The sequence below is a fragment of the Lathyrus oleraceus genome, chromosome 2, assembly GCF_024323335.1.
Source record: "Lathyrus oleraceus cultivar Zhongwan6 chromosome 2, CAAS_Psat_ZW6_1.0, whole genome shotgun sequence".
In the NCBI taxonomy this organism is placed as follows: Eukaryota; Viridiplantae; Streptophyta; class Magnoliopsida; order Fabales; family Fabaceae; genus Lathyrus; species Lathyrus oleraceus.
In genome coordinates this window covers 407,936,776-408,008,864 of record NC_066580.1, presented here as the reverse complement: position 1 = coordinate 408,008,864, position 72,089 = coordinate 407,936,776, and the positions used below count along the sequence as shown (strand labels likewise).

Sequence of the window (72,089 nt, the reverse complement as noted above, 5' to 3'; positions counted from 1 at the left end):
CCCAGCTGAATGCTTCTATAAATAGGACATGGAAAAACCTGATTTGATACACAACCTATACAGAGCGAAACACTTAGAGAGAATAAGGGTTTGTGTCTTGTTTGGTCGTGTGACTTGTAAGCCATTCAATTCATCCATAGATGATTGAATTGGTGTGATTTGTGAGTTGTAATTTGTCACTCTAAGCTTTTAAGCAGGAGTGTGTGTCTACTTGATTGAAGTTGTTAAGTAAGATCAAGTGTGTGTCTACTTGATTGAAGATCAAGTGTATGTCTACTTGATTGAAGATCAATTGTGTGTCTACTTGATTGAAGATCCAGTGTGTGTCTTTGAAGAGTGTCTTCTTTTCATAAGTAATTGTTATTTATAATCACAGGTGTGATTGAGGGGGAGTGAGTGGGTTCTCATATCTAAGAGTTCTTAGGTAGAAATCATACGGGTAGAGATTAGGTGAAAAAGACTATAACTTGTGGAGTGTACTGAGAGTTTTTGAAATGATTCTATTTAGTGGATTTCCTTCCTGGCTTGGTAGCCCCCAAACGTAGGTGAGTTGCACCGAACTAGGTTAACAATTGCTTGTGTCTCTTGCATTACTATTCTTTATCTTTATCTTGTGTGTTTTATTCAGATATTAGTATCGTGACATTACCTTCAACATCTCATATCTGATACCAGAATTTCAATTGGTATCAGAGCAGGCATCCTGCTCTGGTTCTGGGTGAGATCTAGGGACAATACTTTATGGTACCATGGAGAGAGATGGAGGATCTGTGCACAGGCCACCAATTTTGGATGGATCTAACTATGACTATTGGAAACCTTGAATGGTAGCCTTCCTAAAATCTCTTGATAATAAGGCTTGGAAGGATGTGTTAACAGGCTGGGAACATCCAGTAGTTACTAAGGAAGAAGAAGCCACAACTGATAAGAAACCTGAAGAACAATGGTCCAAGGAGGAGGATGATCTAGCCCTTGGAAATTCTAAAGCATTGAATGCAATATTCAACGGAGTAGACAAGAATATATTTAGATTGGTAAACAACTGTGAGTGGCTAAAGATGCTTGGGACATTCTCAAGATCACTCATGAAGGCACCTCTAGGGTGAAGATGTCTAGATTACAGCTGCTCACTACCAAGTTAGAAAATTTAAGGATGAAAGAAGATGAAAATATTCATGAATTTCACATGAATATCCTTGAAATTGCCAATGCCTCTGGAGCTCTGGGAGAGAAGATGTCAGATGAAAAGCTAGTAAGGAAAATACTCAGGTCACTCCCTAAGAGATTTTCTATGAAGGTGACAGCCATAGAAGAATCTCAAGACATCTCAAATATGAGAGTTGATGAGCTAATTGGATCCCTCCAAACATTTGAGATGGGAATATGTGATGGATCTGAAAAGAAAGCCAAAAGCATAACCTTCATGTCAAACACAGAAGGGGAAGATGAGGAAGGTGATCAAGAGATTGATGAAGATCTGGAAAATGAGGTAGAAATGCTGGGAAGACAGTTCAACAGACTTATGAAAAAGATGGATGTAAGATCTAAGGTCAATGTCAAGAACATCACATCTGACATCAGTAAATCCAACAATATTGGAAGAAGAACAAGGTCAGAAGAAAATCCCAAAGAAGGAAAAGGAGTTCATTGCTATGAATGTGATGGATATGGTCACATTAGAACTGAATGTGGGACCTACCTCAAGAAACAGAAGAGGAGTCTTGTTGCCTCTTGGTCTGATGAAAGTGAAACAGAAGAAGTTGCAAATCTTGTGACTGCATTGACAGGAAGATGGGGTTCTGATGAAGAGTCAAGTGATGATGAAGTAACCTTTGAAGAGCTGGCCACTACCTATAGAGAGTTGTCTCACAAAAGTGCAGAAGTGTGCAGACAAGTTGAAAGCCAGAAGAAAGTGATAGCTCAGCTGGAGAATGAAAAGGGAGAACATGTGGAAACCATCTCCAAGTTGAAAACTGAAGTTGTACTCTTGAATTCCAAACTAGATGAGATGACCAAGTATGTAAGAATGCTTAACAATGGATCTGACATCTTAGACAAGATTCTCCAGACTGGTCAAACAATAGGAGACAAATCTAGCTTTGGGTAAGCCTGAGTGCAGTTACACTGGTTGCAAACCTAAATCCAAACCTAAGTGCAGCCATATTAAAAGCAAATCTGAGATATCACATCATATGTCACAATATCAGAAGGGAAGACAACATAAAGGGAAACACCAAAGATGGAGATGCCATTACTGTGGAAAATTTGGCCACCTGAAGGCCTTCTGCTATAAGCTGTATGGTTATCCTAGCCCTGTTCATCATCGTACTCACTATCAATCAAGATCCAATCATCACGGGCATGTCAACAAGAAGCAATGGGTTCCTAAGACTAATGTTACAAGTCTAATAGCTCACACTTCCTTCCGAGTTTCAGCCAAAGAAGATTAGTATTTTGACAGTGGGTGCTCCAGACACATGACTGGAAACAAAGACCTGATAACTGGCCTTCATCCTGATGCCACCAGTTATGTAACCTTTGGTGATGGATCAAAGGGTGAAGTCAAGGGGATTGGTAAGCTTGAATGTCCTGGAGTTCCTGATCTTGATAATGTCCTACTTGTTAAGGGCTTGACTTCTAATCTAATAAGCATCAGTCAACTGTGTGACCAAGGTCTAAATTTTAAATTCACTAAAACTGAATGTCTGATTACTAACAAAGAAAGTGAAGTGATCATGAAAGGTGTCAGGTCTAAAGACAACTGTTACATATGGAGTGTTCAAGAAATTGGTTATTCTTCAATGTGTACCTTAATCAAAGAAGAAGAAGTGAAGACATGGCATCAAAGATTAAGCCATCTGCATCTTAAAGGTATGAAGAGGATTATATTTGTTGAAGCTGTTAAAGGAATTCCCAACTTGAAGATTGATGAAAGAAAATTCTGTGGGGAATGTCAGACAAGGATGTCACTCCAGAAACTCAGACATGACACCACTTCCAAAGTTTTGGAACTCCTCCATATGGATTTGATGGGACCCATGCAGGTGGAAAGCCTTGGTGGAAAGAAGTATGCATGTGTAGTGGTGGATGACCTCTCCAGATACACCTGGATCAATTTTATAAGAGAAAAATCTAATGTTTTTGAAGTCTTCAAAGATCTTTGTCTAAAACTTCGAAGAGAAAAGGAAAGTCAAGTTATCAAAATTAGAAGTGATCATGAGAAGGAATTTGAGAATAACAAATTTGTTGAATTCTGCTCTTTAGAAGGAATTCATCATGAGGTCTCATCTCCCATTACTCCCCAGCAAAATGGTATGGTGGAAAGAAAAAGACCTACAATCAAATACTTCCATGTGTTTGGTAGTAAATGTTATATCTTGACTGATCATGAGCAAAGAAGGAAGATGGATCCCAAAAGTAATGAAGGAAAATTTCTGGGCTACTTAACAAACAACAAAGCATATAGAGTCTTTAACTCCAGAACAAAAGTAATGATGGAATCTATCAATGTTGTGGTTAATGATCAACAGACAATGTTGAGCCATCTCCAAATGATCCTTCAGCTGATTTCTCAGACAAAAATAATGAGAGTGAACCTCCTCAAGCTGAACCTGAAGATGACATGCATGAAGGATACTCAGTCAAGGGAGTTTCGACTCCTCTGTCTAGAAGGGATCCCTCACCTGAGGTGGAACCTCAAACTGAGAAAGATGATGATTCATCTAGGTCAGAGAAAGATATTGCTACAGAAGGATTGTGTTCTTTAGGGAAAACCATGCCTAGCAAGAAACCTATAGATGCTTCTCAGTCTAAGAAGTATGACACTGTTGAGAAAGTGATTGATTTGGAAGAAGAAAGCTTAGATGAGGAAGATGGCACCTTGCTTCATCACTTGGAACCAAGTGTTGCAAAGAAAATGAAGACCAGGAAAGAGAGGTTTGTGGCTGAGATGATGATAGCCAGAACCAGTAAGAAGGCTGCTGCTGTAGGTCCTTCTAAATCATGGAGTAAAGTAGAAGTCAAGAAGAGAAAGGTCAGAGAAAGTTCTGTTTTTGAAGATGATGTCGAAGATGATGTCCCAGACACCTCTCCTATTAAAAAGCAAAGTGTTAGAAACTCTCCTTCCAAGGTTGAAGCTGTGCATTTGGACAACATTTCCTTTCATTTGGAAGATGGTGCAGTCAAGTGGAAATTTTTTATACAGAGGAAAGTTGTTGTGAAAAGGGAGCTAGGGAAGGAGGTTGTGGAAGTGAAGGAGGTTATGGAATTGATCAAGTCTGCTGGTTTGATGAAAAAAGTTAGTGCATTGCCCCAATGTTTTGAAGGTCTTGGGAAGGAGTTTATGGTGAACATTCCGGAGGATATTGCTGACAAGAATAGCAAAGGGTTTTGCAAAGTGTTTGTTAGAGGAAGGTGTGTAAGGGTCTCCCCAACTGTAATCAATAAGTTCCTAGGAAGAGGAACAGAAGGAGTTGTTGAATTAGAAGTCACAAACAATGAAGTCTGTAGGACAACCACTGTTGGACAAGCCAAGGAAACAGATGTCCATACCTCAAGTGAGAGGTATGATTCTCAAGACAATTCTAGTGGCAGTTCTGGATCTGAAGGTGAAGAAGATGCTACCTCTTCATATTGAGTTGTGGTGAAGATAGTCCCCCTATTATGATGGATGTTTGATGATTTGCAGTCTTGGTTGATGCCATGATGTAATTTTTGGGCTCTTTATGAGTTCTCTGGAATTCGTTTTATCTCATTTGATATAGCTGTGTATAATTATGGTTCTGTAACACCTGACATTATGTTCTAACATTTTATATGTTATGACATCCTTTATGATATTCTCTGCTGGAATGATTGACATTTATTTTGTCTAATTGGTCACTTTGGTCTATTTTGACTAAAAAGGGGGAGAAGTTATTATGTGGAGAGCTGCAGTTAATGTATGGAGATGTGAGGAGCTGCAATTATTATGTGTGGCTAGCTAGGCTAAACAGATGACAGCTAATGATGTTCTATTCTGTTCTGTTCTGTGATGTGATGTTGAAGGAGATGTCTGATGTTTGAACATAATAAAGTTATGTGTTGTACAGGTGATGTTGAAGGAGATGTCAGAAGGAAATTCTGAATGTTAACATGTTGAAGGAGATGTCATAATGTGATTTTGAATGTTACAGATGTTGAAGGAGATGTCAGAGTGTGACTCTGAATGTTACTGGTGCCGTTGTCTGTGTTGAACAGACGTAGGGGGAGAAGAAGTACCCAAGTGCATGTATGTATTACTAGTTACTATTATAGCTAGTAATTATGTTTGCTTCTGCTGCTGCTTAAACACTGTTATGATGTTTAACTGCTGATGTTTTTTCTTGTGAACAAAATGGACAAATATATGTTTTAGCCAAAATTTGCCAAAGGGGGAGTTTGTTGGTTCTAAGTGTTGGCAACAATTTTGGTAAAACAAAGAGTGTTCACGAGACGTTGCATGTGATGTCATAACTTAAGATATCTATGTACCTGTTGGAGTTTAAAAATATAATTATGCAGGATTGTTTCAGGATGTCATACACGATGTCATGGCATCTGATATTATGTATCTGTTGGATATTTAAAATGGAATTATGCAGGATTGTTCCAGGATGTCAGACCCGATGTCATGACATCCTGTACACAGAACATTCTGGGTGAATGTTATGTGTTATGTGATTGCGCATTTAATGGAAATCCATGTATGATTGAAGATCTGATTCACGGTCGCATTCAATCATTAATTACAACCTGATTTACTTATTTTCCAAAGAGATCTAACCAGTTGTCATGAGAAGATTTAATTGGAAAATAGTTTTAGGGTTTTCAAGATGTCCAAGCCCAGCTGAATGCTTATATAAATAGGACATGGAAAAACCTGATTTGATACACAACCAATACAGAGCGAAATACTAAGAGAGAATAAGGGTTTGTGTCTTGTTTGGTCGTGTGACTTGTAAGCCATTCAATTCATCCATAGATGATTGAATTGGTCTGATTTGTGAGTTGTAATTTGTCACTCTAAGCTTTTAACCATGAGTGTGTGTCTACTTGATTAAAGCTGTTAAGTAAGATCAAGTGTGTGTCTACTTGATTGAAGATCAAGTGTATGTCTACTTGATTGAAGATCAAGTGTGTGTCTACTTGATTGAAGATCAAGTGTGTGTCTTTGAAGAGTGTCTTCTTTTCATAAGTAATTGTTCTTTATAATCACAGGTGTGATTGAGGGGGAGTGAGTGGGTTCTCATATCTAAGAGTTCTTAGGTAGAAATCATACGGGTAGAGATTAGGTGAAAAAGACTGTAACTTGTGGAGTGTACTGAGAGTTTTTGAACTGATTATATTTAGTGGATTTCCTTCCTGGCTTGGTATCCCCTAGACGTAGGTGAGTTGCACCGAACTGGGTTAACAATTGCTTGTGTCTCTTGCATTACTACTCTTTATCTTTATCCTGTATGTTTTATTCAGATATTAGTGTCGTGACATTACCTTCGACATCTCATATCTGATACCAGAATTTCAAAGTGTAATATTTCTTACGGTCTCGAACCATTTCTAGAAGAAGAATAAAAATCTCATCATATCCCCATCCTCACCAAAGAGTTTTCGCCTCTTAATACAGTCGGAGGAACTGATTATTGCACATGTATCAATCATTTTCTTCTTTTACTGAGAAAAGGGTACTTCATCAGGACCAAATCCCTACACTTAGTTGATCCTTTAATACCATACACACAAATTCTCTTTCATATTCTCTTCCTCAAAGGACAATGGACGCAACCTGGAGTGGTAAAAAGAAAGAGTCTGACGAAAGTGATCTCTACTCCAGTAATTCTAAAAACCTCTCTTACAAGAACGGGCACATCACACAAGGTTCGAAGACTAACAAAAGGACAATTGAGACTCAAAAGGGACAAGTTTCACTAGCATGAAACATTCAAGAAAATTTCCCCAATCAGTAGTAAAAAGGCTAAAGCAAGCCACCTGGGAGGCGAAGGGAGACCAATCTCTGATCTCGGGTATCGTGTTGAGAGGTATGGGCCATAAAAAAAGATAAAAAAAGAGCTCTAAAGAAGGTCTCCAAGAATTATAGTCAACATATAATTGGAACACCTTCATGAAAGCCCAATCTATGGGATGAAGTTGCGATGGGGATAAACTAAGGCACATGGGGGCGAAGGGAGACCAATCCTTGATCACGGGTAGTGCCTTGAGAGGTAAGGTCCATAGAAAAAATATCGCAAAATATCTTAGGAGAAGGTCTATAAGACTTATACTCAACATAAAATTGGAACGCTTTCATGAAAGCCCAAGCTCCAAGATGAAGCTACGAGCGGGAATCCCTAAAAGGGTCCATTACGGCCACCTCAAAATCCTATAAAGGTAAATACATCCCCAGCCTGATTAAGATTCATTCATATAGAGGAACCAAACAACTCTTAAAAGATATGTATATCCTTTCCTTTAGGCCTACTGGGAGAGTCGACCAATCTGAAAGGTTGTCAATCGTGATGATAACATTTGTTATAACCTCGATATTATTCAAGATGGAAAGGGTCCCAACCACCTCAGCAGCCACCCAGTGGTATCTATTGGTATTAGTTGGCTCAACTAGTTGAAGTCCCTTAATGGTCAGTTTATCAACTTTATAATGATTATCGAGACTAATCCAGGACACATCATTAGACTACCCTTGGAATTCTAAATGATGTGCGGTTTCAACATCGTTGGAATCACGAACATTCATTCACATATATATGTGGACTAGCATGTTCCATCCTTTGACTAACAGCTTTTATTTCAGCCTCGGTGAAGACATGAGGAGGGAATGACTTTTCAATGGTACTCTCACCCCCATTGTCTCTCTTTGAGAGTAAAACCTCTAAAGAATCTCTAGAAAGGGGCTTGTTCTGAAAAGTGGTCCTCATATACTCCTTCTTTTTTGGAATCTCTAATTAAAGAAGCAATCGCCGATTCATAATCCCTACGAACATAAGGAAGGTAATGCGATGTTGGCTCCATCGCCCTATTCAAAGAAGAAGAAGTACTACTCTCCAAATCACTCTTTATTATAATAAGGTTATCACTCATTTTAAATGAAAAAACAATGAATGCTTGGATGAAAAACTAAAGTGAAGAGAAAATGCCTTGAAATATAAGGTTGAATGCAGTAAAGTAGAGAAGAAGGCCGAAAGTTGAAGCCTTGAAACTTTGAATGTATGGCGATGGTTACTCCTGTAAAAATGCTCTCGGAGAAGAGAGAAAGACTTAAAGGAAACAAGGGAAACCCAATCTATAAGATTGTGAAAAAAATTCTTCATATTCCCTATATCCTTATATAGGCAAAAATAGTCGGGTGGATCAGATTGAAAGTAAGAAGCAAGTGTGGGTCAATGGTCATATTTCATCTTGGAAATGCAACCAAACTCAAGTGAACTCAAATTAACATTAAGCTACATCATTCCACTCCATACCTTTTCAAGTCACACATCAAAGGAAAAAACTACGAACCGTTCCAATGATGGGACTAGATTTAATGCTCATATTCCCCATTACAGTTTGGAAAACCAAAGCACTTCATACCAATACTTGACAATGTCGCTGATAATTGTTGATTCTACAATTGAGGTCGAGTATATTCTTGCCTCAAATGCAACAAAGGAAGTTGTTTGGATTAAGAAGTTCATTAGTGAACTTGGCATAGTCTCTTGCATTGTAAATCCCATTGATCTCTATTGTAGTAACAATGGTGTTATCGCACAAGCTAAGGATCCTAGATCTCATCAACAATCCAATTCGAGAGATGATAGATAGAGGAGACGTGAAGATATATGAAGTATAAGCATTTCACAATGTCGTTGACCGACTAACAAAGCCTCTTGCAGAAGCATGATAGTCATACTAAATCTATGGGTATTATGGGTATGATTGATTTGCTCTAGTACTAGTGGGATATTATTGGTGTAAGCCCTAAAGCCAATAGTTTCATTATAACTTGGTACTTGTATCGAATTATTTCTTAATAATTAAAATGCATTTCTTTATTATGTTTTTTTTCTAAAATAATAAAGTTCTATAATAGCTAGTTCATTTATTGAAATGTTAAGTGTGATTACTCATGAAATCTCATTAAACATAAGGATATTATTCTTAAATTATTTGTAGTCAAGCTTTATTCTGAAGTAGGATAACATTAAAGTATTTTGACTATTATGTGGATAAACTAATGACTACATCTCATTGATCATGGGTAAAGAATTATCAATTATTCACATAAGTATTAATATTATGAGTAATATTTATACTAGATTGACCTGCTATGAGAATACTGTCATGCCGCGAAAAATATCCAAGCGCATGAACGCTCAAAATACAACAGAGTTGCCACCGAAGTTTATTTTTGAAAGGGGAAACGTCGATAAAACCCTAAAGGAACAAAAAACATGGTCGTCGCAACCAAATTTAGGTTCGAGAGTCAATTATGCATGGGAAAGGTATCAACACTCTACACATCTGTTGTACTCAACGGGAATCATTTAGTTAGTTTTGCGAATAAGAGTGTTAGCTTAAGTTATGTGTTTTCTTCTACTTATTAAAATGTTTATCTAAAAAGAAAAAGGACTAAGAATAGGTTTTTTATTAGTGTGCTTTATAAGGTTGTAAGTCTCACTCCTACGTATTCTCACGTGTGATGAGGAATTCAAAGTTATGTAGTTTTGGGTAGCAAATGTTTATTGGATGGTCGATTTTAGTGAAAGGTATTTAGTTGCATTTGAGCAGAAAACATTTATTGTTACCCAAAAATGGAGAAGTGAATTTTTGCGTCGCTTCAAAATGGATAACATAATCCGGAATCTCCTAGATTTATATTCTCATCACATTCGAGCGAAAAATGTTACTTACTACTCGCACATGGTAGGAATGAAGCATTGTTTGCATCGTCTCGAAATGGACTAAGCACCTTTCGTATATGAAAATTTTTCGGTCGTTAAAGTGAAAAAAGATAGTTTTGATTGGTTGATATTATTTTTAGGTGGAAGACGAGTATTCGAACGACGAGCTATTATGGCTTATATCCAAATACTTGGGGATTAAGATGGATATTACATTCAACTAATCATTTTTCGTCCAAGTTAATTATGAAATTTGTGATACAAATTAGATCACGATTCCTTAATAAAAGACAAGCTTTTGAACGATAAACGATTACAACTTGTATCCAAATACTCGGGGACTAGGATGGATATTATGCCCAACTAGTCCTTTTTCATCTGCTAAAGAACTAACTAAGTTTGGTTAGTTATTATGTTTTGAACGGAATACAAGTACTCAAGCAACATATTATTATGACTTGTATCCAAATACTCGGGGACTAGGATGGATATTACGTCCAACTAATCCTTTTTCATCCGATTTTAATTGAGAAAGAGATTTTTGACGCGCTTGAAAGTGTTTGAAAATGGTCTTTGATTTAATTGATTCTTTAAATGATGATGAACACTTGAAAGTCAAGCTATTATGTCTTGTATCCAAATGATCGAGGACTAGGATAGATATTACGTCCAATTAATCTTTTTATATCCAAGGATATACTTGAGAAAAGAGATTTTAATTTAAGTTTGAAAACTATTTTTGGTTTGGGTTGTGAAAAATGGTTTGATTTTATTTATTAAAAATGAAGGTGGAGGTTATTTTGTGAAAATAAATGACTTAATTGATTTTAATATTTATTAATCAAAATAACAATATAAAATCAAATAAGAGAAAAACAATAGGCCCAAGTACATGGTTATACACTACACCATCAAGGGGTGTTAAATGAATTGGGGCGTGTGAATCAGCAAAGATGTATATGCCCATACAAAAGGCCTAATAAATCCAAACAAAGAATAAAACAGACTTGGACACTCCTACCTGTTTGATGAGGATCAAACAGCTAGGGTCATATCTCCACATGCAACTAAATTTATGCCATTGATCAAGATCAGGTGACTATGATTGATGGAACTAATGATGGACGACCCTGATCTGGCCACGTGGCCATCATAGCGAGAGATCAAAATTTTCTCTCTCCCCCCCTCTCTCTCTCGTTCTTGTTCTTCATGTTCTTGTTAATCGTTCTACATGAACACGAATAAATTCTCCAGAAAATCAAAACAAACACAATGAAATTTCCCTTACACACTCATATTCACATTATCAATATAGATTAAACCCAACACACACACACACACAATCAACACAGATCTGGAAACAAGAAACTCATGAACAAAGAACCATAGTTTTTAGATTCATTCAATTAGCATGAATTATGGTGTTTTAATATTAATTACTATGGGGAAACAGTCCAAGACATGTGCAGTAACAAAGATAAATAAAAACAAGCAATAAAATTAAAAATTGTACCAAGCCAGAATTCTGGAATTTCTAGGCTCTGGTGGAGGACGAAGATTTCGACTAGTGATGATGAATTTTCCGATAGCTCTACCTAGATTTCAGTCAACTTAAATTTGCTGATGAGCTTTTGTTTACCTGTGTTTGCTTCTTCTTTCCATTTTTGATCTCCTTCTACTCAAATTCCCTATGAATTCTGACTCTAAAACAAACCCTTACATCTCACTCTATTTTCCGATTTTGAGGTGAAACAAGGAGGCATGTCCAATTAATGGAATGATTGTGATTAGCTCAACAATGAAGCTGAAATTTCTTCACCATCAAGAAGGAGTTCTCAATTCAGATAACTCTGAGTTTTTTTGTGAAGACAATGAAAGTTCTCACTATAATTTTTGAATGCTCTCTGAGTCTATCAATGTGTATCAATTGTGGCCGATAAGTAATGAGTTAGAGCTTAGACTTTATAGGAGAAATTAGGGTTGATTTAGGTGAATTTATGAAATTTTGAAAATATCTTGTGAATTTGTTGAGAAACTCGTGTGAGTTGTAACACCCTGTTTTTTCGTATTAAATTAATTATGCTATGTTAATTAAATTTTTGATGGGTTGATGAATTGTTTTATTTTATGTATTTAGGGGTAGATGGCCTAAGATGAGAGAACACACCTTTTAGAAATAAAATGGGATTTTTTTATTTAATTTTAATTAATTTATTTATTTAATTTGAGAAAATAGACTGTATGGTAAAGATTAGAAACCTATTAGAGTTTTGGGGTGTGAGAGTAATTAATGAGAAGTGAGGGTATCATGAGCAATATTAGAAACAAATAATTAGGTTTTATTTAGATTTATTTAAATAGAGAAATTGAGAGGAAATTAGGATTAGTTTGTTGTACGTGAAAATTTGGCAAGGAGAAAGAGCAACCAAGGATTTTAGAGAGAGGAGGCATAAGAGGTCTAGAGCTAGAGACACCGTCAACAAAGCTTAAGAGAATCTGCAATTCTAAGGCAAGGGAAAGAAACTATTCATGTGTGGGTGCTTAGGCAAAAAGGATAGAGAATGTTCCTTATCCTCCTCCTTTGGGGTTTTTCCTTTTTCACCATTGTTGGATGTTTTAGAGCTTTAGATGAGTTTTCATTAAACTCTTTCATAATTTATGTGTTTAAAGTTAATTTTGTATTTAGATTGCATGCCAAATTCGTGTAAATTAATTTGATTAATTAATAAAGTTGTTGTTCTTATTGGTCATGTTAAAAAGTGTTAAAGATGATGATGAGTTTTATTCAAATCAATGTAATATATGTTAATATATACTTAATTGTTTGATTTTAATATTGTATTAACATGTATGATTGATTTTTGTGTGTTTGGAATCGATTGAGGCCAAAACCGAAGCTTTGGTACGGCTCCAATGGTGGACATCACAATTTTTGACGTTGCTGTTATGGGCTCCGCGCTCAGCACGGTCGAAGCCCCGTGTAGCGAAATTTCGCTGAGCACGAGGAGGGCTCGTCCAGTGGATTTACCTGTTTTTGGTTTCTGGTCTGAGCGATCTCGCTTTAGCATAGATGAGCTTCGCTTAACGAGCTATTGTGTTCACTTAGCGAGTGTAACATAGTGAATGCTCTGGATTTTTGGAGTCCTCTCTTAGCGAGCAAAAGTCACACTCAGTAAATCTGCCTCATCGAACCCTAACTGCGCTGAGCGAGGATGACAGTGCATAGTCGATTGTTTTCGGAACGATTTTTGTGACAAAGTTCTGTTTTGGTGATTAAATGGTATTTTCATATACTGAATGAGGTTATTCGATTCTGTTTGTTGTGAATCAATGCATTTTATTGAATTGATAATTATTATGCATGAAATTATTGAGTTTATGTTGAGTTGTGATCAATTGATTGATAATGATAATTTTTTAGTTTCATGGTGAATGACCATGAAAGAGTAATGGTTGAGATGTGATGAGTTCTAGTTAGAGAAGGTACTGTGACGAGCATTGATAGAGTTGAGTTGTGAGTCCGGATCAGAGAGGGGACCATGTCGAACATTGATAAAATTGAGTTGCATGACATGCATTTATGAGTTGTCGAGTTGTATTACATGCATTCATGAGTTGTAGAGTTTCCCGATTCGAGAGAGGCAAATCTTGAAATATAAGGTTGAATGCAGTAAAGTAGAGAAGAAGGCCGAAAGTTGAAGCCTTGAAACTTTGAATGTATGGCGATGGTTACTCCTATAAAAATGCTCTCGGAGAAGAGAGAAAGACTTAAAGGAAACAAGGGAAACCCAATCTATAAGATTGTGAAAAAAATTCTTCATATTCCCTATATCCTTATATAGGCAAAAATAGTCGGGTGGATCGGATTGAAAGTAAGAAGCAAGTGTGGGTCAATGGTCATATTTCATCTTGGAAATGCAACCAAACTCAAGTGAACTCAAATTAACATTAAGCTACATCATTCCACTCCATACCTTTTCAAGTCACACATCAAAGGAAAAAACTACGAACCGTTCCAATGATGGGACTAGATTTAATGCTCATATTCCCCATTACAGTTTGGAAAACCAAAGCACTTCATACCAATACTTGACAATGTCGCTGATAGTTGTTGATTCTACAATTGAGGTCGAGTATATTCTTGCCTCAAATGCAACAAAGGAAGTTGTTTGGATTAAGAAGTTCATTAGTGAACTTGGCATAGTCTCTTGCATTGTAAATCCCATTGATCTCTATTGTAATAACAATGGTGTTATCGCACAAGCTAAGGATCCTAGATCTCACCAACAATCCAATTCGAGAGATGATAGATAGAGGAGACGTGAAGATATATGAAGTATAAGCATTTCACAATGTCGTTGACCGACTAACAAAGCCTCTTGCAGAAGCATGATAGTCATACTAAATCTATGGGTATGATTTATTTGCTCTAGTACTAGTTGAAGGAGAATTACCATCCAAGGCGCAGCGGAATTTAAAAATTTCTCCATTTAGTGATCCTTACGAATGGGCATGATCAGTGATAGAATCGTTACCTCTTGTGGCGATTCAAACCTTTGGTGCAGATCTCTGATAATGATCGGATCCTTTGAAGCAAATCCACGGGGCGATCACGAACGTTGAACGATGACAACGTCTCTACTCAGTCCACACGAACGGATTCCTTCAATCGCAGTGCTAGCTGTTTGTGAATGAAGGCTTTGAGTGAGAGAGAGATACGAAATTCCAACTCTTCAGTTGTGTTGTATTCCCATACAAAGCTTCTGCACAAGAGCTCTATTTATAGAACCACTTGTGTGGGCTTCAAGCCAAAAAGCCCACTTAAGTGCATTTTGGCCTATATCTCATAATATGCCAAAATCATTTAAGTACATGGTACCTTACCATATTTCGTATTCTACTTAAGTACACCGTACCTTACGATGTTCCTTAATTATTCTATCTCTCATCAATCCGTCCTTTGTGTGTGACCCTATAGGTTTTCGCGACGTTGGCAATTATATTAAATCACGCATTTAACATAATAAACAGTGAGCGGTATCTAGCAACACATCACTGCTACCCAAGTCACGAAAATGTCATGTGATCTGACAAAACCTCCTGTGATAATAATTATGTGTATAATTACCCCTTTGCCCTTATGTCTATATTGAACACAAGGTATAGACCGTGTCACCCTTGTCCAGTTCAATATTGGGCCCATAGACATTTATCCTGTTACGCAGGATTGGCAAATTCCATCTAGGACACTCATGTCCCTCAGCATGCTTTGTGGAGTACCCATCAACTGTCTTTATGGTCATCCAGTTACGGATAACGTTGGATCAGTAATAAAGCACTCAACTCTACATCTAGGATCCATAGTGGTTTCAGGTCGAAGAGTGGTATACACTATTATCACCATGAGAATAACTTATGACACTTTGCATAACTTTCTATATAGTATTCTCATAGCGGGTCAATCCGGTATAAATATTACTCCTAATATTCATACCTATGTTTAAGACTTGATAACTCTTTATCCATGATCCATGAGATGTGATCATCAGTCTACAAACATAATAGTCTTAATGCTTTAATGTTATCCCACTTCACATTAAAGCTCGACTACGGATACTTTAAGAATATTGTCCTTATGTTTAATGTGTTCTCATGATTAAGTCACACTTAATACATTAAACGGACTATCTATTCTAGGGACTTTATTAATCAACCATAATAAAGAAAATGCCTTTTATTATTAATAAATAATTCGATACAAGTATCAAAAGTATTGGCCTCTAGGGCTTACACCAACACTAGTAGGATATTATTGGTGTAAGCCCTAAAGCCAATAGTTTCATTATAACTTGGTACTTGTATTGAATTATTTCTTAATAATTAAAATGAATTTCTTTATTATGTTTTTTTTCTAAAATAATAAAGTTCTATAATAGCTAGTTCATTTATTGAAATGTTAAGTGTGATTACTCATGAAATCTCATTAAACATAAGGATATTATTCTTAAATTATTTGTAGTCAAGCTTTATTCTGAAGTAGGATAACATTAAAGAATTTTGACTATTATGTGGATAAACTAATGACTACATCTCATTGATCATGGGTAAAGAATGATCAATTATTCACATAAGTATTAATATTATGAGTAATATTTATACTAGATTGACCTGCTATGAGAATACTGTCATGGCGCGAAAAATACCCAAGCGCATGAACGCTCAAAATACAACAGAGTTGCCACCGAAGTTTATTTTTGAAAGGGGAAACGTCGATAAAACCCTAAAAGAACAAAAAACATGGTCGTCGCAACCAAATTTAGGTTCGAGAGTCAATTATGCATGGGAAAGGTATCATCACTCTACACATCTGTTGTACTCAACGGGAATCATTTAGTTAGTTTTGCGAATAAGAGTGTTAGCTTAAGTTATGTGTTTTCTTCTACTTATTAAAATGTTTATCTAAAAAGAAAAAGGACTAAGAATAGGTTTTTTATTAGTGTGCTTTATAAGGTTGTAAGTCTCACTCCTACGTATTCTCACGTGTGATGAGGAACTCAAAGTTATGTAGTTTTTGATAGCAAATGTTTATTGGATGGTCGATTTTAGCGAAAGGTATTTAGTTGCATTTGAGCAGAAAACATTTATTGTTACCCAAAAATGGAGAAGTGAATTTTTGCATCGCTTCAAAATGGATAACATAATCTGGAATCTCCTAGATTTATATTCTCATCACATTCGAGCGAAAAATGTTACTTACTACTCGCACATGGTAGGAATGAAGCATTGTTTGCATCGTCTCGAAATGGACTAAGCACCTTTCGTATATGAAAATTTTTCGGTCGTTAAAGTGAAAAAAGATAGTTTTGATTGGTTGATATTATTTTTAGGTGGAAGACAAGTATTCGAACGACGAGCTATTATGGCTTATATCCAAATACTTGGGGATTAAGATGGATATTACATTCAACTAATCATTTTTCGTCCAAGTTAATTATGAAATTTGTGATACAAATTAGATCACGATTCCTTAATAAAAGACAAGCTTTTGAACGATAAATGATTACGACTTGTATCCAAATACTCGGGGACTAGGATGGATATTACGCCCAACTAGTCCTTTTTCATCTGCTAAAGAACTAACTAAGTTTGGTTAGTTATTATGTTTTGAACGGAATACAAGTACTCAAGCAACATATTATTATGACTTGTATCCAAACACTCGAAGACTAGGATGGATATTACGTCCAACTAATCCTTTTTCATCCGGTTTTAATTGAGAAAGAGATTTTTGACGCGCTTGAAAGTGTTTGAAAATGGTCTTTGATTTAATTGATTCTTTAAATGATGATGAACACTTGAAAGTCAAGCTATTATGTCTTGTATCCAAATGATCGAGGACTAAGATAGATATTACGTCCAATTAATCCTTTTATATCCAAGGATATACTTGAGAAAAGAGATTTTAATTTAAGTTTGAAAACTATTTTTAAATTGGGTTATGAAAAATGGTTTGATTTTATTTATTAAAAATGAAGGTGGAGGTTATTTTGTGAAAATAAATGACTTAATTGATTTTAATATTTATTAATAAAAACAACAAAATAAAATCAAATAAGAGAAAAACAATAAATAAAATAAAATAAGGAGTCAGGAGAGGGTGCGCAAGTGGACATGGGCGTGTGAATAGTTTGGGCCCAATAGGCCCAAGTCCATGGTTATACACTACACCATCAAGGGGTGTTAAATGAATTGGGGCGTGTGAATCAGCAAAGATGTATATGCCCATACAAAAGGCCCAATAAATCCAAACAAAGAATAAAACAGACTTGGACACTCCTACCTGTTTGATGAGGATCAAACAGCCAGGGTCATATCTCCACATGCAACTAAATTTATGCCATTGATCAAGATGAGGTGACTATGATTGATGGAACTAATGATGGACGACCCTGATCTGGCCACGTGGCGATCATAGCGAGAGATCAAAGTTTTCTCTCTCCCCCCCCCTCTCTCTCTCGTTCTTGTTCTTCATGTTCTTGTTAATCGTTCTACATGAACACGAACAAATTCTCCAGAAAATCAAAACAAACACAATGAAATTTCCCTTACACACTCATATTCACATTATCAATATAGATTAAACCCAACACACACACACACACACACACACACACACACAATCAACACAGATCTGGAAACAAGAAACTCATGAACAAAGAACCATAGTTTTTAGATTCATTCAATTAGCATGAATTATGGTGTTTTAATATTAATTACTATGGGGAAACAGTCCAAGACATGTGCAGTAACAAAGATAAATAAAAACAAGCAATAAAATTAAAAATTGTACCAAGTCAGAATTCTGGAATTTCTAGGCTCTGGTGGAGGACGAAGATTTCGACTAGTGATGATGAATTTTCCGATAGCTCTACCCAGATTTCAGTCAACTTAAATTTGCTTATGAGCTTTTGTTTACCTGTGTTTGCTTCTTCTTTCCACTTTTGATCTCCTTCTACTCAAATTCCCTATGAATTCTGACTCTAAAACAAACCCTTACATCTCACTCTGTTTTTCGATTTTGAGGTGAAACAAGGAGGCATGTTCAATTAATGAAATGATCGTGATTAGCTCAACAATGAAGCTGAAATTTCTTCACCGTCAAGAAGGAGTTCTCAATTCAGATAACTCTGAGTTTTTTTGTGAAGACAATGAAAGTTCTCACTATAATTTTTGAATGCTCTCTGAGTCTATCAATGTGTATCAATTGTGGCCGATAAGTAATGAGTTAGAGCTTAGACTTTATAGGAGAAATTAGGGTTGGTTTAGGTGAATTTATGAAATTTTGAAAATATCTTGTGAATTTGTTGAGAAACTCGTGTGAGTTGTAACACCCTGTTTTTTCGTATTAAATTAATTATGCTATGTTAATTAAATTTTTGATGGGTTGATGAATTGTTTTATTTTATGTATTTAGGGGTAGATGGCCTAAGATGAGAGAACACACCTTTTAGAAATAAAATGGGATTTTTTTATTTAATTTTAATTAATTTATTTATTTAATTTGAGAAAATAGACTGTATGGTAAAGATTAGAAACCTATTAGAGTTTTGGGGTGTGAGAGTAATTAATGAGAAGTGAGGGTATCATGAGCAATATTAGAAACAAATAATTAGGTTTTATTTAGATTTATTTAAATAGAGAAATTGAGAGGAAATTAGGATTAGTTTGTTGTACGTGAAAATTTGGCAAGGAGAAAGAGCAACCAAGGATTTTAGAGAGAGGAGGCATAAGAGGTCTAGAGCTAGAGACACCGTCAACAAAGCTTAAGAGAATCTGCAATTCTAAGGCAAGGGAAAGAAACTATTCATGTGTGAGTGCTTAGGCAAAAAGGATAGAGAGTGTTCCTTATCCTCCTCCTTTGGGGTTTTTCCTTTTTCACCATTGTTGGATGTTTTAGAGCTTTAGATGAGTTTTCATTAAACTCTTTCATAATTTATGTGTTTAAAGTTAATTTTGTATTTAGATTGCATGCCAAATTCGTGTAAATTAATTTGATTAATTAATAAAGTTGTTGTTCTTATTGGTCATGTTAAAAAGTGTTAAAGATGATGATGAGTTTTATTCAAATCAATGTAATATATGTTAATATATACTTAATTGTTTGATTTTAATATTGTATTAACATGTATGATTGATTTTTTTGTGTTTGGAATCGATTGAGGCCAAAACCGAAGCTTTGGTACGACTCCAATGGTGGACATCACAATTTTTGACGTTGCTGTTATGGGCTCCGCGCTCAGCACGGTCGAAGCCCCGCGTAGCGAAATTTCGCTGAGCACGAGGAGGGCTCGTCCAGTGGATTTACCTGTTTTTGGTTTCTGGTCTGAGCGATCTCGCTTTAACATAGATGAGCTTCGCTTAACGAGCTATTGTGTTCACTTAGCGAGTGTAACATAGTGAATGCTCTGGATTTTTGGAGTCCTCTCTTAGCGAGCAAAAGTCGCACTCAGTAAATCTGCCTCATCGAACCCTAACTGCGCTGAGCGAGGATGACAGTGCATAGTCGATTGTTTTCGGAACGATTTTTGTGACAAAGTTCTGTTTTGGTGATTAAATGGTATTTTCATATACTGAATGAGGTTATTCGATTCTGTTTGTTGTGAATCAATGCATTTTATTGAATTGATAATTATTATGCATGAAATTATTGAGTTTATGTTGAGTTGTGATCAATTGATTGATAATGATAATTTTTTAGTTTCATGGTGAATGACCATGAAAGAGTAATGGTTGAGATGTGATGAGTCCTAGTTAGAGAAGGTACTGTGACGAGCATTGATAGAGTTGAGTTGTGAGTCCGGATCAGAGAGGGGACCATGTCGAACATTGATAAAATTGAGTTGCATGACATGCATTTATGAGTTGTCGAGTTGTATTACATGCATTCATGAGTTGTAGAGTTTCCCGATTCGAGAGAGGCAAATCTTGAAATATAAGGTTGAATGCAGTAAAGTAGAGAAGAAGGCCGAAAGTTGAAGCCTTGAAACTTTGAATGTATGGCGATGGTTACTCCTATAAAAATGCTCTCGGAGAAGAGAGAAAGACTTAAAGGAAACAAGGGAAACCCAATCTATATGATTGTGAAAAAAATTCTTCATATTCCCTATATCCTTATATAGGCAAAAATAGTCGGGTGCATCGGATTGAAAGTAAGAAGCAAGTGTGGGTTAATGGTCATATTTCATCTTGGAAATGCAACCAAACTCAAGTGAACTCAAATTAACATTAAGCTACATCATTCCACTCCATACCTTTTCAAGTCACACATCAAAGGAAAAAACTACGAACCGTTCCAATGATGGGACTAGATTTAATGCTCATATTCCCCATTACAGTTTGGAAAACCAAAGCACTTCATACCAATACTTGACAATGTCGCTGATAGTTGTTGATTCTACAATTGAGGTCGAGTATATTCTTGCCTCAAATGCAACAAAGGAAGTTGTTTGGATTAAGAAGTTCATTAGTGAACTTGGCATAGTCTCTTGCATTGTAAATCCCATTGATCTCTATTGTAATAACAATGGTGTTATCGCACAAGCTAAGGATCCTAGATCTCACCAACAATCCAATTCGAGAGATGATAGATAGAGGAGACGTGAAGATATATGAAGTATAAGCATTTCACAATGTCGTTGACCGACTAACAAAGCCTCTTGCAGAAGCATGATAGTCATACTAAATCTATGGGTATTATGGGTATGATTTATTTACTCTAGTACTAGTAGGATATTATTGGTGTAAGCCCTAAAGCCAATAGTTTCATTATAACTTGGTACTTGTATCGAATTATTTCTTAATAATTAAAATGTATTTCTTTATTATGTTTTTTTTCTAAAATAATAAAGTTCTATCATAGCTAGTTCATTTATTGAAATGTTAAGTGTGATTACTCATGAAATCTCATTAAACATAAGGATATTATTCTTAAATTATTTGTAGTCAAGCTTTATTCTGAAGTAGGATAACATTAAAGAATTTTGACTATTATGTGGATAAACTAATGACTACATCTCATTGATCATGGGTAAAGAATGATCAATTATTCACATAAGTATTAATATTATGAGTAATATTTATACTAGATTGACCTGCTATGAGAATACTGTCATGGCGCGAAAAATACCCAAGCGCATGAACGCTCAAAATACAACAGAGTTGCCACCGAAGTTTATTTTTGAAAGGGGAAACGTCGATAAAACCCTAAAAGAACAAAAAACATGGTCGTCGCAACCAAATTTAGGTTCGAGAGTCAATTATGCATGGGAAAGGTATCAGCACTCTACACATCTGTTGTACTCAACGGGAATCATTTAGTTAGTTTTGCGAATAAGAGTGTTAGCTTAAGTTATGTGTTTTCTTCTACTTATTAAAATGTTTATCTAAAAAGAAAAAGGACTAAGAATAGGTTTTTTATTAGTGTGCTTTATAAGGTTGTAAGTCTCACTCCTACGTATTCTCACGTGTGATGTGGAATTCAAAGTTATGTAGTTTTGGGTAGCAAATGTTTATTGGATGGTCGATTTTAGCGAAAGGTATTTAGTTGCATTTGAGCAGAAAACATTTATTGTTACCCAAAAATGGAGAAGTGAATTTTTGCGTCGCTTCAAAATGGATAACATAATCTGGAATCTCTTAGATTTATATTCTCATCACATTCGAGCGAAAAATGTTACTTACTACTCACACATGGTAGGAATGAAGCATTGTTTGCATCGTCTCGAAATGGACTAAGCACCTTTCGTATATGAAAATTTTTCGGTCGTTAAAGTGAAAAAAGATAGTTTTGATTGGTTGATATTATTTTTAGGTGGAAGACAAGTATTCGAACGACGAGCTATTATGGCTTATATCCAAATACTTGGGGATTAAGATGGATATTACATTCAACTAATCATTTTTCGTCCAAGTTAATTATGAAATTTGTGATACAAATTAGATCACGATTCCTTAATAAAAGACAAGCTTTTGAACGATAAACGATTACGACTTGTATCCAAATACTCGGGGACTAGGATGGATATTACGCCCAACTAGTCCTTTTTAATCTGCTAAAGAACTAACTAAGTTTGGTTAGTTATTATGTTTTGAACGGAATACAAGTACTCAAGCAACATATTATTATGACTTGTATCCAAACACTCGAAGACTAGGATGGATATTACGTCCAACTAATCCTTTTTCATCCGGTTTTAATTGAGAAAGAGATTTTTGACGCGCTTGAAAGTGTTTGAAAATGGTCTTTGATTTAATTGATTCTTTAAATGATGATGAACACTTGAAAGTCAAGCTATTATGTCTTGTATCCAAATGATCGAGGACTAAGATAGATATTACGTCCAATTAATCCTTTTATATCCAAGGATATACTTGAGAAAAGAGATTTTAATTTAAGTTTGAAAACTATTTTTAAATTGGGTTGTGAAAAATGGTTTGATTTTATTTATTAAAAATGAAGGTGGAGGTTATTTTGTGAAAATAAATGACTTAATTGATTTTAATATTTATTAATAAAAATAACAATATAAAATCAAATAAGAGAAAAATAATAAATAAAATAAAATAAGGAGTCGGGAGAGGGTGCGCAAGTGGACATGGGCGTGTGAATAGTCTGGGCCCAATAGGCCCAAGTCCATGGTTATACACTACACCATCAAGGGGTGTTAAATGAATTGGGGCGTGTGAATCAGCAAAGATGTATATGCCCATACAAAAGGCCCAATAAATCCAAACAAAGAATAAAACAGACTTGGACACTCCTACCTGTTTGATGAGGATCAAACAACCAGGGTCATATCTCCACATGCAACTAAATTTATGCCATTGATCAAGATGAGGTGACTATGATTCATGGAACTAATGATGGACGACCCTGATCTGGCCACGTGGCCATCATAGCGAGAGATCAAAATTTTCTCTCTCCCCCCCCTCTCTCTCTCGTTCTTGTTCTTCATGTTCTTGTTAATCGTTCTACATGAACACGAACAAATTCTCCAGAAAATCAAAACAAACACAATGAAATTTCCCTTACACACTCATATTCACATTATCAATATAGATTAAACCCAACACACACACACACACACACAATCAACACAGATCTGGAAACAAGAAACTCATGAACAAAGAACCATAGTTTTTAGATTCATTCAATTAGCATGAATTATGGTGTTTTAATATTAATTACTATGGGGAAACAGTCCAAGACATGTGCAGTAACAAAGATAAATAAAAACAAGCAATAAAATTAAAAATTGTACCAAGCCAGAATTCTGGAATTTCTAGGCTCTGGTGGAGGACGAAGATTTCGACTAGTGATGATGAATTTTCCGATAGCTCTACCCAGATTTCAGTCAACTTAAATTTGCTTATGAGCTTTTGTTTACCTGTGTTTGCTTCTTCTTTCCACTTTTGATCTCCTTCTACTCAAATTCCCTATGAATTCTGACTCTAAAACAAACCCTTACATCTCACTCTGTTTTCCGATTTTGAGGTGAAACAAGGAGGCATGTTCAATTAATGGAATGATCGTGATTAGCTCAACAATGAAGCTGAAATTTCTTCACCGTCAAGAAGGAGTTCTCAATTCAGATAACTCTGAGTTTTTTTGTGAAGACAATGAAAGTTCTCACTATAATTTTTGAATGCTCTCTGAGTCTATCAATGTGTATCAATTGTGGCCGATAAGTAATGAGTTAGAGCTTAGACTTTATAGGAGAAATTAGGGTTGATTTAGGTGAATTTATGAAATTTTAAAAATATCTTGTGAATTTGTTGAGAAACTCGTGTGAGTTGTAACACCCTGTTTTTTCGTATTAAATTAATTATGCTATTTTAATTAAATTTTTGATGGGTTGATGAATTGTTTTATTTTATGTATTTAGGGGTAGATGGCCTAAGATGAGAGAACACACCTTTTAGAAATAAAATGGGATTTTTTTATTTAATTTTAATTAATTTAATTATTTAATTTGAGAAAATAGAGTGTATGGTAGAGATTAGAAACCTATTAGAGTTTTGGGGTGTGAGAGTAATTAATGAGAAGTGAGGGTATCATGAGCAATATTAGAAACAAATAATTAGGTTTTATTTAGATTTATTTAAATAGAGAAATTGAGAGGAAATTAGGATTAGTTTGTTGTACGTGAAAATTTGGCAAGGAGAAAGAGCAACCAAGGATTTTAGAGAGAGGAGGCATAAGAGGTCTAGAGCTAGAGACACCGTCAACAAAGCTTAAGAGAATCTGTAATTCTAAGGCAATGGAAAGAAACTATTCATGTGTGGGTGCTTAGGCAAAAAGGATAGAGAGTGTTCCTTATCCTCCTCCTTTGGGGTTTTTCCTTTTTCACCATTGTTGGATGTTTTAGAGCTTTAGATGAGTTTTCATTAAACTCTTTCATAATTTATGTGTTTAAGGTTAATTTTGTATTTAGATTGCATGCCAAATTCGATTAAATTAATTTGATTAATTAATAAAGTTGTTGTTCTTATTGGTCATGTTAAAAAGTGTTAAAGATGATGATGAGTTTTAATCAAATCAATGTAATATATGTTAATATATACTTAATTGTTTGATTTTAATATTGTATTAACATGTATGATTGATTTTTGTATGTTTGGAATGGATTGAGGCCAAAATCGAAGCTTTGGTACGACTCCAATGGTGGACATCACAATTTTTGACGTTGCTGTTATGGGCTCCGCGCTCAGCACGGTCGAAGCCCCGCGTAGCGAAATTTCGCTGAGCACAAGGAGGGCTCGTCCAGTGGATTTACCTGTTTTTGGTTTCTGGTATGAGCGATCTCGCTTTAGCATAGATGAGCTTCGCTTAACGAGCTATTGTGTTCACTTAGCGAGTGTAACATAGTGAATGCTCTGGATTTTTGGAGTCCTCTCTTAGCGAGCAAAAGTCGCACTCAGTAAATCTGCCTCATCGAACCCTGACTGCGCTAAGCGAGGATGACAGTGCATAGTCGATTGTTTTCGGAACGATTTTTATGACAAAGTTCTGTTTTGGTGATTAAATGGTATTTTCATATACTGAATGAGGTTATTCTATTCTGTTTGTTGTGAATCAATGCATTTTATTGAATTGATAATTATTATGCATGAAATTATTGAGTTTATGTTGAGTTGTGATCAATTGATTGATAATGATAATTTTTTAGTTTCATGGTGAATGACCATGAAAGAGTAATGGTTGAGATGTGATGAGTCCGATTTAGAGAAGGTACTGTGACGAGCATTGATAGAGTTGAGTTGTGAGTCCGGATCAGAGAGGGGACCATGTCAAACATTGATAAAATTGAGTTGCATGACATGCATTTATGAGTTGTAGAGTTGTATTACATGCATTCATGAGTTGTAGAGTTTCCCGGTTCGAGAAAGGCAAATCTTGGGGAGGCCCGGTTCAGGTGTTTGATCATATCGAACGCTGACATGTTCTCATGTTGCTTTTGCAATTCTGAGTTCATGGTAGCTAGCATGAGACAAGTAGTTTCATTGGCATCATCGACATGCTTCTTATAAGCATCTCTTTCTGCCTCAGGTGCAGAACTAGGAGGTTCCTCTTCAGGAACAAGTGTCTCCAAGACATACAACTTTTTATCATGTTTGAGGACAATCCTCAGGTTTCGGTGCCAATCCAGAAAATTTGTCACAGACAATTTTTCCTTATCAAGGATTGATCGCAGGATGTTGTTAGAGGTGTTTGTTGTCATGGTAATCTACATAAGGATTAATGAAAATATAAGTATCATTGACATATTTAATTAGGCCTTTAATCAAATATGCTCCCACTATTTTACTCAAAACAAATGACCCTCATCATTTGATTAGGAAAATCCCGTTGGAAGATTTTCTAGTGGATCGAGATCCATATTTCACTTCGTTCTAAGTCCGCGTAGGCGGATTACACAAAACTAGCTTATTTAGGTAGGAACTCCTTCCAATTGTATCTCATACAACTCTCGAAAATTTCAGTTGGGTGAATAACTCCTTATTCCAATCCATCATATGGATCATTCCCAACTCTTGCTTCTAAACATATATAATATTATTATAATTAAGTTTGACCCATCGTTTTAGCAGTTGGATATTACAATTATCCCATCGCACCTTACCAATATAGAAAATGCACCTCACGTAGGCGAAACCTACATTGTCCGATACTAGTCTTGATGAGTGCTAAAACTTGGAAAGCAAACATATATAATATTATTATAATTTGTTTAGTTAAGTTTGTCCCGTTGCTTTAACAGTTGGATATTACAATTATCCCATCGCACCTTACTAATATAGAACATGCACCTCGCGTAGGCGAAACCTACATTATCCGATACTAGTCTTGATGAGTGTTAAAACTTGGAAAGCATAAACTTAATATTTAATTTGAGGGACTTCCAATTTTTCTGATCTCACCGGCTTATTTATCATATAAATCGCCTCTCACATGCATCAACATACATTCACATGCATCAACATACATACATACATACATAATGAAACAGTTATGGCCCCTAGCGTAATTGTTCTCCCAAGCCAATGAGAGAACCTAAGCTAACCTAACAACGATCTAAGCTTCTCCAAGCAAGATCTTCAAGGTTGTCCTCCTTTGGCACTGACTTCTTTACTTTCTTCATATCATTACATTACATAAAAGAAACTCGTTTTACATACGAGGGAGTGAGATGAGAAAAGAAGTTACATTGAGAGATTAAAAGAGAGGCACGACACGCAGGTCGTATTTTAAAAAACAAAACAAAATAAAGGAAAACTAAGGCCATAACCGATCACCACAAGACAATAATAAACACATTATTATTATCAATTTTAATTCTTTTAATTAATTAAAACCAAATTAAATTTCGACGACCGATCACACTATGCAGAGTTAGCCGCGGGTCCGCTGCCCGGTCAGCGGGAACGGGTTGAAGGGGCAGCGCCCCTGGCCGAAATTTTTAATGAACAATTCATTTAAAATCGACGTCGCTTTTCGCATAAACACTTGATACTTTAAAGCACTGAGTTAGCCGAACGGGTGAATTTTGCCTTGCGTTAACCGGTTAACCATATGCGTTAACCGGTTAACACTATTTGAGAATCTGTTCAAAAATTGTTTTCTGCCTTGCGTTAACCGGTTAACACTGTTTGAAAATCTCTTGGAAAACTGTTTTCCGTCTTGCGTTAACCGGTTAACCAAATGCGTTAACCGGTTAACACTGTTTAAAAAACTTAAATTTTTTATTTCGTATTGTGTTAACCGGTTAACCATATGCGTTAACCGGTTAACACTGTTCCAAAAAGTGTTTAGAAAGCACAACTCTTGTGCAGTCACAACCCCAATCGCATAACTCTCTGACAACACAACCCTTGTGCCGTCACTAACCCTGATGCACGAATTTTAGACCGTCAAACACATCTCAATTGTTGATTCAGTATGATTGATCAACACGTCATTGCTTCACCATACTAATGTCGGATCAAGAAGCAAATGACCATTGATCGCTCAAAGGAAAACAACCATTGAGTGTTTGAATGAATGAAACGAGAACACTATATCATATATAATGTATTTTGCATCAGGATTACATATATCATATATATAACTTGATCGATCTCAATTTAATCTTTGATTCATTCTGTCTTTAATCATATTAATACAGAACAAAAACAGTTATCAGATTCATGGTTTCGTAAGTGGCTCTGATACCACTGAAGGAGAATTGCCATCCAAGGCGCAGTGAAATTTAAAAATTTCTCCATTTAGTGATCCTTACGAATGAGCATGATCAGTGATAGAATCGTTACCTCTTGTGATGATTGAAACCTTTGGTGCACATCTCTTGTAACGATCAAAACCTTTGATACAAATCCACGGAGCGGTCACGAACGTTGAACGATGACAACGTCTCTACTTAGTCCACACGAACGGATTCCTTCAATCTCAGTGCTAGCTGGTACGAATGAAGGCCTTGAGTGAGAGAGAGAGGGAAACGAAATTCCAAGTCTTCACTTGAGTCTAGTGACAATGCTTCTACCCAAGGGGTTCTATTTATAGAACCACTTGTGTGGGCTTCAAGCCAAAAAACCCACTTAAGTGTATTTTGGCCCATATCTTATAATATGCCCAAAATCACTTAAGTATTTGGTACCTTACCATATTTTATATTCCACTTAAGTGCAACGTACCTTACAATATTCCTTAGTTACTCTATCTCTCATCAATTCGTCCTTTGTGTGTGACCCTGTAGGTTTTTGCGACGTTGGCAATTGTATTAAATCACGTATTTAACATAATAAACAGTGAGCGGTATCTAGAAATACATCACTGCTACCCAAGACACGAAAATGTCATGTGATCTGACAAAATCTCATGTGATAATAATTATGTGTATAATTACCCCTTTGCCCTTATGTCTATATTGAACACAAGGTATATACCGTGTCATCCTTGTCCAGTTCAATATTGGGCTCATAGACATTTATCCTGTTACGCAGGATGGGCAAATTTCATCTAGGTCACTCATGTCCCTCAACATGCTTCGTGGAGTACCCATCAACTGTTTTTATGGTTATCGAGTTAAGGACAACGTTGGATCAGCAATAAAGCACTTGACTCTACATCTAGGATCCATAGTGGTTTTAGGTCGAAGAGTGGTATACACCATTATCACCATGAGAATAACTTATGACACTTTGCATAACTTTCTATATAGTATTCTCATAGCGGGTCAATCCGGTATAAATATTACTCTTAATATTCATACCTATGTTTAAGACTTGATAACTCTTTATCCATGATCCATGAGATGTGATCATCAGTCTACAAACATAATAGTCTTAATGCTTTAATGTTATCCCACTTCACAATAAAGCTCGACTACGGATACTTTAAGAATAGTGTCCTTATGTTTAATGTGATCTCATGATTAAGTCATACTTGACACATTAAACGGACTAGCTATTCTAGGGACTTTATTAATCAAACATAATAAAGAAAGAGCCTTTTATTATTAATAAATAATTCGATACAAGTACCAAAAGTATTGGCCTCTAGGGCTTACACCAACAGTTCATGTGGAATTTTTTGATAGCTCGCACACATTCTTCTTTGGTACAAAACATGTCTCCCACCTTTAATTCGCCTTCTGGTCGTGTATAGGGTTATAGAAAACACTATTGGATGTTTCATCGTCATGCAGATGCATGTTTTTCATATGTTGAGGCGGATTGTAGACATGACTAGGAGGTATTGGCGATGGTTGAACATCATCTTCAATGTCGTTGTTCAGCATATGATCGACTTGTATCTCGGTCTCCTCTTCTTCTTCATCAACAACGTTCACTTCTGCTTTTACTTTTGGGTTGACGTCATCTGAGCATTGTGGATCAAATTCACCAGATTCATCCTGACTAGTTATTTGAGATTGTTGAGATGGTATACATGGTTGAAGAGTAATATACAACTCAATATGATTGCAGCCTGAATGTTCATGACTAACAAACATGTATTCAACATCTTCATCATCCCGTACCTTAAGCGGGAAAAACTTGCATTGACTGTTCTAAAAAATATTGGATTTTGATACGTGATCTTTGACACAATACCCGATCCTATACATGATTGTATTATTTTTTTTTCAAATACAAGAAGGTTGCATTTCTCTTGATCGTAAGTCAAATGGTATCGGTGTTTCGAAAACAAAATCCGTATAACTCAGACTCGTATGTTTCACCATTACAGTGAACATTGACACTATATTTAGATGAAAATGAAATTGTGCAGATGGAAACTATTTTCTTGCTGCAAATGAATGTGGGTTGAGTCTTGGATGTTGATAGTAAGACACTTAAATAGGTGAGTGATTTGTCTCACATGCAAGCTAGTTCGAAGTGATGTGTCGCACATGCAAGCTAGTCCGAAATGATGTGTCAACCATGCAAGATAGTCAGAACTGACATGTCCAGCATGCAAGAGAGAGGACAACCACATGTCACACATGCAAACACACACTCCAAATGAATTGGCACCTCCTTACAATCCTTGCACATGGGCGTCAATCCATTTGGCGACACCATGTCTTGCATGCATGAAGACCTCGAAACCGAGCAATCAAACCTAGGTGTGTCATGCATGTCCCTATGGAGGCGCCAATTTGAATGGCAAAACCATGTACAAAATGTACATGGGCACCAATTCATTTGGCTACCATATGCAAACACAATTTTCCGTGCTCCAACTCATTTGCCTATAAATTCATTCACACCATCAACACTTCTTCCACACCATCACTCATTACTTCTTCTACAATTTCATCTGCAACAACTTCTTGTAGTTTCATCTGCACCAACTGCTTTCATCCCCGACAAAATGTCTATCCTCACAATTGGTGAATCGCACAGAGGAACAATTATAAACATAACAACTTATGTAAGCGTTTTATTGTTTTGTTATTTGTTTTAATAGATTACCTTTTAATAACATACCAACTTAGTAAAGTTTTTTGTTCTTTCTTCTATAGGATGTTTCAAGGTTCCGTACTCGGGTCCACAAATATGTCCACATGGACCCAATGATTCAACCTTATGTTGAACTCGCCGGTTTTGGACATATAAGCAAAATTATGTCTTGCTCGGTGGATAATAAATTCATTCTTGCTTTATGCGAAAGATGGCGTCCCGACACACACACATTCCGGTTCCCAACCGGTGAGTGTACCATGACGTTAGAAGACGTCTACATGCTTTTGGGACTGCCTATTGAAGGCAAGGCTGTAAATGGTAAAACCAACTATGCAAATTCAATTTGCATGGACCTCTTGGAGACTGATTTGTTAGATGATAACTCAAGAGGTCAAGGTATACTCCTTTCACGCCTTAAGTCATACTATAACAGTTTATACTTAGATGAGTATTCTACCGAAGATGCTCGACTAATAAAAACTAGGTGTTACATTATGCTTTTAATTGGTTCTTTTTATTTCCCGAAGGTAGTGGTTCTAGTATGCATATTATGTATTTACCTTTACTAAGACATGTAGATAGAATAGGAAGTTACAATTGGGGATCCACTTGTCTGACCTATCTCTATAGCTCTTTGTGCAGAAACTCACACAAAGATACATCTACCCTTTATGGATGTGATGTTTTGCTCCAAGCATGGGGTTGGTCAAGACTATCGTCCCTAGCACCCGTCAACAACAACCCTTTCACATTCTCGTATGCACAAAAGTAAGTTGTTTAAATTGCCATATATTTACTTACTTCTTTAATGATTATTATCTCTAACTAATATTTTTACCTTTTTGGTGCAGATGGTCGGCACGTGGTATGAGTTATAAAAGATGTCCTAGACACTATATTACTCAGTATCGCAATCTGTTGGATCACCTTCGACCGACAAACGTAAGGATAATAACCTCATTATTTTGTTATAATTTGTTAACTTCTACCAAGTTTATAATCCAAGTTACTTTCACATTTCAGTTCATTTGGCGTCCATGCCTAAATTTGGATCATGACCATGAGGTCAACGCTGAAGACGCGGCCGTATGGACTACATGCACACCGACAATAAGATTCACAACCATGGAGATGCACAACAGTGATCGTGTGAAGTTGCAGTTTGGTATGCCCCAAAACATCTCAGATCCCCCAGCAAGCCTAGGAGAATGGCATATGCGCAAAGTTAACAACCAATGGAACTTTAATCCATGGCAAAGCTTCACAAGATCTGAGTGTCGCAAATGGAAGCACCGCCATGACCATGTCTTAACTGACGCAGTCATGCCAAATGAAGAAAAACCAAGTCGTACTTATATGGCTTGGTATAGATCGGTTGGTTTTCAGTTCATCGCCGAGAATAACATTGTCAGACCGGATACACACAACCCCTTGTCGGTCAAACTTTCCGTTCCACCAACACACAAACATACAACCAAAACATGTCATACACCCAACCTTAATACCAAGAGCATACCTCATACCACCACCAACAAATTGATCATCAACCTGAGACCCAACATCGCTTCGCACCTAACACATCACCCTACCAAAGATGCCTTAGCCAGAACATCCAACGATCATTCAACACCAACCGCCCATCCTCCTACCATAGCCAAGAAGCCCAAACCTCACAAAACCAAAACCTCCAACAACCCTATCTCTACCAAACACCCCAACAATCTTTCCAACCTTTCCTCGACGCATCATTCACACGCATGTCTCCCTTCAACTGTCTCGGTCGCCCACCAATGAGTCAAACACAACCAAACTACTCTGATATGGATCATGAACTTAGCTACGACAGTACACCCTCGATGCATATTGAAGACTATGCTGATTTGTCTGACTATCTCAATAGGCAATCTCCTGTAGTTGGCAGTGACGCTTCTGGTCCCTCAGATGCTCAAACACCAGTGGTGAATCATCAACGTGGGTTAGGGTAGCTAGGGGATGTGGGACTAGAGGTCGGTTAGGTGATCTCGATCATCATCATTAGGCTTTTTTTGTATAAACGAGAATTTTTATTAATATCAATTGGTCATATTTCGAAATTATGTATCACGTAGACCGTTTAACAAAAAAAATTGTATTTTACACTGAGGTACCAATCCAATTGTTGCCTCCTCTCAACTGATACACATGGGCGCCAATTGGATTGGCTGCACCATGTGCCCTAGCCAATCCAATTGGCGCCTCCATTCAATTTTTAAGAGGAGTCGCCAATTGGATTGACGTCTCCTCCTAAAAGTGCGGTACTTAGGGAATTTTTTTGAAAACAGGGTTATTTTGGATTTTTTCTTAAAAAACAGGGTTATTTTCGTAAAAAAAATCCATTTTCGTTAAGTTTTATGGAAAAAAATATTAATTTAGAATATGTGGCAATATTTAGACTATATGATAATGGTGATGGATCTTTAACATCCAACCTGATATTTTCGGTTTGTTTTTTCTTTCTTCACCTCTCCATACCTCTCTAGTGTCGGGTTAATCCAGTTTGTAAATCCGGCACTGGTGATGATGGTTATGTGTTATAGAAGTAATTTTGGTTTGGGGATATAGTAATGTGTTTTTTTTGGATCTACTATGATGGCTCATTGAAGTTGTTTCGACGATAGTGACGTGGTGTTGCACTGATTGAGTTTCACTTCTCCTTTAAAAGTTATTAGATTTTTGTGTTTGGATTATAGTTTGTTGAGTTTAATAAGAGAGTTTTCACTTTTAAAATTATGAAAATTGTTGTTCGGTTTGCTTATTAGTTTTTTTTTTAAAAGAGTTTATTTGCAGCTGATATCATGGAAAGAGTTGTCCTTCTTGGAGCATCCATTGCAATTGCTAAAAAGATAGAAAGGAATTCAAATTTTCTCTTTATAGTTAGTGCATTCTGAATCTCACATATATGACAAAACTATAGTTTTATTACTCCCGTCACATAAAAAGTATTGCATTTACAATTTTTTTTATGTCTCAAAATAAATATTTTTTCGAAATACCAATACAATATTTATTATTTTTTTTCACTTCTATATCCTTATTTATTATAGTTTGAATAGTAGCCTGGTATTCTGTTGATGGTAGCAGAAAGATTTATAAATGTGTATTCAACGACTGACTCGATGCTTGGATTTGCTTTTCGTGCCAGGTATGTTAAAATGTAATGATAGAACTCTTGCAATTGGTCCACAGTTCCTAGGGACAATTCTTGCAGGAACGCCAGTTCAATTTTTTGGAATGGTTTGAGTAGACCTCTCTATAAATTCCTATAGATCAGTATTTTATGCAATTATGTGCATTAAGTTGCAAAATATGTGGCAGTCTGATGCTGCACCAGTAAACAACAATCTTCCATATTTTCATTGATAATGTTTCATGACTTTCCATCCTCTTTGCCACATAGTATTACCTTTTTTTTGTGTGTGGATATTTTTCTAATAATATTATTGTACAATTGCAAGTTGCTATTTTAATTTGTATGATTAGTGCTAGAATTCCTAATTTGTTAGATTCAGACATTTTGTTAAAATGGTTCCCTAGATTTTCAGGTTGACTTAACATATCACATTCAAGACCATTCTTCTTATTTGTGGGTTACATAAGATATCTTGGATGAACTTGAACTAGAGTCGTATTATCCGATTCATAACAATATTCTTCATGAAGAGTAAATCTATTCCAATTTTATCTTGAATTTGGATAGAAAATCCCCACAATGTATAACGATATGCACCTTATAACAATTTTTTTTTTTACGTATTATAACGATTTAGGGGTGTTTTTAACCTCCAAAAACAAAAATAAAAATAAGTATAATTAGTCAAATTCTTAATATATATATATATATATATATATATATATATATATATATATATATATATATATATATATATATATATATATATATATATATATATATATATATATATATATATATATATATTATATATATATATATATATATATATATATATATATATATATATATATATATATATATACGATGAATCATCAATATACCTTAAGCATTATTGCAAAGCCACGTTAGCAGTCTTAATAACTTTTGACAAAAATTTGAGAAAAAAAATCATATCAACTAAATAAAGTGTTTTAAAGAACTAAAATATAATTTTTTTTAATTAAAGAATTAAAATAAAACATTAAATTAAGTTTAAGAATCGGACTAAAATACCTATTTATTTTTCAAAGGTTCTCTCTTCTAAGAGATCTAATAGAGTGCATATTCTTCTATATAAAAACATTTTTATTTTATTTTATCTATATGTTTATTCATAACTATAGTTTAACTTTTTTTAATAGAAAAATATTTTTTTTTCTATTTTTATTTTAACTTTTGTAAATACCTTCACTCTATATGTCTATTCATAACTATCAGTTTAACTTTTTTTTAAAATATTTTACGCGTGTACTAAAAAAAAAGCTTGAAAAGAGATTGACAATTGAATGAATCTACTAAGGTAAGATAATAAAGAAAACAAATCTACTAATGTAAAAACTAGCTTTCAAGCATAAAAGGCATTTATAAGATTTTTTTTAAAAATACCCAAAATTTTCAATTAAAATTCTAAAATAATAATTATTTAAAAATATTGATCAAAATAGTCATTTTTCAAAAAATATATAACATAGACGTCAGGTGCATTGGTTCATCCAATAAAAATATTATTCATTGACACCACATACACTAGCGCATCCATGACCATGACGCCACTAGGAGTGACACATGTATGGGTAGGCGCCACATGCAATGACACATGCATAATCCACTATATGTACACGTCAATCCATGTGGCTACTGCTCCACCACCCATCTATAAATACATCATCACCCTCCCATAATTTTTTACACATCTTCCTACTATCTCATACCATTTTTCTTCATTCTCCTTCCATTTTTCTTTAAAATGTCTTCATATTCATATATGTGTCCTTATATCACAAGAGAAATGTCGATTTAATTTTTTCAACAGTGCAGCCTTCGATGAAGATCCAACTTTTGAATGTAGATACGTTCGAGCATCTTAACAGGACCTTGAACTGTTGGTTAGATGGAGAAATTGCAGAGGGTGAAAGGATCAGAAAAATTCAATGGCTTGATATCACGTTCAACCAAAATGGAGAAGTTCGTTTCTAGGTGAATGTTAAAATTAACAGAGACGTTCGCATGATGATGTATACTTCTCACAAAATTATTTTGATGGTTGTAATCGCATAGTTATGTTTTTATATGTTGTTTTTGTTTGTGATGTTATTTTATTTGTTGTAGTTGCTTGCGTTGTTGTTTAATTATTGTATTTGTTCTACTTATCATATGAAATGAATGTTGTTTTTAATATAAAGCAAAAGAGTTACAACTAAAATTATGTTGTTGTGTTTGGTCTAACACTTGGACAATTTGTACGATTATGATCAGGCTGGCGACATGAACTACATAATCTAACCATTTTGTTCGTCGTATCCATTTCGGTTCGAATAGGGTGTTGTTTGGGCGACCCTTTTTCTTTCTTTGCATTATTTCATTGTTCCAGAGAATGCCCCCTTGATATGCAGGCCAATAATCCTATTTTGCTACCACCGAAAAGCTAGTTTTGTAAACATTGCAAAGGTTTATGACTTTGTAAACGTCAAATAGTTAGTTAGAATGATCATGTTGAACCTTTGAACATGTTGTTATGACATGGGAGCAGGGCATACGAAAGGCTTAGAACTTTCCGCAGTCGCATCAACCTCTATCTAGTTCCACTCGATAGTGCCCCCTGGGCATGCCTTCGTTGTGATCTATTGACTCAACAACACTGTACCAACCTTTAGTACGGTCAAACATCGTAACCACATGTGTGTTAGCTTTGGCAACTTCCTCTTTAATGAATTTCATTGAAGCATCACTGAGCAACTTCCCAGATTGTAACACTGAACTCCATTTGGAACGTCTGATCTCAAACAGCGCCCCTAGCCTAAAATAGGTTGCTTGCACTAAAACGGTTATCGGTAGGTTTCAGATGCCTTTGAAGACAGGGTTTATTGATTCCATAATATTTTTTGTCATGTGGCCCCACCCTTGACCGTTGTCGTATGCCCTAGTCCACTTCTTCAATGGAATATTATTGATCCACCTTACTGCATCTACGTTTGACAATCTGATGTCTTCGCGGTAGTGTTTGAAAGAAGGTTCTGTTAATGCATACCATGCATTGATAACCTTATTCTGCAATGTTTTGTCTTTGATCTCCAACATTAAATTTTGAGCGATATGTCTAATGTAGTAGACATGCTCGAAGGAGGATCCTGCCAACCATTATTAATGTTTTTATAGGCACTCACAATTGATAGGTGTCTGTCTGAGATCAAACATAAGTTAGGCTGAGGAGCAACGTGAAATCGAAGATTTTTTATGAAAAAAATTCATCCTCCAGCAGTTTCCCCTTCAACTAGTGCAAAGGAGATTGGAAAAATATTATTGTTGTCATCTTGTGCCACTGCCATCATTAGTGTTCCTTTATATTTCCCGTACAATCATGTACCATCAATTTGTATAATATATTTACAGAAAGAAAAACCTTTGATGCATGGTTGATACGCACAGAATAGTCGTTGAAATATTCCATTACCACTAACACAAGTCCCGTCTGGGGTATAAGCCGATAACACTTCCAAATTGACAATAGTCCCTGGAGCATAATGCATAAGTGCCACCAAGTATTTTGGAAGTTCTTTATATGACTCCTCACAATTGCCAAACACTTTTTCAATTGCCTTAGTCCTAGCTATCCATGTCTTCTTGTATGATGGAGTATAGTTGTATCATGTAACAATATGCGAGATTATTGTACTCACCTTTAACAATGGATTGTCGCTAATGACATACAAAACTTCATCGCATATTAACTGAGAGCTGAGTTTGCAATGATCCTGCATTGGGTTCGTGATTAAGCATGTGTGAATTAGACCCATAAAATATATCTCCCAAGAATCACTCCTTTTCTAGTAAGATGCTGACAATCGGAACTGGCAGAGCTCATTACGACAATAAATCTTATACCTCGTTGCATTAGTTCAATCAACCCTATAATCAGTTGATAATTCCATGTGATACTTTTTAATGGCTCTTACACAGTCTTCTTTTGTGCGAAATTTGTCTCCTTCTTTCAATGATCCTTGAGTTTGCACATAAGAATTATAAAATATATTTGACGAAGGTTCATCTGCACCCAAATTCAAGCTTGTCATGTGTTGAGGTGGACAATATACACGATTGGATGCTAATGGCTCTTGCTGGTGGTCGACAGTTTCATCGTTCACCATTTCATCAACCAATAACTCGTCTTTTTCTTCTTCCTCGTCAACAGCACCGACTTCACCTTGTTCGCCGTCATCAGTTTCACAAAACACTTGTGACAGATCAACAGACTGATACAATTTATTTTGGTGTGTTAAAATATATAACTCAGTATCATCGAACCCAGATTATTGAGAAACATATGATGAACACCGCCATCATCTCGAATCTTCAACTAATAAAACTTAACTTGGTTGTCTGCAAAAAACACCAGATTTTTGTAGATGATTTGTCCCACCTGACTACACTGCAATTTCTTTTCTATTCTTTGTTTCAAATGGGAAAATTTTGATCGTCTATTTATTGTAAACCGAGTAACTTCTGTGTTACAAAAACAAAAACCGAATAACCCACATTCAAATATTTCACCATCGGTATGGGCATTGATCATGTAATGTTTTGTTGAAGCCATTTTTGCAAGATGCAAGTTGTGTGTTTGATGGTGAATGCATTGATCACGTATTAGCATGCAGTTAAATATGGTTAATGGTGAATATCCATACATCAGGTATGCGCCAAAAGGTGTGGAACAATCGACAATATTGCGACATTTGTATGTTATTACTTATTATATATTCTTTATTATTTATTCTTATTTCCTAACAAAATGTCTCTATTGTTTATTATTTATTCTTACTTATTTCTTAATTATCTTTTGTTAGGACGCAAAGAGATTTCGATGTTGTGTACATGATGTACCACATGCCCATTTGATAGAATCGTATCTAAGAGGATGCAATTTAGATAATCTATTTAACATAGTCTCATACTCAGTTGATTACAAATTTATTCTTGCTTTGGTAGAAAGATGGAGACCCGATACCCACACATTTCACCTTCCTTTCGATGAGTGTACCGTCACAATTGAGGACGTCTACATGTTGTTAGGTCTACCTATCGATTGTAAGAGCGTAAATTGTGGATTTAACCAAGATAACTCTCTATATGCGATGAATTGTTGGGTGCCCCTTTGTGTGAAGACACAACTACAGGACAGACTTCGGGTCAACGTAAGGGTCAAGGTACTAATTTAAAATATCTTAAACAGTATTATTCAAGTATAACATTAAATGAAGAATATACTAAGTATATAAAGCTCGTTGTTATATTATGATTCTATTTGGTAATTTTTTATTTCTTGAAAGTACTGGTAATACGATAAATATTATGTATTTGTCGTTGTTACGAAACATAAATAAAGTAGGCACATATAATTGGGGGTCAACTGTTTTGTCCCATCTATATAGTTCGTTGTGTAAAAATGCCAAAAAAAAAATATTTGTACGTTTTATTCTTGCGCCTATTTGCTACAAGTATGAGGTTGGTCAAAAATGTCGTCACTCGCCCCGGTCAACGAGAAGACATTCACATTTTGTTACGCAACAAAGTAAATTTATCTTAAATCTTCTAATTTGTTAGACTTTATACTACAATTGACTGTAACTAATATATTTTAAATCTTTTCGATCTAGGTGGTCACTTAAGGGTATGAACTACAACAGGTGTCTCAAACACGCTGTAGTAGTCTATCGCAATATTTTAGACCACATTGGACCAGACGATGTATTACTATTAAAAAAATCTACTTTTGATTTTAAAAAATTATCCAATTACATATCCTCTAATCATGTCAAATTCTTATACAGTTTATCTGAAGGTCGTATTTGGGTCTTGACCATCAGGTTAACCATGATGATGATGCCGTTTAGACAGCAAAAACACCAATCACTTGATTCATTACTATGGAGATGCACCAGAGTGACCGTGTAAAACTACAGTTCGACATGCAACAACAAATTCTAGAACCTCCAACGTGTTTGGGAGATTGACATCAACAAAGAGTCGATGGCTAATGGGATTATTCCGATTTGAGAGACTTCACAAAAGAGATGTGTCGTCATTGGAGGAATCGGCGAAAACACGTCTTAAACGAACCAATCATACATGGTGCTAGACGAACTCAATATTATATGGCATGATTTAGGTCAGTTACAACACCACGGTTTGTGTCTGGGTCAAGGTATTTGATTTATTCACGTCAACGAGTTTCGTCATCATACGCCCAACAAGAAATCCCCGTCCAACAACCAACCTCACACCCACCTAAACCCAACAATCAACCTCACACCATCACCCTACCATATACGCTTAACCACCAAACACCCAACCTCACAACCAATTCATGTCACACACCCAAACTCAAAACCAGGAACCAAACCATAAACACTAACAACCATACACAGCCACAACATCTGTCTATAGTTCAAATGATTCATACGATTCAACTCCATGCCATAATAACCCCCCACTTACGAACATCCAACAACTGTTTGACTTTATTACACCACAACAACCATTGTTTCGTTTTCAAAACTATCCAATGTTCCAATTTTAACAACCATACCGTCTACAAACAACCCAACAACAACGACTCAACTATGACAACATGGACACCGAACTCAATTACGACAACACCCTCAACTATTTGAAAGAAATAATGACAAATTTATCAAATACCGCTGGACCTCCCACTATACCTTCAGACCAGCCACCATTACATCAAAAATCCCAAATAACTCAGGGAAATCGTGGGAGACCTCGAAGACAATCTAACACACCAGAATGTTGAACATGGAACGTTTCAATTGGTCGGATCATTGATTCTCTTGTCAATTGTTATGTATTTTAACTTTCTATCATAATATTAATAATTATTTTTCATTTACCTATTTATTTTATTTATCTCAATTATAACATTTTTTAAATAATATAGAAAACATGTGCTACATGCAATGACACATACACTTGATATAATAAAGTATGCGTCAATTGCATTGGTTTCAGCTGCATATATGCGTCAATGGTATTCACGCCTATGTTCAATGATAGCATGCATGCGCCATTACAACTGACGCATGTTTTAGAGGTGTGCATGAAACATGGTTATTTTGGAAATTAAATTGAAAAACTTGATTATTTAAAAAAAATCGCATTTATAATATCCCAAAAACACCGATAAATTTGCAGCATTTCCGTGAAGGAGACCATCCCTAACCTGCACAGCAGTGTCTCTAACAGCACCAGGACCATTTGGTATGAACACAGACAAAATTTTGACTATACTTCAATTTCCTTCGCGGCGTTGAAGTAGAGTTACCAACATGTCCATGACATATTTAGACCGGGTACGATTTTGGAGAATGCGAGAAGACTGTCCCTCAATCCGTCCACGATAGCTTGACGATGATGAGCTATACCGAGTCCTGATAGATACTTGGACTCAGCTTCTCCTTCAGCTTTCTTGATCTGCAATATCTTTTCTGCTTCAGCTTTCTTGATCTGCAATATCTTTTCTGCTTCAGCTTTCTCGTTTGCAGCCAACCTCATTCTCGCCGCTGTTGATGATATCGCAAAAAAAAATTAGAATATAACTGCAACTGCCATGATCAATCAAAATTTTAGCGTTTATAGTATAACCGATTATCATATAAGTGTTTTCTTAAGCAAAATGTTTTCTTGTTGAGGAACCAGAACTAGAATATATTACCTGCATTGATCTCATTCATTGCTCTCTTGACATTAACATCAAGCTCGATATCAACAATGAGACTCCGGACTATCTCGTAACCGTAGGTCGACATCGCCTAAAACATTAAGGTTGAGTTAACTTGTTAATGAACATGATTATAACCTTCTATGATATACTAAGGTAACATTTTATATAAAAAGGAAAAGAAAAAAGAATAAACACCTTCTCAATGCAAAATATCAAAAACCTTTTAAAGAAGCAAGCCACTAAATTATCGTTTATGGTATAACAGAACACAACAAAGTAAGAGCCACAAAACCACAAACAAAAAACATCAAATAAAGCAAAAAAGACTCACAATTTTAGGTTCAAAAACACACCACAAAAAAAAACAATTTTAAGTTGTTCCCAGAAATCAAACACAACAACAAAACAACCATTTTTAATATATAAAAAAACTCTAAATTCAAGAAAATAAATGTTTCAATTTTCTGAACAGCCAAACAAAATAAAAATAATAATAATATGAGAGAGAATTTTACATTGTAGTTGCAGCTAGAGAGAGAAAATAATTGAAAGTGATAATTAATCTAAGTATGTGCAAAATATTATGTGATTCTTATATATACACTAAAAAGTACAACAACCTATTTCTCGGAACATTTGATTTGAATCTAACTGATTTGGAATCGAGCTGAAATAAGAAGATATTGTTTTCTAAACTTAATTTTGATTTTAAAGTGAAAAAAATTACAAATCAAAGAAATTATTAATTGTAGGGTAAGTTTGTTACTTTATTTTTAAATAAAAAATAACTGTTATCTCATAGCAATTAATAATTTCTTTTATATGTAGTTTTTTCACTTTTTAAAATCAAAATTAAGTTAAGAAAACAATGTCTTATTATTTCAAACACATGTTCGCACTACATATGGTTTTCAATAAACAAAAACATTGTTTTCAATAACTTTAGTTAATATTTTGCACCTACTTGCATAGTAGTTATTTTTTATTTAAAAATAAAGTAACAAACTTACCCTCACAACCTTTAATTATTTTATTTTTTAAAAAATAATTACAATAAATAAAAGATAAAATAGAAGGAAAAAAAATAGACAACACCAAAAAAAGATTTTTTTTCCTTTATATTTTGTTATAGATAACTATTAAAATAAATATATTTCTTTTTGAAACTCAGTAATATACTTTAGTTGATATCTAACTAAGATTAATATAGGATTGTGTCATGGAGTATTAAATAGTTGAATCTTGAACAAGAAACAAAAAGATTAAGATAATATCTTCTTAGTTAAAAAGTAGATATGAGAAGTTTATGACATTAGAAATGTACCATAAATGAATTTTATCTTCTCCTACCCTCTAAATCTCTTGACAACATATTATTGATTGATGCTTATCTTCTTTTATTTAGTGTGAAATTTAAAAAATGGACATTAAGCTCTAAAATTGGCTTTAGGTAGTGCTATTAAGATTACTATACCGTTTCTATGTTTCTACCATTGAAGTTAAGAAGAGGTAGGTACATTGATTACTTGCTTTTAGAAATCTTTGGCAAAACAGTTGCTATTAAGGATTACTAGCAGAGAAATGTTTTATATGGACAAAGAATTTATCTTCTTATAGACTCCATAGAGTAATTCAATTTGATTAAAATGATAGCAATGACTTATAATTTGCAATGCTTTAACTTAATTTTCTATGTTTTTTATTTTGTTGAAACTGTGAAGGAAATATGCTCGTGACAACATGAATTTCCTCACGGTTTAAGAATTTTTTTATTCCATTAGAACGTTATAGATATGAGGATTAAATTTTATTTATCACACAATGACATGGAAGATACAATTTCCTTGTCACCTGACTTTATGATTAAGAATTTGTCAAGGATATGATAAAATTCCAGATAGTCACTCAATTGTCAATAACAAGTTTTCTCTATGATAGTACTTGAGATGAAAATATTAGAGCTTATAGAAACAAATTATGTTGTATGTGAATCAACTTGAAGATGTTATGCAGTAAGCATTTTAAGTTGACTTCATGAAGTTTAACACCAAGATACAAACACAACTCAAATCTAGAACTTAGATCAAGTATGCAAAACAACAGATGGGACGGTTTTTTTAATAGAAATATTCATTTTCCTCAACATTAAATTACTTTATAAATAATAAAATAAAATAATCTCAAAAAGTTATGTACAAACTAAGCATTTACCATATATTTAATATTTCAATTATCAAAACTAAATAATAAAGTACATAATAAAATAAACGGGACGAATAATAATGTTCCGTTTACCCAACCCATTAGAAATCGTCCCCAACCCACCCATTGACATGCCTTCTTGATCCTAAATTCTAGATTTGAGTTTTGATTTTATGTTAGTTCTAAGATTTTTCTTTGTTTTATAAATAATTTGTGTTGGTAAACTCCGCTATTTCTTGGGTATTGAGGTAGCCCAATCTAAAGATGGTTTGGTGATTTTTCAGCGAAAATATGATATGGATATTTTGGAAGAAACAAGTTTGTTGAATGTCAAACCAGCTGATACTCCTATGGATCAAAGTGTCAAACTACTACCCAATCAGGGGGAGCCTCTATCTGACTCAGGAAGGTATAGGAGATTGGTTGGAAAGTTGAATTATCTCACAGTCACACGTCCAGACATTTCTTTTGTAGTTAGTGTGGCAAGTCAGTTCTTAAATTCCCCTTGTCAGGAACACATGGATGCTATTATCCGGATTCTGAGATACATCAAATGTGCTCCAGGAAAAGGTTTAGTGTATGAAGATAAAGGACATACTCAGATAATTGGATACTCTGATGTTGATTGGGCAGGGTCACCCATTGATAGACGATCCACCTCTGGGTATTGTGTACTTGTTCGAGGAAACCTTATATCCTGGAAAAGTAAGAAACAAAACGTAGTTGCAAGATCAAGCGCTGAGGCAGAGTATAGGACCATGGCAATGGCAACGGCAACATGTGAACTTATTTGGTTAAAGCAGTTGCTCAAGGAACTTCAAATTGAAGAAGCAAGACCAATGACACTTATTTGTGATAATCAAACTGCATTGCACATTGCTTCAAATCCAGTCTTCAATGAGAGGACCAAACATATTGAGATAGATTGTCACTTTGTTAGATAAAAGATCGAGTCAGGTGACACCGTCACAAGCTTTGTCAATTCTAATGATCAATTGGCAGACGTGTTTACAAAATCTCTAAGAAGTCCCCGAACTAATTATATATGTAAGTTTGGTGCATTTGACTTATATACTCAAGCTTGAGGGGGAGTGTTGATATTTATAAATACATAGTGTTAGAATATTTGTATATAGACATCGACTATATCATGTAATTAGTTGTAATCTCTCTATATATAACGAAGTCTCCGTAGTGCTTTTAAAACACACGGTTTAATCTAAATTTCTCTTAATCTCTCCTAATTCAATAGTTGTAACAAGGGGCGTTTATCCAAAAATAACATATATATGAAGCAAGAGTGCTGACAAAAAACTTCACAATGTCAACTTAAAATGCTTAAAGGAAAGAAAAAAAAAAGGACTGCCTTTACAAAGTCTTGCAAATGAAGTATTTAGATACCAACTCCCTTAATGATACTCGAGGGCATAAGAAATGTTAGACAACCAAGAGCATGCATAATACTTTCAAGTTGATTTACATACATATTAATTTATTTTTATAAGCACAAAACTAAGCTCCAATATTTTCATCTCAAATAATGTCATAGAGAAAACTTCATACTGAATATTGAGTGACCAGTTTAAAAAATTTGAATTATCCAATATGCTTTGCATATATTTCATCAGTATCCTTATCGTAAAAGAAATTCGTGATAGAAATTCTATCATATCCTTGAACAAATTTGTAATCATAAAATCAGGTGAACAATATAACTTCAAAACATCCAAGGAAATTGTATCTTGATGAAGAAAATTTAATCCTCATATCTATAATGTGCTCTTCTAACACTTAAATGCAATAAAAAAAAATTTAACCGTGAGAAAATTCATACTATCTCTGGCAAGCTTCCTTCACAGTTTCAACCAAATAAAAAAATACATAATTAAGTTAAGGCATTGTAAATATAAGTCCTGCTATCATTTAATCAAATTGAATTATTCTATAAAGTCTATAAAACATTTCTGCTTGTAATCCATAATAGCAACTGTTTCGCCAAAGCTTTCTAAAAATAAGTAACAAACATATCTTTTCTTAACTTCAATGGTAGATGCATCAACAGTATAGTAATCCTAATAGCACTAGCTAAAGTCAAATTTTTATAGGTAATCTTCAAACCTTTTTAAGTTTCAACACAAAATAAAAGGCGATAAACATCAGTCAACAATATGTTGTCTGATATTCCTAATCAAGACATTTGGAGTAGGAGAAGATAAAATCTATTGACTGGTATATTTAAAGGTAAAATGCAGTGATATACTTCACTCATCAATAATACATGACAAACAAAATTTCCATAAACACACATGTGTCAAAACCAAAGTCATAAACTTCTCATATCTACTTTTTCACTCTGAAGGTCTTTTCTTAATCTTTTTGTTTCTTGTTCAAGATTCTACTACTTTATACTCCAATACGCAACCCTATATAGTCTCAGTTAAACCAACACAATACTCAGTGGCATGTTACTCTTGATGTACTTGGGTTTCTCAACTGAGGAACCTTATTATCAAAGACAATAAACTTTTACACGGTGCCTTCCTACAAAAATAATTAATAATGATAAAGAGGGAAATTTGTACATGAAGTGTAGAAATTTTCTGACCTGCCTAGGATCAAGATGAGCCAAAGCAGAACCATACAATAAGAAAGACAACTTGGGAATTTCTTAATAATTTAGCATTGCAACTTGCACACCTCTATCTTATTAACTGCTTTTTGTAGCTTATTTTCTCTTGAGCCTTCTAGTCCCATGGAAACAAAGTGAACTTCAACCAAAAAAACACGGTAATCTTCGATTGAGAAATATTCATCTTAGGGACGTTAATTTGAACCTGGAACCAATTCAATCAATAAAAATTTAGCACATATTTAATGGAAAACAAAGCACACTCAGCTGAGACAGGAAAATTCAAACATGTTTGAATCTGAACCAGTAATATTCAGAATTTTGAACACCTACTAATGACTCAGCAAACAAATTTTGAAGTTTTTTGAATTGAATCAATGGGAATTAAAAAAAATCCATGGGAATTAAAAAAAACCCATGGGAATTAAAGACCTAATTAGGACATCAAGAATTATGAACATGAGAGACTGCCAATGCCAACCACAACGCTAAGTTTCCCAGTGTAAAAAAAAGATAATATAATTAGTCAAGGACCCATCTTTATAAATTTGTGTGTCGGCCACCGCATAGAGTAGTGCTCTAATAAAACCAAAATTTTCAATTAAAACGAAACGGTATATTATAGGATGAAAGTCTGAGCTCGGGAGCTCTACAATTGAGAAACAGAAAACAATAGACAAGACTCCTGCCAGAGAGATATTCTCTCCAAACCAAATTCTTAAAAACTTCTCAATGATTCCTACTCTCACCTCCTCTATCTCTTATAACCCTCCCTTGCTAACAGAATATTGTCACGTCATTCTTATTTCCCTATTCGGCCTCACTATTAGAAAAGCTATGTTATCAATCTCGGATAATGGCACGACGCGGCCATCTCTATAAATGGAACGGAACGGGAGCGGGAAGCAGAACGGCTGATATTTAAGTAACGCGGATACTAATATAGTTAATATTAATAAACACATAATTGTCATAATTGTCAAAAACTACTATAAATTAATCAAAATTCATGAAGTATTCATATTTAGAAATAAAAGACAGAAGTCTTCAGCAAAACATATTTGCAAATGCCAATAAAATTCAATAAAATAACCTTCTATCCTCAAAAATTTAAGGGTAATATCATTTACGGCTGACACGGCCGGAGCGGCCGCTTTCACACGGCATTGTTCTAAATCCAATCCCATTATTGCGGTCTTTCCAGCCGAGTCACCCATATGTGACTGAACGGCACGACCTGACGCGGTTTTTTTAACATAAAGGAAAGAACCACAAAACTAGTGTCCCATCATTCTCCTACTTAGCTCTGAGACGCTTACAGATTCAATTCTGTCTGTATCAAATGATGCATACCCATCTAATAATGAACTTAAACTAATGAATTTACATTTAAAATATCAGAATCTAACAATGTAAAGAATCAAAGATAGCCCGAAGAGCTTTATGACTAGAATTTAAAGTATAGCTCTGATATGTGATATAAAGTAAAGGGTAAAAGTTCAGATGAGTTTCTAATTACCTCTCAGCAGATGCGAAAGGATCCAACCTCACTTCACCAAAAGACATCTGCAACATTCTCCATCTATGCTTAGCTTGTTGAAAAAATAGGGCTTGGACGCTACAAAAAAAAAGGCAAAGTTAAGTTAATACTTTGTACTAGTTGGAGAAAATGCCACAGCAGTCAATGAGATGGAGAAAGTGCCACAACACTACAAAACCTTATGAAGGTCCAGAGTTGTTTTTGTGACAGCACACAAATAATGACGAACAGTCTATTCTACAGGAAAATATTAACAGGAATAAGCAAAATCAAGCAAATGTATCATTCTTTTCATCGACTGACCTAAGCAAATAGCAATATAATAGTGCAATAATTAGCAATATTAGTAGACAAAACAACAGACTGGCGTTCAATGTCCAAAAGCAACATAATATTAAACCCACAGGTGAAGCATGTTTAATGTGACATTTACCATATATTTCTGTCCATATGCACGGATAATTTATAAATATTGTTCTGCCACAGCCAGAAGACTTACATGGTGCTCAGACCGACACAAACATCTTCAGATAGGGGTATCAACAATGACGGTACGTCAACAAACACATTTAAATCAACCTCTAGTACCGCTGTTTGGGAAAGGTTAGATCAACAGATCCCACTGTGTCCTGCTCAGCAAAAATGCACACGCTCCTTCAAATATACCAGCGAGCGAAGGCCCAAGGTCTTGAAAAATCTATGTTGCAAAGAAGAAAAGTACTCCCGTTGGCAGTTAGACTAGGATAACATTTATGGGTCACTTATGTGTGTTTTAATTTTATATATATGGACATCAAGGAATAACTAATAAACAAGAAATACAAATGCACGCCCTCCTCATCAAGTGCCAGTTTAAGAACCCAAAATGCAGATAACGGCCGCAATCATGCATGTGTGCAAGTATTCTTTAATATGGCATTGTAATCAAATGATGAACAACCATAAAAAATTGTGTTCTAAAGTTGCCTATCAAAAGTCGAAGCTTTGCTGCACAAGAAAATGCAACCTTCCTGTTACTTCAAGGATATTTGAATACTCCAAATAGTTTTTTATAATTATCATCAAATGTAAAATGCCTCCTATCATCAAGTATATGAGACTCAAAAAAGAAAAACAAAGCAGACTGGGTAGCTTTTATCCAATAGTAAAGGAGCTCGGCTCACACAATACAACACATCAACAATTTCAATCTGAATCTTAACCTTCTTTTATAGAATTCCCGTAATTAATATAATTATGAATTTTCATGAATTTGGTATATTATCTCACCATCTTACTATGACTCCAACATCTGGACTTTACGTGCCAATTACACTAGTAGTAGTTAGTAGTCCTAATGTTTATAAATATGAATAGACAACCACCTCCACTTTTGCAGCGACTACATCTTGCATTTCAATCGCTTTTATATGATCACGATGATTTGACCTTTTTATAGAAAATGAATTCATTGTCCCGACTTGTCATAATATGACAGTGAACATCAGATAACAATCAAAAGGGAAAGACGTAGAAAATAACTGTGTTAAAGTGTTAAATAGTTCACAGAAAAGCACTCTTCAAAAGTGGTGCTAATCTTAGCAGGAAATATGGTGTTTCAAGTATCAATTATTGACAATGACATGGGTATTCCATTTAACTTACCATGTTTGACTCTCTTTACGGACCCAATCCAATTTGTCTTCCTTGGATCATTGCACTGGAAATGAAATATTTGGATCTGGCTTGTGTGCAGTCACAAGTCAATGACTGCATGCAGTCAGCAAGTTTGAGGCTGTCCGATTGCTGGCTCCAGCTGACTGCATGGAGTGGCGACTGCACCTAATCCGAATTCAAAATATTTGACCTTCCTGTTTTGTTACACACGTGACAAGCAAAAAAGATGAGGATGATTATAATAATAAATTACTAATACTAAATTCTTTTAATATCTTCAATGTTATAATCCTCGTTACTATTATTTACTGCAACAAAAATATATCATTTCATAGAAACCAGCATTTGTGGTTTAATTTAACTTGACGATATAAAGTGGGTCAACATAGAATTGGAAAATATGAAGATATTTGGTAAATCACAGCAGGAATGGACCCAAAACATTTGTTTAGCTGCAGGTGGAAGACTTTTGCATTAATATTCAATATTAAAAATAAATAAATAAATAAATAAACAAATACTTAATGTGTCATACATGTAATGTAATACTATATGATTACTATTGATATTTTTAATCAATTAGGCTTTAGGATGATGAGTACGATTTAAGTGAACTTTTACAGTGCTAGACTATATATATATATGCCCTGTTTTGGAAAATGTTATACAGAATATTCTTGTATAACCCAAAATGTAATTGTGTTTGTACATAGAAATGTGAAATTCAATATGTATGAAATGAAACATTTCATGTTAGCATTATGAATCTCATTTTATTGACTTAAAAATGATGGTTCAAATATTACTCACAAAATAACAAGCTAGTACAGTATGATAATAAATAGCTATATTTTTACCCAAAACAAATAACACGATACGTGGGTGACAGTGAGTGATACATTTACTAAGCACACAGGTTTTATAACGAATATTCGATCAAACAGTTTAAAATGGTTTATCAGTTCAATAGCAAGTTGAGTAACGTAAGTATATAATATAGAGATGTCAAAACATGAGAAGAAAAAAGTTATGTCAAAACACATACCAACTGGATATAATGGAAGCCTTGGCAGAGCTACCTAATTGCACCAGCTTTCAGACGCAGAACCTTACATAATCAGGACAAAAGAGTTGCCCTCATTTCATCATACAACTTATGAGCCTGGTCTATCATGTTTAACTTCCAATATGCATTACTCAAACTAGTATAAGTAATTACATCTGGTGAACAGCCCTCCCGCAACATTTCATAATATAATGCCTGTGCCATAATCATCTCTTCAGCATTACAAAAGGCAATTATTAGAGTATTATATGCTTTCTGATCTGGATATACACCCCTTTCTTTCATTTCCTCAAATAAGTAGTATGCTAAACGCCTTTTGCAATTACGGATACATTGGTCCATAAGAAATGTATATGTTTTGACGTTGAAAGTGATTCCTACTTTTGTCATTCTTGTGAATAACATCACGGCCTTTTTAGAATTTGAATGTTTGACAAAGCCAGTTATAAGTGTGCTATAATTAACAACTCCAGGAAGTACATTCTTTTTAAGCATTAGTGGCAGAAGCTGCAGTGCCTTTTCTGGAAAATGTTCTCTACAAAGCATGTGGATGAATTCATTATATGAATATGGGTTGAGGTTGACTCCGTGTTCTTGGAATTTCTCCGACAACGCCAAAGCTTCATTGAATTCACGTTCCCTGCAGTAAATACTAAGAATATGATTGCAAGTGATTGTATCTGGCCAGAAACCCCTTTTTTGCATGATACCATAAATTTTCAATGCGTTACTGAATTGTCTCAATTTGTAGAACCCTCTAATTAGACTGCAATAACTAAAAGCAGAGGGAGCAAAATTATTGCCACTCATCTCCTCCATAACATTGATAGCTGAATGCATGTCACCTTTCCTGCAAAATCCATCAACTAAAGTTTCATACATAATCTGATCATATTTGCAACCTGAAGCTCCGATTTCATGGAAAATATTCATCAAGCTTTGCATCGGCCTATTCTTGCATAGACCGCGAATGAGAGAAGTATAGCTAACAATGGATGGTTTTATTCCATAGAGCTTCATATCTGTCATCAAGTCAATAGCTCTCTTATCATCTCCATTCTTGCAAAACGCATCAACTAAAATGCTATAACTATAAACATCGGGAAGTATTACACAGTTTTTCATTTCTTCCAAAACTATTGAAGCTTCATCTACTGCACCTCTTTGACAAAATCCATATATGACAGCATTAAAACAATGACTATTGAGAGGCTGGTTTTTTCGGTGCAAGTCACAAATTAACTTCAACGCAGCCTCAATAGAACCAACTTTACAAAGTCCCTTAATATAAGTACTATACGTAACAACAGTCGGGGTTTCCCCACTCCTATATATCTTTCCTAGAATCTCAGAAGCTCGCCTAATATCAGCACTGCACCCAACATCTCTACAATAAAAGTTCATCATGATTGTATAAGTGTGGATATTCATCTTTGGACCAAAGTTTTTCAAATCCTCAAAGAAACATCTCACACCATCCACTCTATTTGCTTCTACCAAACATTTCAACAAGAAATTACAAGACATTATATTCGGCTGAATCCCAACATCCCTAGCACTAACAAACACATAATAGGCATGTTCAAGCATAGAGTTTGAAGCAAAAACTTTCATAAGCATATCAAACACAAAACCAGACCTTTTCACATGGTGTGGCGAATCAAGCAAAACCGAAAACAACTCGAATGCGTCTAGGTTTTCCTCTTTATAGTACCCAACAATATCTCTAAGCAAAATAAAGACTTCCAAACTCATACCAGCCAAAGAATAGGTGTGAATGATCATTCTAAAGGAATTGATTGAGTGATAAAAACCATGAGTTTGAACCAAACCTTTGAACCTTACTTCCCTTGCAACCCCCCAATTTAAGGACTTGAACACCTTAACAACCAAACGAGATAATTTCATCGGGGTTTTAGGAACTGGAGCATTGAAATTTGGAGTTTCATCTTCCAACAACAACGCGGAAGAATTGGGAGAATAGAACCTGAAGAAACGTGGTTGTTGGAAGTGAACTCTGGTGCGGAATAAGCATTTCACCGCCATGAAAATTTACATGTTAATCATAGCGCAGCCATTGTAAAGTTGGGGAAATTGAAGTGAACTTAGAGAAAGAGAAGAAAATAGGGTTTGTTTGTGTTGAGTAATGAGTAGTGGGCGTAGTAGGTTGATGAAGCGGTGCTCTGTTTTCCGGTTCGGCGTTTGTTCAGCTTTTGGTAAGCGGCGGAACTAAACAAAATCAGACAGTAGCATTGGATATGCAAGGAGCACGTGACCTACATTGGTGTTGAGTGTGTTTGAGTGTTTTTTTTTAGAAAATTGGATATCCTCCTGGCGCAAATTTTAAAAACTAATACTTAAAATTACAATAGATGACAAATCTCTCTTCAAAAGAATTTCTTTTCAAAATAACTAAATTTTTTAAAAAAAATATTCTAAAATAATCAATTTTTCAAAAAAAATACCAAAATAATCAAGTTTGGTAGAGGATGCGTCAGATGAATTGGCGCACCCCCATACTAATAAGAGGAGGCGTCAGTAGCATTGGCGCACGTGCATTGGGCCTCATGAGGAGGCGTCAATGCTTGTGGCGCCTGCATTGGCCCTCATGAGGAGGCACCAATACCTCTGGTGCCTGTGTGTATTTTTAATGGTGAGCGTCAATTCGTGTGGCGCCTGCTTGTGATGGTCATGTGGGTGTCAATTCATCTGGCGCCCACGTGTTTTGTCCAATAGATGTTCTGTCTCTATAAATACCACGTCTTGCATACAATTATTTTCACTCAAATTCATCTCCTAGTCTAGTTCAACCATAAATTTCAATTTTCTTTGTTTCAACAATGTCTGCATACATTCAGAAACGAAATGCTGATGTAATATTTTCTGCCGTTGCGGCTCCAATACAGGTTCGACTTTGGAACACATATACGTTTGAACGTCTTAATCGGACGTTGTACAGTTGGTTAGAGGGAGAAATTGGAGAGGATGAACGGATTAGAAGAATACAATGACTTATGTCCACGTTCAACTAACACGGAGAAGTGCGCGAATTGGTGGATATTAAGACCGACCAAGACGCTCGTAGGATGATGCATTACATGTTCAAAATTGTTTTGATGGTTGTAATCGCATAGTTTTTGTATTCTAGTTGTTTTAATTGTTTGTGTTATTTTTTATGAACAACTGTCTTTTCGTCACAGACGTCTACTATGAAGTAAATTTAGTTTTCCATATATTGCAACAGAGGTACTTTGAAATAAATTTAGTTTTTCATATATAGCAACAAAGGTACATCTGAATTTATCTGGTTGTGCTCGTTCCAACACTAGGACAGTTATTACGGTTGTGACCTGGTTGACGACATGAACTACATAGTCTAACCATTTTGTTCGTTGTATCCATTTCGGTTCGAATACGGGTGCTGTTAGGGCGACCCTTTTTCTTCCTTCGCATAACTTCGTTGTGCCAAACAATGTCCCCTTGATATTCTGGCCAATAATCCTCTTTTGCCACTACCGAAAAACTAATTTTATAAACATTTGAAAGGTTGACGACTTTGTAAACTTCGGATAGCAAGTGGGATGGATCCCTTCGAACCTTTGAGCATGCCGCAATGACATGGGAGCAGGGGGTACGAAAGACTTGGAACCTTCTGCAGTCGCACCAACCTCTATCTAGTTTGACTCTGTACTGTCCCATCGGCATGCCCTCATTGTGATCCATGGACTCGACAACACTAAACCAATCTTTAGTTTGGTCAAATATCGTAACCACGTGTGTGTTTGCTTTGCCAGCTTCATGTCTAATGAATTTCATTGAAGCATCACTGAACAACTGTCCAGATTGCAACACTGAACTCCATTTTGAGCATCTGGTTTCAAACAACACCCCTAGCTTGAAATATGTAGCTTGCACCAAAGCGGTTATTGGTAGGTTACGGATGCCTTTGAAGACAGAGTTTATTGATTCCACAAAATTTGTTGTCATGTGGCCCCAACGCTAACCGTTGTCGTATGCCCTAGTCCACTTCTCCAATGGAATACTATCGATCCACCGAACAGCATCTTTGTTCGACAATCTTATTTCCTCGCGGTAGTGTTTGAAAGAAGGTTCTGATAATGCGTAACCTGCATTGACAACCTTCTTACGCAACGTCTTATCTTTGATTTCTCGCATGAAATTCTGAGCAATATGTCTAATACAAAACACATGCGTCGAAGGAGGATTTTGCCAGTCATTGTCAATGTTATTATATGCACTGATGATTGAGGGGTGTCTATCAGAGATCAAACACAAGTTAGGCTGAGGTGCAACGTGCAATCGGAGATTTCTTAGGAAAAAACTCCATCCCACAGCAGTCTCCCCTTCAACTAGGGCAAAGGCGATTGGAAAAATATTGTTGTTCTCATCTTGTGCCACTGCCATCAGTAACGTTCCTTTGTATTTTCCATACAACCATGTACCATCAATTTGTAGAATTGGTTTACAGAAAGAAAAACCTATGATACACGGTTGATACGCCCAAAATAGACGGTGAAATATTCTATTTCCAACAGCACACGTACCATCTGGTGTATATGCGGGCAATGTTTCCATCTTGACAATTGTCCCGGGAGCATAGTGTTTTAGAGCTAACAGGTATTTTGGAAGTTGTTTGTAAGACTCCTCCCAATTGCCAAACACTTTTTCAACAGCTTTTGTTCTAGCTATCCATGTCATCCTATATGATGGAGTGTACTCGTACTCTGCCCTAATATGCGAGATTATTGTACTTACCTTTAACGACGGATTATCGCTAATGACAGACAATATTTCATCGCATATTAGCTGAGAGCTTAATTTACGATGATCCTGCATTGGGTTTGTCAGCATGCATGTGTGATCTGGACCCATTTATCCAATCTCCCAAGACTCGCTCCTCTTCCGGTACGAAGCTGACAACCTAAAAAGGCAGTGCTCATTCGGGCAATAAACTCTGTACCTCGATGCGTCAGTTCTGTCAACTTTGAAATCTGCTGATAGTTGCATGTGGAATTTCTTAATGGATTTTACACATTCCTCTTTTGTGCGAAATGTGTCTCCTTGTTTCAGAGATCCTTGCATTTGCACGTAAGAATTGTACCATACATCTGCCGAAGGTTCATCTGAACCCAAATTTAACCTTGTCATGTGTTGGGGTGGGCAATATACATGACTTGCTGGTATTGGCCCCTCTTCCTCTTCAGCGTTCACCATCGAATCAACCATGATCTCAGGTTCCTCTTCTTCATCGTCTGGAACATTCACCTCAGCTTGTTTGTCATCAGTCTCCCAAAACACTTGTGACTGATCAATGTACTGAGACTCATGTTGTTGATGTGGTAATATATACAACTCTATATCGTTGTAACCGGATTGTTCGTGACTGCCAAACATATGTTGAACATCATCATCATCTCGAATCTTCTTCTGATAAAATTTTACCTGGTTTTCTGCAAACCAAACCGGATTTTTGTAGATGATCTGACCCACATTAGTGCACTGCAATTTCTTTTCTATTCTTTGTTTCAGATGTGAAAAATTTGATCGTCGATTTATTTTAAACCGAGTCACCTCTGTGTTTCGAAAACAAAAATCGAACAACTGATGATCAAATATTTCACCTTCGACATGTGCATTGATCATGTAATGTTGTGTGGAAGACATTGTGTTGAAATATTAAATATGTAGATAGTTTGAATGGAATTGAAACTGAATGCATTGCTAAGTTGTTCAACTGCACAACATAAATAGGTTGGTCATTGGTAAGTTGGTCGTTGCATTGATAACTTAGTAATTGTTTGTATAGACTTGATCATGCATGCAGTTGAAGGAATCCAACACGCAGAGAAAAGATTGAAAAGAATACACAAGCACCAGGGAATCAAAGAATCTCTGAGCTCTATGCCCTAAGTTCCAACCTAGGCGCCCATTCCCTATGCGTCATAAAGTAACTGAGGCGCCAAAGGGTTAGGCGCCTCTTCACAAAACAACACTCAGGCGCCACTAGGAAGGGCTCCCCTTCCAATTGCCCTACACCAAGGCGCCAAGAGGAAGGGCGCCTCTTCCTTGCATGTGAGAAATCACATGTAGGCGCCAAACTCAAGGGCTCCTCTTCCCTTGCATATGCTTTCTTCACATGCGCCAAGAAGATTCCTCGCATGCTAGCTTTATCTTCCATGCTGAATTTTGTCATTCTCTTGTCTCCCCTTGCCTTTCCATGCAACCAATCACACTCTTTTTAGGTTCCAAACCTACTCACTCATTCATCTATAAATAGTCTCTCATATCAACAATATCAAATCATCTTCATCAATACTCAAGTATTTTCTTCTACCACACTTCTTTCATCTACCAAACTCAAGCTTTGCAAATTCAAATCATGTCTTTGTTGACTATGGGCGATGACACCGATTATCTGATTCACTACAATGGAAATGCACCAAAGTGACCGGGTCAAACTGCAATTTGGAATGCTACAACAGATTCCAGAATCTCCCACGTGTTTGGGGAATTGGCATCAAAAAAGGGTCGATGCACAATGAGATTATTCTGACTGGAGAGACTTTGCAAAAGACATGTGTCGTCAATGGAGGAATCGATGACAACACATCTTGAACGAACCAGTCATCCAAGGTGCAAGACCGACTCAACAATATATGGCATGGTTTAGGCCTGTAACCACTCAGCAATTTGTATTTGAGTCGCGGTATTTGATGGATCCGCGCCAACTTGCTTCGTCATCGTATGCCCCACATCAATTCACAACCCAACACCAATGTGAACCCACCCAAACCCAACAACCAACCACACAACATCAACTGACCACATACACACAACAACCACACACCCAACATCGCAACCCCGTTCACGCCAACCACCCAACAACCAACCATCCAACGTCGCAATCCATTCATACCACCCACCCAAACACAAAACCAAGAATCAAACCCCGCAACCACAACCGTCTATAGCCCAGATGATTCATATGAGTCACTTCATCGTAGCCCCCCACCAATGAACACCCAACCAATGTTTAACTATAGTACGCCCCAAGAACCATTGCTTCATTTTTAAAATGACTCAATGGCCCAATTTGGGCAACTATACGGTCCGTAATTCACCCAACCCCAACGCCCTAACTACGGTGACATGGGCAACGAACTCCATTACGGAAGCGCCGTTGGCCAGAGCCCCTCCGAATATTGGGAGCAAATGATGACACATCTGTCAAATACCGCCGGAACTTCCGCGAAACCTTCCAACCAGCCATCGCTCGATCAGGTCAGCACCCAAAGACCACAAACACCTCAAGAAAATCGTGGGAGACCTCGGAGACAAACTAACGCACCGGGATATGGAACCGAGGGACGTTATAATCGGGCGGGTCATTAGTTTTTTGTCTGTTCAATGTAACTAATTATTACATATTTAATGAATTTACTTTTTCATTATTATTTCTTATGTATTAAATAATAAATATTAAATATTAAATATTAAAAATAAAAAAAATAAAAAAAATTAAATAACTAAAAAAATTAAAATTAAAATTAAAAATTAAAAAAATTAAAAAAATATGAGGGGGTGTATGCGCCAAATGAATTGGCGCATACACCCACCATTTAAAATACACACAGGCGCCAGAGGCATTGGCGCTTCCTCATGAGGGCCAATGCAGGCGCCACAAGCATTGTCGTCTCCTCATGAGGCCCAATGCATGTGCGCCAATGCTACTGGCGCCTCCTCTTATTGGTATGGGGGTGCGCCAATCCATCTGGCGCATCCTCTATCAAACTTGGTTATTTTGATTTTTTTTTAAAATTTGGTTATTTCAGATTTTTTTTTGAAAAATTTGGTTATTTTGAAAAAAAATCACATATTTAGGATTGGGTTCGAACTATGAGAGTGTGTTGGAGTTTGTGAAAATTGATTTTAAATTAATTTATTGGTAAAATTAATTCTTATAAAAAATGTGTGCATATGTTTAGTTTGCATGATTGATGTATTTGAAATTGATTCCTACAAATAAGGGGATATAATATATGGATTAATTTCTGCTATAATATTTTATTAATTTTTTGTAATTTTAATATATTTTTTTTAATAGTTTTTCATATATATTTTTTAATTTTTCATCTTCTTCTAATTGTTTAACTCATCTTCATATAATTTATTTCCTTTAGAACATAATCTAAGTGTTTTTTTTAGATGTCCAAATTTTTTATCATTGATTATACTATAGTTGCTACCTCAATACTTTCGAATATTATCATTTTTAATTTTATTATGTTTAGTCTTACCACACATCCAATACAACATCATTATCGTTGCTACACTTACTTTATTCTTGTGTTAATTTTTAATCGTCCAACATTTTGTCTCGTACAATATTGCAAGTCTGACTAATGTCCAATAAAAAATGTTTCTTCAGCTTGAGTAGTATTTATGTGTCACATAAAATCCTCGAGGTCCTCCTCCGTTTCAGACACTCGACTTGAATCTGATGATTTACACCCATTCTATTTATTTCTCAATCATTTTATATTACAGATCCAAGATATTTAAACTGTGTAACTTATAGGATGATATGGTATTCAACTTTTACCTCTCGGTTAAACATGTTTCTTCTTTTGCTGAATTCACACTTCATATATTTTATATTACTTATGCTTAGACAAAAGTCATGTGTTTTTAAGAATCATCTCGAAGTATTCAACCTTTCATTTGAATCATCTTTCAATTCTACAAGTAGGTATGTGTCATATATAAAAAGTATACATCTCAGTGTTAGTTTTTGGATGTATTATGTGAGTACATCCAAAATTAAAGTAAAAATATATGGACTTAGAATTGAAACTTGGTGCAGATCATATTATAATATAAAAAAATAGTAAAAAAATTTTTTTCCAAACAACAAAAAGTGTTGAATTTTTTTTTTTTATATTGGAAAGTTTTCTATTAAAGATAGAAAATTCTTTGCAATGAAGAGTCGTCTATCTCTCCACCTTGTGCGTGTGCACACTAGTCGATATCTCTTCATACATATTTTGGATAATCAAATATAGGTAATCATAATATTTTTCTTCTTTAGAAATTTCCACGAACTCTCTCTATAAGCAATCTATCACATGTCGCAGTAGATAGATCACTTCTATGGTTGACCTCCCCAACATAAAACCAAATTGATTCTCAATAATTTAAGTCTATTTTCTTAGTCTCTGTTCAATCTTTTTTTTTCCCGAAACTTCATGGTATGATTCATAATTTTAACCCCCATATAATTTGCACAATTTTGTATATCCATTTTGTTCTTATAGATTGGAACTAAACTATTTTCCTTAGTTTTCGTCCAATCACGTTTTTCCCATAACTTCATGGTATGAGTCATAATTTTAACCCTCATATAATTTGCATAATTGTGTACATCTATCTTGTTCTTATAGATTGAAACTAAAGTGCTTCTTATTCATTCATCGAACATTTACTTTGACCTTATAACTTTGTTGAATAGTCTCGTCCGTAAATTAATGCCTATATCTCAAAGAATTTTCCACATTTTAATATGTTTGTTGTTTGACTCAACCACTTATTGTTAATCATCATTTCTAACGTTTCTTTTACTCTCTTTTTTTATTTTGACGGTAGTAAATATAGTTTCGATCTTCTTCTCTAGTGTCAAGTCTGTTAAAGTCCTGTGAGATATCATATTCTTCATTAAATAAATTGTAGAAATACGTCTTTCACTTATCCTTTATATTTTTCTCGAACTAAGACTTTATTTTCTTCATCTTTAACTTCACTTTACCTAGATCTATTGACTTTATTTCTCTTCCTTTAACAAGCTTGTATGCAAAAAAATTCTCCCTCCTTGGTTCCTGAAGATTGGTCTAATTCATCAAAAATTTGGTTTGTTGATTAACTCACTGTCTGCTTGGTATCTTTCTTACCTTTCTTATACTTTTCCTATGTTTCATAATTTTTACACCTAGACCACTACTTTAAACAATCCCTTATTAAAAACCCATATGGAGCTTGATAGGTTGGTGTGTGTGTGTGTGTGTGTGTGTGTGTGTGTGTGTGTGTGTGTGTATATATATATATATATATATATATATATATATATATATATATATATATATATATATATATATATATATATATATATATATATATATATATATATATATATATATATATATATATATATATATATATATATATATATATATATATATATATATATATATATATTAAAAAATAGGTCAAACATATATCAAATTTCATGTAGTCTATTTAAAAATAAGCAAAATGGACATTTTTGAAAGTCTTAATATGAAACCGACTTTTAAATAGGTGTTAAGGTCATACCAGGCTTTTAAAAAGGTCAGGCCAAGAAAAAAAGCCTATAATAGGCCATAGGTCAGACTCAGACGTTAAAAATGTATCGTATGCTAGACTTATGCCTTTTAAGGATTGGTCTGGCCTGGCTTATTCCCACATTTAATGCCACCACTTGATCTGTGGAGATCTCATGTAACTTATTCTCTTCACTCTCTTCTTGACTACTACATCCATAACCAATATTATATGATGGATGGCTAAGCTCTCTCATAGCATAATTTTACAATCCAAACAAATCTTCTTATCCAACTTCCTAAATAGAAAGAAATACATTTATGGACATGTCACCCCACTCTCATATGTGATAAGACGACCATCTATTTTCCTAACGCGCATATTAGATATAGTAAGATCTAAGACCGACAAAAACTCCAAGATGGATTTACCTTTCGCAGTTACCTCCTTGAGACCATATCCTTCATGCAAGTCATCAAAACCTCTTATTACATCCCCTACGTGTCCATTTAGACCTCATCATATAAAATATTCTCTCCTTTATGTATATCTTGAAATAAGGCTTCTAAATTATCCCACAAATTTTACTTTAAGGTGCTTTATTAATCCAACCAGAGGCGTGTAAACACTAATAACATTAAAGGTGTCTTGTTTCATTATAAATTTCATGCCTATGATCTAATCTTCTATTCTTTTCAGATCCATTTTCCTCTCTTTGTCTATAATAATCCTCTCCATATTTCCCGATCTAACTTTTTCGGTGTTCCTCTCCCTTTGGGCATCGTTAGTGGTGGAAGAGTTCTCTTTCTTCTCTATGATGACCACCGTCTCTTTCTGGTGTCCGTTGAGTCCAGAACCCCCTTCTCTTTGGCCTCATCCCTCAGCCAGGAGTTTTTTTTCATGATTGACGTAAGGATGTTCCCTACTTAATAAATATTATAATATATAGGCTTCCTCGAGCCCATGCTTCTCTCGAAACATGGAGTCGTATCTCAAACCCTTCTTAAATATCCAACATTTCAAATTGTCATCGGTGTTCCCAATAGATATTATTACTGTAGTGAATCATTCAATGTACTCGTGTGAGGTCTATTTCTTCTCCTTAGTGATCCCACTGAGTACGATCATGTCATAGGCTACCACTTTTGATGGTGAAATGGCAAAAAAGGCTTTATAGAGATATTTCCAAGAATATATACTCTCGCTTGGGAGGGTCTTAATGAAGGAGAATTGCCATCCAAGGCGCAGCGGAATTTAAAATTTTCTCCATTTAGTGATCCTTACGAATGGGCATGATCAGTGATAGAATCGTTACCTCTTGTGGCGATTCAAACCTTTGGTGCAGATCTCTTGTAACGATCAAAACCTTTGATACAAATCCACAGAGTGATCACGAACGTTGAACGATGACAACGTCTCTACTCAGTCCACACAAACAGGTTCCTTCAATCTCAGTGCTAGCTGGTACGAATGAAGGCTTTGAGTGAGAGAGAGAGGGAAATGAAACTCTAAGTCTTCACTTGAGTTTGAGTCTGAGTGGAGCGACAATGCTTCTACCCAAGGGGTTCTATTTATAGAACCACTTGTGTGGACTTCAAGCTAAAAAGCCCACTTAAGTGTATTTTGGCTCATATCTCATAATATGCCAAAATCACTTAAGTATTTGGTACCTTACCATATTTCATATTCCACTTAGGTGCATTGTACCTTACGATGTTCCTTAGTTACTCTATCTCTCATCAATCCGTCCTTTGTATGTGACCCTGTAGGTTTTCGCGAGGTTGGCAATTATATTAAATCACGCATTTAACATAATAAACAGTGAGCGGTATCTAGCAACACATCACTGCTACCCAAGACACGAAAATGTCATGTGATCTGACAAAACCTCCTGTGATAATGATTATGTGTATAATTTCTCCTTTGCCCTTATGTCTATATTGAACACAAGGTATAGACCGTGTCATCCTTGTCCAGTTCAATATTGGGCGCATAGACATTTATCCTGTTACGCAGGATGGGCAAATTCCATCTAGGACACTCATGTCCCTCAACATGCTTTGTGGAGTACCCATCAACTGTCTTTATGGTTATCCAGTTACGGACAACGTTGGATTAGCAATAAAGCACTCGACTCTACATCTAGGATCCATAGTGGTTTCAGGTCGAAGAGTGGTATACACTATTATCCCCATGAGAATAACTTATGACACTTTGCATAACTTTCTATATAGTATTCTCATAGCGGGTCAATCCGGTATAAATATTACTCCTAATATTCATACTTATGTTTAAGACTTGATAACTCTTTATCCATGATCCATGAGTTGTGACCATCAGTCTACAAACATAATAGTCTTAATGCTTTAATGTTGTCCCGCTTCACACTAAAGCTCGACTACGGATACTTTAAGAATAGTGTCCTTATGTTTAATGTGTTCTCATGACTAAGTCACACTTAATACATTAAACGGACTATCTATTCCAGGGACTTTATTAATCAACCATAATAAAGAAAATGCCTTTTATTATTAATAAATAATTCGATACAAGTACGAAAAGTATTGGCCTCTAGGGCTTACACCAACAATCTCCCACTAGCACTAGAGCCAATCAGGCATACCCCTTATGCCCATTGATCTAGTATGGCCATCATGCTTCTGCTGTGCAAGAGGCTTTGTCAGTGGGTCAGCAATATTGTCAAGTGTAGGTACTTTACATATTTTCACATCTCATCTATCTATTATTTCTCGAATGAGATGATAATGCCTAAGTATGTGTTTGGATCGTTGGTGAGATCTAGACTCCTTAGCTTGTGCGATAGCACCGTTGTTATCATAGTAGAGACCAATGGGATCCACAATGCTAGGGACTATGCCAAGTTCACTAATGAACTTATTAATCCAAACAACTTCCTTTACTGCATTTAAGGCAGCAATATACTCGGCCTCAGTTGTAGAATCAGCAACTGTATCTTGCTTTGAACTTTTCTAGCTTACAGTGCCACCATTTAAGCAAAACCACATAACTATTGGAATCATGCATATTAAAGTGTCTCAGCACTTTGTTTATGTATGTACTCTGACTTAGGCCAAGCAGTTTTGTGTTCTATCTCTATAGATTCTGATTCCTAATTTATAGGTTGCTTCACCTAGGTCCTTCATAGAAAAGCATTTCCCCAACCAAGACTTTACTTGTTGCAGGGTAGGGACATCGTTTCCAATGAGTAATATGTCATCTACATATAATACCAGGAGAATGATCATGCTTCCACTAACCTTCTTGTAGACACAAGGCTCATCTTCGTTCTTGATGAATCCATATTGTTTTACTGTTTCATCAAAACAAAGATTCCATGAGTAGGTCACAGGCTCATCTTGATCCATGAGTAATATATCACCTTTATGAGATATCCATATCTCTCAGGCAGGTGACGTATCCTGCTTGACCTATGTTGGTCTTGTTCTACTTGAGCAGGTTGCTCTTACACAACTCTTTGTGTTTCCTGCTCTAATTCCTCCATAGGTGTATCAATGCTTTGTGATTCTTGAATTTCTTCAAGATCTACTTTCCTCCCATTGATTCCTTTGGAATTAAAATCCTTTTCTAGGAAAACTCCAGTTCGAGCGACAAATACTTTGCCCTCAGAAGGATTGTAGAAGTGATACCCTCTTGTTTCTTTAGGATACCCCACAAATAAGCATTTGTCATATTTGGGCTCAAGCTTAGTTGAAATTTGTCGTTTCACATAAACTTCGCAACCCCAAATCTTCATGTAAGACATATGTGGTTTCTTACCACTCCATATCTCATATGGTGTCTTCTCAACCTCTTGGATGGAACACGGTTAAGTGTATAAGATGATGTCAATAGTGCATGTCCTCAAAAGGAGTTTGGAAGATCGGTGTGACTCATCATTGATCGGACCATGTCCAACAGGGTTCGATTTCTTCTCTCAGATACACCATTCCATTGGGGTGTTCCAGGAGGAGTAAGTTGGGATAGGATCCCACACTCTTTCAGAAGGTCATCAAACTCTAGGCTTAAATATTCACCACCTCGATCTGATCGAAGAGTTTTAATATTCTTACCTAGTTGGTTTTGTACTTCATTCTTGAATTCCTTGAACTTTTCAAAGGACTTTGATTTGTATTTCATTAAATACACATAACCATATCTACTAAAATCATCAGTAAATGTGATGAAGTACTGAAAACCTCATTTGGCTGGTATGTTCAGTGGTCCACATACATCAGTATGTATGAGGGCCAAAAGATCATTAGCTCTTTCACATTTTCCTGTGAATTGAGACTTTGTCATCTTTCCAATTAAACAAGATCTGCATATCTCATATGATTCATAATCAAAAGATTCCAAGACTACATCTTTATGGAGTTTGGAAATGCGTTTCTCATTTATGTGGCCTAGCCGACAATGCCAAAGGTAAGTTGGATTTAACTCATTAGGTTTCATCCTTTTAGTATGAATGTTATAAACTAGAATTTCAAGATCAAGGACATATAATCCATTGTTCATTTGAGCAGTAGCATAGAATATATCATTCAAATAAATTGAACAACAATTATTCTTTATTATGAATGAAAAACCAAACTTGTCCAGACAAGAAATGGAAATAATATTCCTGCTAATTGCAGATACATAATAACAGTTCTCTAACTGAATTATTAAATCACTAAGTAAAGTCAATACATAAGTTCATACGGCTAAAGCAGCAACCTTTGCTCCATTGCCAACTCGTAGGTTGACTTCACCTTTTGCCAAATCTCTACTCCTTTTTAGTCCCTGCACATTTGTACAAATGTGAGAACCGCATCCAGTATCTAATACCCATGATACAAAAGTAGATAAATTAATTTCAATAACAAAAATACCTGAAGTTGAAGTCTCTACTCCATTTTTCTTATCTTCCAGGTACTTTGGGCAGTTCCTCTTCCAATGTCCGGTCTTACCGCAATGGAAGCAGGTGCCTTCTTTTGCTATGCCTACACTAGGCTTTAAAGCAGCAACTGTGGGTTTGGGTTTGGCAACTTCCTAGCCTTTCCCTTTATCACCCTGCTTAGTGGGCCTTTTGTTCTGTCTCTTTCCATTTCCGATCATCAGAATGGACTTCCCTTTTGACTTCAGATTCTGCTCGACAGTTCTTAACATGGCGAGCAGTTCAGGAAGAGATTTGTCCATATCAATCATATTGAAATTTAGGACAAATTGACTGAAACTATCTGGCAACGATTGCAAGATCAAATCAGTCGCAAGTTCCTTTTCGAGGGGAAAACCCAATCTCTCAAGGTTTTCCACATACCCAATCATCTTGAGTACATGGAGACCTACAGGGGCTCCCTCAGCTAACTTGCCTTGAAAAAGGGCTTTTGAAACTTCAAACCTCTCATGCCTTGCTTGCTCTTGATAGAGCATCTTCAGGTGTTCGATCATATCGATCGCTGACATGTTCTCATGTTGCTTTTGCAATTATGAGTTCATGGTAGCTAGCATGAGACAAGCAGTTTCATTGGCATCATCGACATGCTTCTTATAAGCATCTCTTTTTGCCTTAGGTGCAGAACTAGGAGGTTCCTCTTCAGGAACAGGTGTCTCCAAGACATACAGCTTTTTATCATGTTTGAGGACAATCCTCAGGTTTCGGTGCCAATCCAGAAAATTTGTCCCAGACAATTTTTCCTTATCAAGGATTGATCGCAAAATGTTGTTAGAGGTGTTTGCTATCATGGTTATCTACATAAGGATTAATGAAAATATAAGTATCATTGACATATTTAATTAGGCCTTTAATTAAATATGCTCCCACTATTTTATTCAAAACAAATGACCCTCATCATTTGATTCGGAAAATCCCGTTGGAAGATTTTCTAGTGGGTCGAGATCCATATTTCACTTCGTTCTAAGTCCGCGTAGACGGATTACACAAAACTAGGTTATTTAGGTAGGAACTCCTTCCAATTGTATCTCATACAACTCTCGAAAATTTCAATTGGGTGAATAACTCCTTATTCCAATCCATCATATGGATCATTCCCAACTCTTGCTTCTAAACATATATATAATCTTATTATAATTTGTTTAGTTAAGTTTGACCCATTGTTTTAACAGTTGGATATTACAATTATCCCATTGCACCTTACTAATATAGAACATGCATCTCGCGTAGGCGAAACCTACATTATTCGATACTAGTCTTGATGAGTGTTAAAACTTGGAAAGCATAAACTTAATATTTAATTTGAGGGAATTGCAATTTTTCTGATCTCACCGGCTTTTTTATCATATAAACCGTCTCTCACATGCATCAACATACACTACGCCAAAAACTGGAATAGACAGCGCCCCTTAGAGGGCGCTTTATTACAAAAGCGCACTCTAAAGTGAAGAGAAAAAATAAGGAGCATACTATTGGAATAGACAGCGCACTTTAGAGGGCGCTTTTGTAACAAAGCGCACTCTAAAGTGAAGCGAAAAAATAATGAGGAAATGGAGGGACACCAATAGAGGACGCTTTATTGAAAGCGCCCTCTAAGGGTAACCTTAGAGGGCGCTTTTAAAAAAGCGCTCTCTATGTCCATGTACATTTCCATTTTATAAGGCGCTTTTGGAAAGCCTTAGAGAGCGCTTTTAGAAGCGCCCTCTTAGGCCCCCTTTAGAGGACGCTTTTGTAACAAAGCGCCCTCTAAAGTGAAGCAAAAAAAAAATAATGAGGAAATGGAGGGACAACAATAGAGGGCGCTTTAGTGAAAGCGCCCTCTAAGGTTACCCTTAGAGGGCGCTTTTAAAAAAGCGCTCTCTAAGTCCATGTACATTTCCAGTTTAGAAGGCGCTTTTGGAAAGCCTTAGAGAGCGCTTTCAGAAGCGCCCTCTTAGGCCCCCTTTAGAGGGCGCTTTTTTTACAAAAGCGCCCTCTAAGGTCCCCTTTAGTAAACATTAAAATTATAACATATACTGCATGTCTCTTTATTTTCCCTCTCTATAAGCTATTTCGTTTACGTAACTGGGTTTTCTCTCTACTGCGATTACTCTCTACTGCGATTACTCTCGTCCTCCGTTCGTTCTCCCTCCCTCACCGTCATCATCGCCGTCGCCTTTTTCTGCTGCTGCGTTCACGTTCACATCCACCGTCACTGTTCACTTTCTTCTCCATCGTTATCGTCACCTTGAAGGTATTTCTCTTCTCCATCGTTACCGTTCACTTTCTTCATGTGTTTGATTAGGGCATTTTCTAAACTTAGTTTTACATTTTGTGCATTATGTTGATTAATGTTGTTTAGGGCAAACTGAGTTTTTTATTTCTGATTGAAAACTGATATCATTTGAAGTGTGTTTGAGCTTGTGCTTGGAAGTTTGATGATTATGGATGCAAGTTTGTTCATGTTCCAAACACCATAAGTTTGCATTGGTCTTTTGCATGCAGTAGGTGTGTGTGAGTTTGTATTCAATAATGATAAAAAAAAAGAGTTTAGATTGTTGTAACATGAGAGAAATGGAAGGTATATAAATGTGTTCACGTATTGAATCATTGTCTTACTTGGGTCTTATTGAATCATTTCTATATTACAGATAAAATGGCTAACCAAGACGATACCCATGACGCGAATGGATCACGTAACAATGTTAAAAAAGAAATCAAACGAGGATTGACTGTTATGAAGTCAATCATTCGTGCAAGAGACAAGGGTGTAAAATTTGAAGTACATTGGAGTGCTGAAGACCAACTAATTGAGCCTAACGGTTCAATGTTGGCAAGTTACATTGGTTTCCTTGTTCGACAACATATTCCGATTACATGTGATAATTGGAGAAGTCCGGACTTGAAGGTTGGCAAAGAAAAAATATGGTCGGAGATACAGGTACTTACCATATATTGTTATATGTTTTTTTTGTTGACTATTTGTTGACCATATATTGTTATAATATTACTTTATAATAACACACTCCATGTGTATGTTTTTTAGAGATCCTTTCACATCGATGAAAGCCGGCAAAAATGTTGTATTCAATTGGCCGGAAAAAGACTCCGAGGATTTCGATCCTTTTTGTCCAACAAATTTCTCAAGGATGAGGAAGGAAAATTTGTTGAAGCAGAACGGCCAATGAAGTATGCCGAGATTATTTCAGCCGATGAATGGGATAACTTTGTCGCCAAACGAAGAAACGAAAAATTCCATGTAATGTCTATTAATTATGGTATTATACAATTGTTAAGTTACTTGGTTCTAATATGCCTTAAACTTTTTTATCCAGGAAGTAAGCGACAAAAATCGGAAAAGGGCATCAAAACCCGCGTATCCGTACAAAAAAGGGCGTACGGGATATGCACGGTTACAACAAAGAATTGTGAGTATATTCAAATGCTATGAGCTTATACATTGTCACAATATGTTATAATTGATGATCTTATAATCTAATTCAATGTGTAGCTAGCCGAGGAGAAAAGTGACGCAACATCTCTTCCGGAGCACGTATTATGGAAGGCTGCTCGGGTTGGGAAGGATGGGGCTGTCGTTGAAGCGGTCCAAACTGTTTATGACGAATGTGTAAGTATATGTAACATTATTCTTTAATTATATCCAAAATTTTGTTAGACATATAATTCATTTTTAATCTCCTCTAATAATATTTCAGGAGACTTTATCCCAAACCTTACCTTCAACCGAGGTCCAGGATTGCAGGAGCGTACTTAGTCGAGTACTAAATGTTCCTGAGTATTCCGGTCGTGTGAGGGGTAAGGGTTTTGGTGTGACTCCGTCGTCATTTTATAAAAAACCAAAAACAAAAAATCCTACCAACAAAGAGGTGATGGAGACCTTGGCGGAGTTAAGGGCACAAGTACTCCAACTGCAAAACGAGAATGCAAGGTATAGAGAGGAAAGGTGCGCCTCCGAGGCAAAAGATACTAGTGACCGAGCTAGTATCAATTGTCAACCGAAATTTCCCGAGATAATTATATATGTTATTATGAAATTAAAATAGCACTTTTTTATTTGACACATATACACGTTAACAATAACATTTATTATTGGTTTAGGGCATTTCACCTTGTCAACTGTATCTATCGTCACCAACTTATCGCATGGTTGGCAAGGGAAAAGTGCACAACACTTCGGGTGAATTACTTCACCATAATCCTCTCCCGGTGGGATATATGAAAGTTTCGGTTGACCTTGTATTAGATACCGACGCGCTTCTACCATTACCTGACGTTGTTTCAGAGACAACGTTGATGCGAGAAGCAGTCGGATCCTTTGTTGGATGGCCGTCAGATCTAATTTTCCCAGATGCCGAGGTATATATGTTATAAATGATTATGAATCTTTAGTATTCACATTTCAATTCAGCTACAATTATGATATTTAATCAATCCTTATTACATGGTAATGTTAGACTCCTACAAGACCCACGCATAAAGCTGGTAAAGGGATTTCAAGACGCATCGAGTCGGTTGCATCTCTAAAAGAGGTACAAATATATATACCTATTGAATTATATACGCAACGATTCTGTTGCATCACAAAGAGTCATGATTTAATTTATATGAATTTTTAGGTTCCCGATCGAAAGTTGAAAAAAGCTGGTAACGATATTCCTCCAACGACGTCCGGGACAAAATCTCAAATTATGATGCGTCTTGAGAAAATGGTGAATGAGTCCGATATTATGCACGGGGCCATTCGTAGTATAGATTTTGATGAAGGTGTTTTCGGAGCTGCTCATTTCGAAATAATTGCAAAGGAGGACATGCAACAACTTTTTGAACACGACGAATTGGGCATCGCTGTCATTCATACATACATATGGTACTCCGATCAATCTATAATTTACTTAGTTGAACAATTTATTTACACATTTCAATGAGTAGTCTAATGTTTATTATGTTTCTATTTAAGGTATATGTATGTAACATTGCTGCGGGGAACTGAATTGTGTAACCGTTTCAATTTTATTGCTGCTTCCCGTATCAACGCAACGTTAATAACGAAAAATCCAACATCCGTAAAGAATGATCTAGTCGATAGATTCATGGCGGCAGGCGATAATACTACACCCAGTTTGTATTTTTTACCGTTTAATTCTGGCAACGGGTTAGATTTTCTTTCTAATAATTTCATTCTAATCTATGTATATCTTTTACGTAGAAAATTTTCATTCATCTAAATTTTTGTTTTATTTTACAGTGGTCACTGGGTGTTGGTTGCTATGGATCTTTCGAGACTAATAGTGTATTATCTCGATTCGTTATCGGGTGATTGGAGTAAATATCCGAGTATGAAGAAGACGGTTGACGCGTAAGTGAAATTCCCCTAAATATTCGTGTGTATTTGTATATTTAATTATGTCTGTCAGATTGATCTCAATATACGTTTTTATTTTGTTAGGGCAATAATAAAATTTAGATCGAAAAAGAATTATCGCAATAGGAAGGACATTACCTGGATCAGAGTTCAGGTATATATTAAGTATCTTATTTTTGCTTATAATAGTGTTTGTTTTTTTGCTTATAATAGTGTTTGTAAGAAATTAACTATATATATATTGTTTGTTTTTCTGTGTAGTGTCCTCAGCAAAATAATTCGGTCGATTGCGGATTTTTTGTATTGAGATTTATGAGAGATATCATTGCGTTGAATCGTATAGACATCCCAAAAATGGTATGGAATAATAACTTAGGGTTTATTTTAATATTATCGGATATTTCATCTAATTTGTTACTAAA

General features: G+C 35.6%; 1 protein-coding gene across 11 annotated transcripts; it reads right to left on the bottom strand.

Annotated features, from left to right (window-relative positions):
• Window positions 1-41,344: 41,344 nt before the first annotated feature.
• LOC127119767 (pentatricopeptide repeat-containing protein At5g39710) lies at window positions 41,345-53,297 on the bottom strand. Of its 11 annotated transcripts, none has more exons than XM_051050079.1 (7): window positions 50,957-53,297; window positions 48,755-50,105; window positions 48,434-48,487; window positions 48,235-48,333; window positions 46,692-46,920; window positions 41,876-41,972; window positions 41,345-41,723 (listed from the first exon to the last, which is right to left on the bottom strand). In XM_051050079.1, exon 1 carries the CDS (start codon window positions 53,021-53,023, stop codon window positions 51,029-51,031), a length of 1,995 nt encoding a protein of 664 aa, XP_050906036.1. In that variant the 5' UTR covers window positions 53,024-53,297; the 3' UTR covers window positions 41,345-41,723; window positions 41,876-41,972; window positions 46,692-46,920; window positions 48,235-48,333; window positions 48,434-48,487; window positions 48,755-50,105; window positions 50,957-51,028. The 11 variants fall into 11 exon arrangements, with proteins under 11 accessions (XP_050906036.1, XP_050906037.1, XP_050906031.1 ...); XM_051050083.1 differs by lacking the exon at window positions 48,434-48,487 and having other exon boundaries at window positions 41,350-41,723; window positions 48,755-48,884; window positions 49,900-50,105; XM_051050080.1 differs by lacking the exon at window positions 48,434-48,487 and having other exon boundaries at window positions 48,235-48,325; window positions 48,689-50,105.
• Between the last annotated feature and the right edge of the window lie 18,792 nt (window positions 53,298-72,089).

What these genes read in the sequence shown, in the direction of transcription:
- LOC127119767 (XM_051050080.1), bottom strand. Translation starts at nt 53,023, where the DNA reads ATGGCGGTGAAATGCTTATTCCGCACCAGAGTTCACTTCCAACAACCA.